Source organism: Ipomoea triloba, chromosome 7 (assembly GCF_003576645.1).
Source record: "Ipomoea triloba cultivar NCNSP0323 chromosome 7, ASM357664v1".
In the NCBI taxonomy this organism is placed as follows: Eukaryota; Viridiplantae; Streptophyta; class Magnoliopsida; order Solanales; family Convolvulaceae; genus Ipomoea; species Ipomoea triloba.
The window spans coordinates 10,373,430-10,445,518 of NC_044922.1; the positions used below are offsets into that span (position 1 = coordinate 10,373,430).

The 72,089-nt window shown below is 41.5% G+C and overlaps 3 protein-coding genes across 3 annotated transcripts; 2 read left to right on the forward strand and 1 right to left on the reverse strand.

The window, feature by feature from the left end:
• The first annotated feature begins 10,578 nt into the window (after positions 1-10,578).
• LOC116024095 (leucine-rich repeat extensin-like protein 3) lies at positions 10,579-18,928 on the forward strand. The gene is made up of 2 exons (XM_031264999.1): positions 10,579-10,782; positions 18,821-18,928. The coding sequence occupies exons 1-2, from the start codon at positions 10,579-10,581 to the stop codon at positions 18,926-18,928; spliced, it is 312 nt and encodes a 103-aa protein (XP_031120859.1).
• An 18,418-nt stretch (positions 18,929-37,346) lies between these two features.
• Positions 37,347-38,897, reverse strand: LOC116024096. Its single transcript, XM_031265001.1, has one exon. It carries the CDS (start codon positions 38,895-38,897, stop codon positions 37,347-37,349), a length of 1,551 nt encoding a protein of 516 aa, XP_031120861.1.
• Positions 38,898-63,128: 24,231 nt separating this feature from the next.
• Positions 63,129-64,096, forward strand: LOC116024097. The gene is made up of 2 exons (XM_031265002.1): positions 63,129-63,477; positions 63,537-64,096. The coding sequence occupies exons 1-2, from the start codon at positions 63,129-63,131 to the stop codon at positions 64,094-64,096; spliced, it is 909 nt and encodes a 302-aa protein (XP_031120862.1).
• Positions 64,097-72,089: the final 7,993 nt, after the last annotated feature.

The window sequence follows — 72,089 nt, forward strand, 5'->3', positions numbered from 1 at the left end:
TGGTTCCCCTTTTTGTACTCTTGGTCTATTGATTCTTGATATTCATTTACCTGGGAGTTTGTTTGTGTTCATAGATGAGATGAACACTTTGTTTGGTTGTTTTGGGATGATGTTGGAGTATGAGTATATGATGTTGGTTTGTTGGTATCTTTGGAGTTTGTTGGTGAACTAGTTGTGCGATTATTGTTTGTATTCGGGTTCATTACCCCTGTGATTGGGTTCATTACCCCCGTGATTGGGTCGATGACCCCTGTGATTGGACTTAGGTCCCTGTGATTGGACTACGGTCCCTGTGATTGGGTTCATTACCCCGTGATTGGGTTCATTACCCCCGTGATTGGGTCGATTCACCCCTGTGATTGGACTTCGGTCCCTGTGATTGGGTTTTACCCCTGTGTACCTGGCTTCTGATGTGGGGTTGGGTTCGGTATGATGGTTGGTGTGAGGATTTGGTGGTTGGAGTTGAGGGTTCCTTTCGGTTCTTTGGTTGTGAGTCTTTGTTTATTCGGTTGATATCTCGTTGTTTTCGGTTATGATTGATTGTCCCTTATGATTGTGTTCAGTTGGTATCTTGGTCATGGTCGTTGTTGTCTTATGCTTTCGTCGTTGGACTTTGGCTTCGTTTGAATGAGTTTTGGTTTATGATTTGTTCAGCTTGTTGTTGTTGAGTATCCGTTTTGAACTATTGTACAGTTCGTTGGTGTTTATATTCTATATGGGTGTGTAAACCTATTTACAAGCTTATTATATATCTATATCTCCTTGCGGGTGTGAATGGTGGTTGCTTAGCATTCTTTTGCTAATGGTTCTTTGTGTGTTTTCCAGGTTTGCCTTAAAGTCTTTGCGTGAGCGCGATAGAGATACACCCGTATGAGGAGGCTTAGATAGTGGTTATGTTTTAGATTTATGCTTTGGCCTGTGAGCCATTTGAGATTTCTTTATAAACTCTTGACTAGTGTTTGGATGTTTTGAGACTTGACTTAAGGATTATCGTTTATACAGTTCAGTTTTTATGGTTAGCCTGTGCATCTAGGCCGTGTTATCTTACCTAGATGTGGCATGACGCCCTTAGGTTTTAAATTCGCTTCCGCTATGTTCTTTTGTTGGTTGAGATAGTCAGCTGTTGTGTTGAGTTTTTATCTATCTCAGCTTGTGTAAGGTTGGGGTGTCACATTATTACCCCGGTGTATGGTAATTAGTGTACTATCAAAATGTTTTGAGAAATAAACCTTTTGGACAAAGTTAAGAGTGTTGAATGATTTCAAGTTGGAACTTGGTTTTGTGGAATATGTCCAAAAAGTAATTTTTGACTCAAGGAAGATGAGGAAGAAGTAAAATTGTTTTCAAAGCCTTAGTTTCTAGTAAAGTTGAGGAGGACCTTGATTAGCCTTCGGGTGGCTTAAAGTGCCCTTGCCCAAGGTTGTTATATTTAGTATGATCATTCATACGGAAGGAGCGAAGTCTATTCGCCGGGTACTATATAACTCGTTTGGATGAGGTATTCCTGCGGGGGTGTGCACACTTAAAGTATAGTTACTCTAGAAAGTCCGGGTAGGTGTCGTTTCTATGGACCTAGTAGGGCCAGCTAGGGATCATTTTAACGAACCTTACGTCCAGGGGATCAGTGTTAGACCGGGTGATGACCACTGAACCCGAGTTCGATGATCCAAGTGGTCAAGAGAGGGAGTCAAGAGAATACTCCAAAGGCCTCACGCTTTCTACAAAGAAACTAAGTGGAGAATTTCGTATGAAAATGTAGTTACTCTGTAGCTACGCTAAAGAGAGATGTGACGATTGTTTAAGCAAGAAAGAGTGTTGATTAATCCTCTTTGAGTACAAGTTAGTGGAATTTCCCTATGAGGAAGCTTTTCAAGTACATAGTGGTGATTTAAATGCGAAGTTCATAAAATCTTTCCACTACTTGCTTATATGCTTAAATGACTAGTGATGCGTTGAGTAATGTATTCTTGTTAAGCAATCCCTTATTCAAAGAAATTCTATTGTTGTCCATTCTTAGTTATTACTTGTGCAAGCTATACTTGATAACCTATTTGCAGGTAAAGTGTCAATGAGGAGAATGGTAGTAAAGGTTTTGTTTAAATATACCTGTTTTGCAAACCTTTATTTAATTTTGGGTGACCCATGGATCCCTTACTTAGCCGTCGCGCTAACTACACTTCAATGTGTTTTTATTTAGCAGATGTCGTCTAGTGTGGGCTCCTAGAGCCCGATGAGCTTAGGGAGCTCATCTGAGTTTACCTTCCCGACTATGGACTATGATGACTACTGACAGTTTTTGATAGGCGGAGACCCCTATGTTCATGGCTACGCTCCTGATCCTCCTGCTCCTCCTTCTCCGCAGTATAGTCCTCCCCCAGCTTATCCATCTACACCCTCTCGCATTCCGATTCGCAACTGGCAGCCGACTTTTCTGGATGATGCCCAAGCTAGGCATGGGTTTTGTCCCATAGAGGTGTTAGAGGGAAGTGATCCCCTAGAGTTCATTGTCTTTTATCCCTATCCGTGGGACCCCAGTCCTTCGGAGTATTGGGATGAGTGGTCTATGGTGATCACTCCTTGCTACTTTTTGGATCATCTCACCTGGTTTGCGGGTGAGTGGTATCTAGTATGGGGAACGTACACCGGACTGGTGTACCGCCGCTTGGAGTAGATGGTTGGCAGGGAAGGCTTTGGAAGGACCTGTTTTGTGTAAATTTTTTTTGTAGGCATAGTAAACTTAGTTGGCTAGTAAGTTTGTAAGTAACTTAAATCTTTGTGTTTTGGGACCCTAGTGGTCAACTTTGGTATATAGATATTCGTAGCTGATCTAGCTACTTTTGTTTCTTTCTGCTGAAGTGAATATATGGTCATGTCAAGTAGAAAGTGTGTGTGTGAAGTAGTTTTCTTCTTTAGCCTGTGTATCTAGAGTGGACTCTACTGAGGTCGGTCAGGGTTCAGTCTAGATGTGGCGGTAACTACTCCGGATGTACGGTATAGCCGGGCCGGGGTGTTACAAGTTGGTATCAGAGCGGTTGAATCTTTGGAGGTTAGATTGGAGTTTAAGCTGTGAAACCCTTGAACCCTAGTTTCAAGTCAGTCAGTTTCAAGTTAATTAAGTTTCGAGTCTGCTTAGGTTCGTTAAGACCAACCTAAGTCGTTATTCCAACCTAATGAGTATAAGTTTCGGAGCAGAGCTGGAACGGAGACTAGGCAGCGTAAAAGGGGGTATTCCACTTCTACCTTACAGAATCTATTGATTCTGGTTGCTAAATACTCTGACTGATACTTGTGCATTCTTATATGTGTTAATCATTTCGTATGATTGCTGTGAGTGAACTTGAGAAGCTGCTATACTAACTGTTTAGTTAACTAACTTCTTAGTAACCTTTATACTTCGGAAGCTAACTCGAAACGATCGTTTAGTGAAAATGCCGCCAAGACGAAATGTACCTGCGGGACGTGACGATGCCACCACGGCAATGGATCGTATGGCTTTGGCAATGGAACAGATGGCTGAGTTTATGATGGCTCAGCAGGCCCAGAATCAAAACCAGTGACACCCTCGGGTCGACTTTGCTAAAAGTCATAGCAAGTAGACACCCACCGAATTATGCGGGAGAAGATGACCCAGTGGTTTTGCAAGAATGGATACGAACATTCGATAATCTGCTTGACGCAGTAAATTGCCCGGCGAATCAACGAGTCTCTTCTGCGGTTTATTACTTGACGAAGGTCGCAGATAACCGGTGGGCAGCGGCTGGACCCGAACTCCTGCAAAACCCAGACTTTGGCTGGGAGGAATTCAAGGAGGAATTGAGGGGAAAATTTTACACGGAACAAATTAAGGGAATCAAGTGCAAAGAATTCGTGCGACTGAAGTAGAAAGGAGAAACTGTTCAGGTCTACTATGACCAGTAAGTGGAGCTGATGAGATTTGCTCAAGATATTGTGCCGGACGAGGCAAGCAAGGCAAGAAGATTTGTGCAAGGACTAGATTGGGACGTGAGAAGGGCAATCGCACCATTCATGTGCTCCACTCTCAAGGAGGCATATAATCAGGCATCGGATCAGTACCAAGTGTACCTAGATCAACAGGAAGTTTACGGCAGGAACAAGAGAAAAGCTGATGATAAATAGAAGGGATTCAAGGTGGATGATCGGAAGTCTAACCAAGGGAAATTTCAACCAAAGCAAGGAGAGAAGAGGGGAGGAACAAACCAAGGGAAACAATCTGCTTGCAGTAGATGTGGAAAGAGTCATCCTGGAGAAAATTGTCAAGGGGTGAGAATAAGGTGCTACAAGTGTGGCCTCTTAGGACATAAATTCTATGAGTGCCAAACCAGGGTAGAAAACCTCTAGAACTCCTCGCAGAATACCAGGCAAGGAGGAGGATTCAATGGGAACAACGGCCGGAAACCTGCGGAATCAGGAAACAGGGGAGTTAATTCTCCACAAGTGAACCGGGGAAGACCAGCGAACGCTGCTACAGGTTCAAGCGACAAAGGGAAGTCACCAATGGGAGAAAGCAGCACAGGGAACCAAGGACGAATCTACGTCGTCAACAGCGCTCAGGCTCAGGCTGGCGACGTCGTAACCGGTACATTTCTTATAAACTCAGTGCTTGGTTCAGTATTATTTGATACGGGAGCTACCAATTCCTTTATATCATCTACGTTTGCGGATAGATTGAAGTTATGGCCTACTAGTAAGTTAGACTTAAATGTGAGAACTGCCTCAGGGATGGTGGTAGCCTGTAAGGATGGATATGACAACATTTCGATAGAGGTTGCGGGATTCAATTATCCCGGAAATCCTATTCGTTTTGAGCTAGAGGGTATCGATGTGGTACTCGGAATGGATTGGTTGGATATGTATAAGGCTCAAATTGTTTGTAATGAGCGAAAGGTTGTCCTACAAGGACTGAATGGGAAGAGAATATCCTACCGAGGGATTGAGAGGCAACCCGAGCCCAAGTTGATGACAATGCAGAAGTTGAGGAAGTACGCTCACCAGGGGTGTGAAGTGTACCTCTGCTTGGTGCAGGACGCTGAGATAGAAGAACCTGAGATCAATCAAATCCAGTAGTGCGTGAATTTCCCGACGTGTTTCCAGAGGATCTCACAGAAATGCCGCCGGAAAGGGAAGTGGAATTCACTATTGATCTCGTACCAGAAACCGCGCCAATCTCAAAAGCGCCTTATCGAATGGCACCGAAAGAGATGGGGGAATTGAAGGCTCAATTGGCAGAGTTATTGGAAAAGGGATTCATCAGACCAAGTGTGTCACCTTGGGGCGCACCGGTACTGTTTGTAAAGAAGAAGGATGGGAGCCTGAGACTGTGTATCGATTATAGAGAACTGAATTGGGTCACAGTGAAGAACAGGTACCCATTGCCCAGGATCGACGATCTGTTCGATCAATTGAAGGGAGCTGGAGTATTTTCAAAGATTGATTTACGGTCAGGGTATCACAAAGTGCGAGTCGTGGAGCAAGATATTCCCAAAACAGCATTCCGAACTTGATATGGGCACTACGAATTTGCGGTCATGCCGTTCGGAGTAACAAATGCACCAGGGACTTTCATGGACTTGATGAACAGGATTTTCCTTCCATATCTAGATAAGTTCATCGTTGTCTTTATAGACGATATCTTGGTATACTCAAAGACACCAGAGGAACACGAAGAACATCTTAGGACAGTATTGCAAATGCTGAGGGAAAAGAAACTTTTTGCGAAACTATCTATGTGCGAATTTTGGAGGGAGGAGGTAGCATTCCTTGGTCACATAATCACCAAGGAAGGAATAGCAGTGGACCCAACTAAGATATAAGCTGTAATGGCATGGGAAGCACCCAAATCGGTCACGGAGGTCCGAAGCTTCTTAGGATTGGCGGGCTATTACCGAAGATTTGTCCAGGATTTCTCGAAGATAGCAAGACCATTGACAAATCTCCTCAAAAAGACTACCAGGTACCGTTGGAGTGAAGAGTGTGAGCATGCGTTCCAGGAACTCAAGAAGAAGTTAACAACTGCCTCAGTATTAACCTTACATGTTGGAACGGAAGGCTATGAACTATACACAGATGCGTCTCACAAAGGACTGGGATGTGTCTTGATGCAACATGAAAGGGTAATAGCTTATGCATCTCGTCAATTGAAACCACATGAAGCTAACTACCCAACCCATGATCTGGAACTAGCAGCTGTGGTGTTTGCTCTCAAAATCTGGCGACACTACCTCTATGGAGTTACTTGCAAGATCTTTACGGATCATAAGAGTTTAAAGTACATCTTCACTCAGAAAGATCTCAATTTGAGGCAAAGAAGATGGCTGGAGTTGATCAAGGATTATGATTTGGAAATCCAATACCAGGAAGGCAAAGCAAACAAGGTAGCAGATGCATTGAGTCAGAAGTCAAATCACGCTCTTTGGGTATTGCCCGAGCAATTATGCAAGGACTTTCAAAGGCTCAATTTGGAAATAAGAATGGGTAGTCAAGTGGAACAAGAGATGAAATTATATCACCTGTCGGTCACCCCAAACCTATTTGAAGAAATCAAACAAGCACAAGGAGAAGACAATGGGGTGAATGAACTCAAGGAGAAAATGGTTGATGGAAAGTGTGGTTCATTTGAGTTACACCCAGATGGGAGTGTTAGATTTCAAGGCAGATGGGTTATACCTACAGGTTGTAAGAAGATAATGGACCAGCTAATGAAAGAAGGTCACTATACACCATATTCAGTTCACCCTGGAGGAGACAAACTTTATAAAGATCTGAAACAAAACTTTTGGTGGTCAGGCATGAAAAAGGACGTAGCTGAATTCGTGGCCAAGTGCTTAAACTGCCAGAAGGTTAAAGCAGAGAGGAGTAAACCAAAGGGTTTATTACAACCGTTAGAGATTCCTCAGTGGAAGTGGGACTCTATTTCTATGGATTTTGTGGGGGGATTGCCACTAACAAGGTCAGGGAAAGATAAGATATGGGTAATAATGGACAGACTTACCAAGACAGCAAGGTTCATTGCCATGAAGGAAACTTGGACTATGACTCAATTGGCAAAGGCTTATGTGAACAAGGTGGTTAAGTATCATGGAATACCCAAGGATATCGTTTCTGATAGAGATTCTCGATTCTTGTCACAATTTTGGCAAGCTTTGCAAGCAGCTATGGGAACAAAGTTGAAACTTAGTACTACTTTTCATCCTATGATTGATGGGCAGACTGAGAGGACCATACAAACCTTTGAAGATATGTTAAGGGCTTGTGTGTTGGACTTTCAAGGATCGTGGGAGGAACATTTGGACCTAATCGAGTTTTCTTACAATAATAGTTATCATGCAAGTATACAAATGTCACCATATGAAGCTTTATATGGACAGAAGTGCAGAAGCCCTCTGTGTTGGGAAGATTCGATTAATTTTGTGACATTAGGACCCGAATGTCTACAAGAAATGATAGAAAAGGTCAAGTTGATTCAAGGAAGGATGAAAGCTGCTTAGGACCGACAAAAGTCTTATGCTGATCAAAGAAGGCAATTATTGGAATTTCAAGAAGGTGATAAGGTATTGCTAAAAATATCTCCTACGAAGGGAGTAATGCGGTTCGGTAAGAAAGGAAAATTGAGTCCAAGATATATAGGACCGTATGAAATCCTTGAGAGGATCGGAAAGGTAGCAGACCGATTAGCACTACCTGCGGTGATGGATCGAGTACACAATGTATTTCATGTGTCGCAATTAAGGAAGTACGTGTATGATACATCGCATGTATCTCCAACTTGAGGAGGTGACGTTGGATGAGAACTTATCATATGAAGAAAAACCGGTGAAAATATTGGATACTAAGACCCGGGATACCCGCAGAAAGTCCAAAAAGTTGGTGAAAGTATTATGGTCAAACCATTTGGGGGAAGAAGCCACATGGGAGTTGGAAGATGAAATGAGAACTTGATACCCTATGTTGTTTGAGCAAGGTAAAAGAGAACCTTTACCTCTTTCCAAATTGAAGCTTCTATTTCAATAAGTATGGTTAACTTTAGTTTCGAGGGCGAAACTCTTTTAAGGGGGGTAGAGTGTAATACCCCGAAATATTTTCTTCAAAAAAAAAAAAAAAGGGGGAGGTTTAAATTTTATTTCATTCTAAGCATTAGCATGCTCAAGTTATGATTCATAGATATTCAGAATAATTTTTGCTAGTTAAAATAGTTGTTAATAAGCTGCGATCGTACGTACCGGTCAAGAACCGTAAGAATTTTAGGAGCTGGTGTTCGGACCCGATAGTCCTAGGAAATGGATTATTAGACACCATACTATTATTCTTGAATTTCCTATTTAATTAAATCAGCCCATAGCAGCGAAAATTTATTTGGATCGTGCATCGCTAAATTTCGCGGTGTACTGAACCTAGCCCAATTTTAAGTTTCAGCCTGGGATAAATTTTTGGTTTCGAAAATTATTTGATTTAAATTAGTTTCTACCGAGAATTCATCTGTTTTAATCCCGATCAGTCTAGCTAAGATATTTTTCAAGATCCCACCATAAGTGAGTGACACTTGTCACAAATTTCTACCACATGTTGAGGAGACTAGTCAACCAAATGGGACTAAGATTATAAAGCCATTTTTTTCCCCATTTCCTCTCATTTGGCCGAAAAATACAAGGAGAAAGGAGAGAGAGAGATCATCATTTTCATCCATTAAAGCTCTACTTCCATAGCCAAAAATTCCTTCTCAAGTCTCAAGCTTTTCGGTAAAACTTTAATTTTATTCGGTAGAAAGCTTTATTTTCGTTCCTAGACCTTGAATCTAAGCTTAGTTTCTTAATATTTGTTGTTATGATGTTAATTTTTCTCCTAGGGTTTTGAGTAAAAATTGGGGAAAAGGTCCAAGATTTGCTTCTACGGTGTTAGTAAACTTTCTCGAGGTAAGGAATCCCTTAAGTAGGTTAAGGTCACTTGAAATTGGATAATTGATTGTTGGTTGAAATATGATGAGATCTAGGTGGAAATATTGTGTACATGATTGTATGTATAATATATATGAAATTGTATTTTGCATAATATATGGGTATAAATTGTTGTGTTGAGGAGATGTGGTAGTTAATATGCCTAAATATCTAAATTAGCGATGTTAGGTGTATTATATAATATATGTATATACGTATAAGTATGGTATATATTTATATATGTATATACGTGTGATGTATGTATATATGTAAAACCGTGTATAGGTGCATATATGTGTATAAATATGGGTATGTATGTACAATTAAAATAAAATTGATGTATTATGTATATATACATATATGTGATATATATGTTAACCTTGTATACCTATACGTATGAGTATTGTGGAAATTATACTATGTATATGGGTAGTATGTGAACTTTTATGTGAGTATGCCCAAATTGTGTGAGGCTTTATGTTGATTGCCTATATACATATATGAAGTATTATGTACATATGTGATGTGATAATGGAACAATGTGGGATAGTTACACTTTATTACCCCGGTGTATGGTAATTAGTGTACTATCAAAATGTTTTGAGAAATAAACCTTTTGGACAAAGTTAAGAGTGTTGAATGATTTCAAGTTGGAACTTGGTTTTGTGGAATATGTCCAAAAAGTAATTTTTGACTCAAGGAAGATGAGGAAGAAGGAAAATTGTTTTCAAAGCCTTAGTTTCTAGTAAAGTTGAGGAGGACCTTGATTAGCCTTCGGGTGGCTTAGTTTCTAGTATGATCATTCATACGGAAGGAGCGAAGTCTATTCGCCGGGTACTATATAACTCTTTTGGATGAGGTATTCCTGCGGGGGTGTGCACACTTAAAGTATAGTTACTCTAGAAAGTCCGGGTAGGTGTCGTTTCTATGGACCTAGTAGGGCCAGCTAGGGATCATTTTAACGAACCTTACGTCCAGGGGATCAGTGTTAGACCGGGTGATGACCACTGAACCCGAGTTCGATGATCCAAGTGGTCAAGAGAGGGAGTCAAGAGAATACTCCAAAGGCCTCACGCTTTCTACAAAGAAACTAAGTGGAGAATTTCGTATGAAAATGTAGTTACTCTGTAGCTACGCTAAAGAGAGATGTGACGATTGTTTAAGCAAGAAAGAGTGTTGATTAATCCTCTTTGAGTACAAGTTAGTGGAATTTCCCTATGAGGAAGCTTTTCAAGTACATAGTGGTGATTTAAATGCGAAGTTCATAAAATCTTTCCACTACTTGCTTATATGCTTAAATGACTAGTGATGCGTTGAGTAATGTATTCTTGTTAAGCAATCCCTTATTCAAAGAAATTCTATTGTTGTCCATTCTTAGTTATTACTTGTGCAAGCTATACTTGATAACCTATTTGTAGGTAAAGTGTTAATGAGGATAATGGTAGTAAAGGTTTTGTTTAAATATACCTGTTTTGCAAACGTTTATTTAATTTTGGGTGACCCATGGATCCCTTACTAAGCCGTCGCGCTAACTACACTTCAATGTGTTTTTATTTAGCAGATGTCGTCTAGTGTGGGCTCCTAGAGCCCGATGAGCTCACGGAGCTCATCTGAGTTTACCTTCCCGACTATGGACTATGATGACTACTCACAGTTTTTGATAGGCGGATACCCCTATGTTCCTGGCTACGCTCCTGATCCTCCTGCTCCTCCTTCTCCGCAGTATAGCCCTCCCCCAGCTTATCCATCTACACCCTCTCGCATTCCGATTCGCAACTGGCAGCCGACTTTTCTGGATGATGCCCAAGCTAGGCATGGGTTTTATCCCATAGAGGTGTTAGAGGGAAGTGATCCCCTAGAGTTCGTTGTCTTTTATCCCCTAGAGTTCGTTGTCTTTTATCCCTATCCGTGGGACCCTAGTCCTTCGGAGTATTGGGATGAGTGATCTATGGTGATCACTCCTTGCTACTTTTTGGATCATCTCACCTGGTTTGCGGGTGAGTGGCATCTAGTATGGGGAACGTACACCGGACCGGTGTACCGCCGCTTGGAGTAAATGGTTGGTAGGGAAGGCTTTGGAAGGACCTGTTTTGTGTAATTTTTTTTTGTAGCCATAGTAAACTTAGTTGGCTAGTAAGTTTGTAAGTAACTTAAATCTTGGTGTTTTGGGACCCTAGTGGTCAACTTTGGTATATAGATATTCGTAGCTGATCTAGCTACTTTTGTTTCTTTTTGCTGAAGTGAATATATGGTCATGTCAAGTAGAAAATGCGTGTGTGAAGCAGTTTTCTTCTTTAGCCTGTGCATCTAGAGTGGACTCTATTGAGGTCGGTCAGGGTTCTGTCTAGATGTGGCGGTAACTACTCCGGATGTACGGTATAGCCGGGCTGGGGTGTTACATTGCCTATGAAAGTTCTGTGTCGTGTCCCAATCCATTGGAATAGGGCCTTGCTCCTGTGCATCCTCCTTCTCCTCATTCTCTTCCTCGTCCTCATCATCATCATCATCTGAAGCCTCTAGATCAGGTGCATCATCACCTCCAAGCTTTAATTCTGCGGCAAAGAACTCACCCACAGAGAAAGAAATTGTGCAACCTTCAGCTCTCTCTCCCATCAACCGGTCCAAAAGGCCCAACCCGAAGCACAGTCTAGTAACGAAAGGACCGAAAAACACAGTTTGAACCTTTGGCTTTTGCTGGGTCTGGAGCCACTTTCTAGCTTGAACGCCCATGTTGATGCCAACCTCATTCTCCATGCACCACATGTAAAACAAATCCTGCTTGTATACCTTGTTGCGATTTGTGGTTCTGCCTGAGAGATTTATAGCAAAGGCTAACCTAATAGCCTTTAGAGCATTGCAGGTGATGAGGTTTGCCTTTAAGTTTGAAGAGTTGTAAGGGGCATTGTTGGTGATGCTTTTCCAATATTGCCTAGCAACTACGTCTGAATCAAAATCCTCCTTAAAGTCTCTGAAATATGGCATGGACACGCTCACTGCATCATGGAATCCCAGCGTAACACCCAAAGTGTTGACAGACATACTGTAGTGGTTGCCGAATAGAGTAAACGAAATGGATTCTCTTCCATTGTTGACCTCCTTTCGAATTTCCAAGGTCGCCAAGAATTCATAAGTAACAGGCGCATAGGTGGGTCCTCTCCACTCAAACAGATAGCGGAGCTGTGGGTGCCTGAGAAGCCCGTTTACTTCGTCCAAACAACCGAATTCTCTTAAAATGTTGTCGTCGAAGTGACGACAAACAGAAAGCTGCTTCCCTTTATAGTTATCCACTGTTGTAAGTTGGATGGGTGTCAAGTGTCTTAATGACCTTGACCCCGGCTCCTGCGTAGCCTATTGAGTTGTAGCTTGCTGCCGTGTCCTCGATCGACTCGATTCACCATGATCATGCTTTGATTTCTTTGCCATTTCCTTGAAGCGTCCCATCCTTCAAATTATAGAAATTAACATTCATTGTAGTTGGTTTTGAATAAGTAATTCTCAAATAGGTCACCATTGTAATTGTGTAAAAATTCCTTGTCAGGATAATGGATTGCAAACATTTAGGGCTAAGAATTTTCGAAAATTTCACCATAGTTTCCCCTATATTTTGGACAATTCTAGCATAAGAGTATCAACAATATCATTCCATTATCACACACATGCATATATTCATCATAAGATACATCAATTTGATAGTCAAATAAGAAGTCAACTACAAAAGTCAAGAATTTCAAAAAGTCAACTTCATCTTCTTCCCCAAATTCAAAATTAGGGTTTGAAATTGAAAATTCAATTTGGGCAATGTAGCATGTGAAAAGTCAAATTGATGGCATATAATAGTTCTACAACAAGTTTACACATCAATTCAAGCATCAATTTCATAATCTCAACAAGAAATATAACAAACCCATTTGTTCATCAATGGTGTTCACACTTGAAGCTCAAAAATACATAACAATCCATCAATGTAACCATCAATAATGAAAGAAAACATCAAAGGATAGTTCTATGAAGCATTATAAACCAATTTAAACATTCAAATCATTCAAAATCATGCAAGGGAATGTAGAACAATTTTCTCATTCAAGTTCTTCCAAACTCATGAATATTCAAGGATAAAGAGTTAAAAAGATGAGAAATTACCTTGATGTTGATGTTTTTGATCTTCTTTGAAGGTAAAAAGTAAAAGATGTGTTCAAACCTTGAGTTTGGTTCACCTTGCGTGGAGAAGAGAAGAGAAAAATAGGGATTTTGGAGCAAAGTGGCGTGGAATGGCCGAAGGGGGGGTCTTAAATCCGTAGGGGAGCTTCCACGCCGGTCATACTCGTGTGACCGTGCGTGGGAGCTCTCTGTCTCGCTCCCACGCATGGCTACACGCGTGTGAGCATGTGTGGGAGGCTACTGCCTCGTTCCCACGCTCGGCTACACACGTGTGAGCCTCGTGTAGGTCTTCGGCATTGTTTTCTTCCGATTTTTGGCTTTTCCCTTCATACCTATGTCCAATTTAAGCCTTTCCAAACCAATTTTCAGTCCCGACTCCTACAAGTTAGTCCTTAAAATATGGTTCCACTTGATTGTAGTAGTTTATTAGAAGAAAAACATAAAAAAAAAAACGAAAGCATAAAAATGATGTAAAAACATATTATTAAAACCTTGGATTGCCTCCCAAGAAGCGCCACGGTTTACGTCATTGGCTAGATGCATCATACCTTGTTTAGCATTCAACCATATTCCTTGGTAGTGGGTAAGAAACATTTTGGTACCCACGTGTTTTTCCATGTAAGCTTATCATTTTTCCACTTCGGTTTTGGTTTCATCTTGGCTTTGACCTTTGCCCTTTCATCGTCATCAGTTCTTTCTTTCTCTCTTTCCTTTTCATCGTTTATGGCTTGTCCATCGAATCTCAGGGTAATTTCCCCTGAACTCACATCTATTCTGCACGACAAGTAGCCAGAAATGGTCTTCCGAGAATTAAGGATTCATGGGGATCATCATCACCCATCTTACAAACAATAAAATCGACAGGCACAAGAAATTTTCATATTCTTACTAGAACATCTTCCGCTAAGCCTTCAGGATACCGTGTGGTTCCGTCAGCTAAACGTAGAGTTAGCCTCGTCGGTTTCAAACATGGTAAGTTCAATTTCTCAAAAAGGTTTGAAGACATGACATTAATAGAAGCACCAAGATCAGCAAGAACATTTTGAGGTTCCATGTTCTGTATGGAACAAAGAATCAATAAAGCTCCAGGGTCACCCTTCTTTCTGGGGTAACCCTCAGTCAAGCAAGCCGAAGATTCTTGGCTTAAACAGGTAAAATTATCACAAATGTCATTCTCAAACAACTCACGGCATTCTTTGTTATTGAAAAATTTTCGAATGAAAGCATTAATTGTACCTTCTCGAGCCGTTTCTTTCTCTTTTGAACTTTTGATGTTGAACTTTTGGGCATTCTTCCAAAGTGGTTTTCTCCTTGTATTCCTTCATTGATATGGTGCATGAACCGCTCGCATTTTTCAATTCGAGATTAGGACTACAAGAGGTAGTCTTGTTTCTTTGGTCATCTACCTTACATTGACATTTTCCACAGATAGCATCCATTGGATCACATTTCACATGTGTTTCTTCCTTTACATCAATGGCGTTGACTCTCTCTTTCGGATTGTTTTCAGTGTTACTCGGGAGTTGTCCGTAGTGTCGATCTGACATCATCTTAAACATTTGAGAAATTTGATCCTCAATCGTCTTAAGTGTGGCTTTAGACTCTTGTCGAAGACTAGAAATTTCTTGTCTAATCTCTTGAGTAATCTCTTGTTTCAGATTTGCCCAATCATTTTTCAGTTCCATGATTGTCCTTGTAAGTCTTTCATCTACTTCACGGATGTCATCCTTACTTTGTTGAGTAAAGTCGAGTTGAGAGTTGTATTGTGGCCTGAACTGGGTCATTTGATTTCCATTTTCTTGGTTTTGATTGTACATCAGTCTGTTCTTGTTATTCTGTCCATATGCAGGCTTGTTTCCATATTTGTATTGTCCTCGCGCTTGATATCCATCATTGTTGCTATTGTTCCAACCCTCTCCCTGTTTCGAATTGTTGTTTGATCTTTGGTTTTGTCCATAAGCATTGAAGATGGAGTTCCTTTGGTAATCTACCGCCTCAACTTGTTCAGATGCGGACGGAGAAGTGCAAATATTGGTGTCATGAGGTCCTCCATAGATATTACAATAAAGTGCCAATGCCATGCAAGGCTTGGGCTTTCCTTCCATTTTTTCTACCATAGCCTGCTGCTTTTTGATTTCGTGATTCATTGCTTCTATTTTGGCCTCACTCGCCACTTGATTATCAACTTCGAAATTCCTCCATGATCTCCTCTTCGGTCATACCAACAGGATGTGTTCTTATATATTCTATCGATCAAGTCTTCAGCTTCTTGCAGAGCTAGGGAGACAAAGGCACCGCTGGAGGATGAGTCAAGCAACATTTTTCCTTCATCTGTCAACCCTCCATAGAATGAGCTAATCATGTCCCATGGGTGCATCAGATCTTGTGGGCATTGCCTTTTAAGAACTTTGAATATTCGCCTAGCCTATCCCAAACTTTCAAGTCTTCTAATAAGACTCCGAGATACCCTTAATTCAGGTATATTTTAGGGTGTTTTATCGCGTCTATAGCATCCTTACTTGGTAAATTATGTGCGTAAATGCTTGAAAATCACTAACTGATGCACAAAAGCTACTTTTAGCTTAAAAGAAGTAAAACAGGAGCCCCGGGAGCAAATAGGACCAAAAGTTGAGCTTAAAGAGCAAACCAGGCAAGAGCGGAGCCCCGGAGAACCAAACTGGAAGGCCACACACGTGTGAGCAGGCGTGAAAACTTTTCAGAAGCTTCCCACGGACGCTCACACGCGTGTGAGAGGCGTGGAGACGATGATGCGCGAATTTCAGCTAGGGTTGTCATTTCGGAGACTATTTAAACCCCTTTGATGAATTTTCAGAGAAGGAGCCCAGAAATTTAGTTTTCCTTTTCTTAGTTTTTCTGTGACACCCCGAAATTTATTCACCATTTTTGTTACAAAATGATTTTTAGCCAAAAATGTTTCTAACTATTCATTTTTCAGAAAATTTCAACTCGGCGCAGTCCGAAAGATTTATTCGGTAAACATACTTCCCGAACTCCGTTTTACCTGAAATTTTTATTTTAGAACCCCAACCTATAGTACTTGATATCCTTAAAAATTTTTGGTCATTTGGATATTTGAGTAAACACAGAAAATTCCATTTTTACCCTTGGCAGTGTGCTGTCCAGAATTTTTCTCTCTGGACTAGTTTTAGAAAAAATTTCGAAAATCATACTTATACTACTCCGATCATTATGAAATTTTATATGTAGGTTCTAGACTTGCTTAACTACATATTTGAAGAAAATGGTATCAAAATACCTTACCAAATACTCCCAATAATATTTTTAATCCGAATCCAGTGTTCTGCCAATTTCTTTCTGCCAGCACATGTATTCTTCAATTTGATACCAATTATTTGACTGGAGTTAATACCTCCAATGGTCCTCCGAGTATTAGCGATTTACCAGCAGTGGTCCCTCGACTTTTAAATGACCTCCAATGGTCCTCCAAGTTTTAAAAAATAACCACATGTGGTCCTAATTCTTAAAATAACACGAATTTAAAATGACCACGAGATGTCCTAAAAGGACCACGGGTGGTTATTTTTTAAAACTTGGAGGACCATGGGAGGTCATTTAAAAGTCGAGGGACCATAGCTGGTAAATCACTAATACTCGGAGGACCATTGGAGGTATTAACTCTATTTGACTGATATCATCTATGTTTTAATTTTATTTTGTCTCTTCTAGAACCTAGGCAGCCACCCTATTGTCCCTAAATTATTTTCTACCGTAACTTTATCTGATTTATCCCCTAACTGGCAAGGGAAGTCTTATTCTTCAAGATTTACCATAGCATTGTGACAAGTGTCATTCCTTCTAGCCACATGCTAATATTAAAATGATTTTTGGAGATGATCTAAATGGAAACTTGATCTCCAAGTTTCTTCTTTCTTCCCTTATAAGAAACAATGTAACTTTTTCTCCAAGCTTCCTCATCCTAATCTTATAAGGGAAAATATATAAGCTTGATCATTTTATTTTTCCCCATTGTGACCAAAATATTGGAGAGGAAAGAGAGAGAGAAAACTTCATCTTCTTCCTTGAATTCAAGAGCTTCCATAGCCAATTTCTTCATCAAGATCATCATCTATTCGGTAAAATTCCATTTGTATTCGGTTAAAAGCCTTGTTTTCTTCCCTAGAACCTAACTATAGGTTAAGATTTCCTAAAATTATTATTATGATGGTATGTTTTGCCTAGGAATTTTTGGTGAAAGATTTGAGTAGAGGATCAAAATCCTTCTTGCAAAAAGTACTACAACCAAGAGGTAAGAAGTCCCTTAACTTGCAAAAAGTACTACAACCAAGAGGTAAGAAGTCCCTTAAGTTGCAAAAAGTACTACAACCAAGAGGTAAGAAGTCCCTTAAGTTGGTTTTGTCACTACAACCAAGAGGTAAGAAGTCCCTTAAGTTGGTTTTGTCACTTAAGATTTAAGGTAAGAAGTCCCTTAAGTTGGTTTTGTCACTTAAGATTTAAGAATTGATAGTTGAAATAGGGATTTATGAGCGTTGTGTTGTGTTTGTAGAATATATAAGGGTATAACTAGGTGGATGGATTTCAAGTATGAGACTCGAATATGAAGTATATCCAAAAATGATTATAAAAAAACTTACGTTGAAGAACGTATGCTATTTTGGTACACAGGTTGTCAAAACCTTATTTTTGAAGGAAAATACCACTTTTAGTGAGTGTGTACTTTACGTGAGAAAGATGAGAAAATGGTGTTTGAAAAGCCTGCGGGTACTGAGAGTATTTTGAAAATCTTCCATGGGCTAATGAGGTAGCCAATTTCAAGTATTGGACTCAAATGAGAAATATGTCCAAAAAGAAATATGTCCAAAAAGAAATGATTTAAGAAAGAAAACTGAAGGAAGGAAAATGTTTTCAAAACCTTAGTTTCTAAAGTAAAGTTAAGGAGGACCTTGATTGACCCACGAGTGGCTTTAAGTGCCCTTACCCAGTGGTCGTTATGATATATTGTATGATCATTCATACTGCAGGGCGAAGTCTATTCGTCGTTATGATATATTGTATGATTAGTTCATACTGCAGGGCGAAGTCTATTCGCCGAGTACTGTATAACTCATACGATGAGGTATTCTTATGGGGGTGTGCACACTTAAAGTATAGTTACTCTAGAAGTCCGGGGAGGTGTCGTTTTAACGGACCTGGCTAGGCCAGCTAGGAATCATTTTAACGAACCTTATGTCCAGGGGATCAACGTTAGACCGGGTGATGACCACTGACCCCGAGTTCGATGATCCAAGTGGTCAGAGAGGGAGTTATGAGAATACTCCAAAGGCCTCACGCTTGCTAATATGAAACTAAGGAAGTTATAAAGATGAAAAAGGGGTTACTCTGTAACGACCTTGAGAAAGAAATGATTTTGTCTTAAGAGACATGTTGATTTTGGTTCACTAATCACTTTTTGTGCAAGTCCTCGTTGTTAATTTATTTAGAAGAGAAATCTCATCAAATGAGTAAAAGTTACAAAACTCTCTTATACGTGTTTTGAAAACCTTTGTTGAATTTTGGGTGACCATGGATTCTCTTACTTAGCCGTCGTGCTAACTACACTTCAATGTGTTTTTCTTTTAACAGACGTTGTCTAGTGTGGGCTCTTGTAGCCCGATGAGCGCTGAGAGCTCATCTGAGTTGTGTTTCCAGTGTTGGACTATGATGACTATGTGCAGTTCCTACTTGATGATGACCCCTACGCTCCCGGTTACGCTCCTGCTCCTCCTGCTCCGCCTGCTCCTCCTGCTCCTCCTGCTCCGCCCTCTTCGAAGTATACTGTCTAGAACAACTCCTTTTTTTGTGAAAATATCTTTTGTAGCCTTAGTATGGCTAACAAGTTGTGAACAACTTAAACTTTCATGTTTTTGGACCCAATGGGTCGATCCTTGTATATATAGTAGTAGCTAACCTAGCTACCTTCCTTTCTTCCCGCTGCAATATATACGTAAAGCTTTTGTCAAGAAGAAAGTGTGTGAAACAGTTTTCCTTCTTTAGCCTGTGCATCTAGAGTGGACTCTTTCTAGATTTGATTGGGTTCAGTCTAGGTGTGGCGGTAACCACTCCGGATGTACGGTATAGCCGAGCTGGGGTGTTACATTTTCTTTTTGAGAACTTTCTCCATTTTTCTTAGTTTTCTATATTAGATCAATCTCCATTGTAGAAGACAACAAGCTTGGATTGAAGATCTTCTTCTTTCTAGGTGATCTCTATTTCATTTCTATAATTTTAGCTATCTTGTTCTTGGATTAAATTAGCTTTTGCTTGCATTTCATATTATGAGTAGCTAATTTAGTCTAGGGATTTGGATTGTGAGATTGAATATTGCTTTTGTGATGATCTTATTTCTATATTTTGGATCTATGAGTTTGTGTTGATGGATTATCTATTCTTGTCTCTTGATTGTTGTTTTGATGAGATCTTGTTTGGATTTGACCAATCTAGATGAGAGATTGAGCTCATGACTCTTTCATGTCTTTGATTAGAGTTAGGATTTGAAGCTTGGCACAATCAAAGTTCCTATGGACTTCTTAAGAATAGTAGGATAGTGTGTAGCTTAAGTGTTTGATAAAATTCCTCTTAGAACTTTGGATGCTTGAAGGCACTCCTAAGTCAAAGAAGCCTTAGTACACAAAGGTGGAAAAGGACTAAGACAACACACTATTGAATAGACAATATCCTAGCAATCCTAATCCATGACCTTAGACACTCCACTATGCAATATTCATGAACACTATCCAATCCTTACCCCTTTTACATATTCACAAAATCAGTTTTACTTTACTACTGTCTTGCACTCAAACCAACCAATGAACTACTCTCACTCACAAATCCACCCTTCACCACACTCGAATCCTATGCATGATCCAATCAAGTAAACTCCCGAACGTTTGACACACCTCCACGTCCCTCCTTCGAGACCAACGCTCGGGGAGTCACAGACTTTCCGTTTTAACATAAATATCTTTTGACACCTCAACCCTACGCAGAAAAAAGCAACTGTCATCTTCCTTGTTTGAATTCTTGTATCAGCCTTCAAATCCTCATAGTTTTTGTAATGGGAAAGAAATCGTTCATGAATTCACGATGCAACTGTTGCCACGTTCTGAAATGATTGTCGTCTTGGCTTTCCAACCATCGTGCTGCCTCTCCTATAACTGAAAATGGGAATAATTTTAGTCGGACTATCTCCTCGCTAACGCCTTCTTGTCTGTACATCCCACATGCTCGTATAAATCTTGTGATGTGTGCGTTGGGATCTTCAGATGGTAATCCCGAATATTGATTGTTCTGAACCAGTGTGAGAATAGTTGGATGCACGTGAAAGTTGACGTTCTCCATTGGAGGTACATAGATCGAGTTGTGCATGTTAAATTCCGGAGTCATGTAATCTGCAATTGATCTTTGTGGTTCTTGAGGATTTCCATAATATTCTTCTTCACGAATGTTCTCTTGATTGTTAGCTCTGTTAGCTTGTGGTTCTTCAACGATTGGTTCTTCATGGTTAATCGGTACTTGTGGATTAATTGGAACTGGGGGTGGATTTGGTACAGTTGTGCCTCTTTCTTGTCGCGCTTGATGAAGCCATCAGTGATCCTTGAGTATTTTTCCTTCTAGTTGCTCTATTAATTTCAGGAACGTAGGGTAGTAAACCTTGATTTCCTTTTGCTCGCGTGTGCATTCACCTAGTAAAATTATCAATGAAACAAAAATTTCCACAATTGACTAGAAGTAGTCAATTGGGTTAGTAGAAAAAAACAAGTAAAAATAAAACAAAATTAAGTGGAATGGATTAACATTACTCAAATCTAGCATTATTGCAATCAAAGTAAATAAAAACATATGACAACCTATTGCCCTCCCCGGCAACGGCGCCATTTTGACAACACTTGCGTGCATAGGGTGAAATGTCAAAAGATATTTATATGTTAAAACGGAAAGTTTGTGACTCCCCGAGTGTCGGTCTCGAAGGATGGACGTGGAGGTGTGTCAAATGTTCGGGAGTTTACTTGAGTGGATCATGCATAGGATTCGAGTGTGGTGAAGGGTGGATTTGTGAGTGAGAGTAGTTCATTCGGTTGGTTTGAGTGCAAGAGAGTAGTAAAGTAAAAGTGATTTTGTGAATATGTAAAAGGGGTAGGGATTGGATAGAGTTCATGGATATTGCATAGTGGAGTGTCTAAGGTCATGGATTAGGATTGCTAGGATATTGTCTATTCAAGAGTGTGTTGTCTTAGTCCTTTTCCACCTTTGTGTACTAAGGCTTCTTTGACTTAGGAGTGCCTTCAAGCATCCAAAGTTCTAAGAGGAATTTTATCAAACACTTAAGCTACACACTATCCTACTATTCTTAAGAAGTCCATAGGAACTATGATTGTGTCCAGCTTTAAATCCTAACTCTAATCAAAGACATGAAAGAGCCAAGAGCTCAATCTCTCATCTAGATTGGCCAAATCCAAACAATATCTCATCAAAACAACAATCAATAGACAAGAATAGATAATCCATCAACACAAACTCATAGATCCAAGATATAAAGATAAGATCATCACACTACCAATATTCAATCACACAATCCAAATCCCTAGACTAAACTAGCTATTCATAATATGAAATTCAAGCAAAAGCTAATTTAATCCAAGAACAAGATAGTTAAAATTATAGAAATGAAATAGAGATCACTTAGAAAGAAGAAGATCTTCAATCCAAGCTTGTTGTCTTGCTACAATGGAGATTCATCTAATCTAAAAAACTAAGAAAAATGGAGAAAGTTCTCCAAAGGAAAAACTAAGAAAAGGAAAACTAATTTTCTTGGAATCTCCCCTGAAAATTCATCAAAGGGGTTTAAATAGTCTCCGAAATGACAACCCTAGCTGAAATTCGCGCATCACCGTCTCCACGCATCTCACACGCGTGTGAGCATGCGTGGGAAGCTACTGGAAAGTTTTCACGCATGCTCACACGCGTGTGGCCCTCCAGTTTGGTCCTCTTGAGAAACGAGATTAGACGTGCAATGAACAAGAATCTTGTTACTCTTCGCGAGGAAGGACTTCCACTAGATGAGATCGAAACTAAGAGGCCATCGATGTCGGAAGAGTTCATGAAAAGAATGCTACCACGGGCTAACAACTCATTCATAGATGACCACCTGACAATGGAAACCGACCAGCGAAAGAATGACAAGATGGAAAGGATAATTAATGATGAAGAGGTGAGTGTAAAAGAATCCACAAAACTTGACACCCCGGTGCTCCAAGAAGTTTCGACTCCTGAGTTGAACGCGCAACAATGGGGAGAGATTGAGAGTGAAGACGAGGAACACATTGAAATTGTGTGGGAAGAAGAAAAACCCACACAAGGTAAGACTTTCATTCCAACTCTTATTGAAAATTCTTATGATGTTTGTGAGGATGACTCCTTTACAATTTTTAATGATGAGTTTGATAAAGTTTCTTTTTGTCCATGGGAGTGTGATTCCTTGCAATTTTGTGATAATGATTTGGGGAGTGAGGACGAGATCAAATCTTTTTATTCTTATGAAAGTGAATTTTATGAGTATGATGATCCTACATGGGAGGATGAAGAATTATTAGAGATCATAGAAGAAAAGAAGGGACAAGGAGAAAGAATTGTAATCATTGACAATTCAATAGAACATGAGTGGGGAGAAAACACTTTGGATGAGTTAGATGGTGGTAAGTGTGTTCATTTGGGAAGCTTTAAGGACAAATTCTTGAGGGATAGAATCTATAATAAGAAGGGAGAAGAGGGGCACGCTATCATTAAACACCTTAGGATGGTACCCCGTGCTTATTTATTAATAGATTATGTTTCCCCCTTCTTCGCTTTCGAATTCAAGGATATTCCCCACCTTCGGGCATACCTTGAAGCTCGAGTTCATGGGACGCTTGGACGGGTCCCTAAATCGGTGTGCCTCGAAGGATAGGACACACCACGTCTGGCCGGAGACGTTAAACCATGGCGCACTTGGGAGGCATTCCCAACGTTATCCTTAGATATTAGAACTTTATTTCTTGTTTTGTTTTGTCATTTTCTTCATGTATTAGCAATTTTCTTTTTTAGAATAGCCTTGTTTGAGCTAACCATTACGGATCATTCATCCGAGAGTCACAAATTGCCCACACTCAATCACCGAGCATCATCATTAACAAAAGAAGGGAGGAAAAATCAAGGTTAAAATTTGCACATCACGCGTCCACGCCTACACCACGCGTGTGGAAAGGCGTGGGGGTTGTTCAGTAGCCAGCCACGCCTACCACCACGCGTGTGGGTAGGCGTGGCACCAATCCAGTAAACGAACATGCACGCCACCATGCGTGTGAGCGTGCGTGGACAGGCATCAGATACTTCGCAAAAATTTCGCGCGAAGTGGTTTAAAACCCTCCCCCACTTTATTTCTTCACATTCACGAGCCACAACAACCTTCAAGGTAAAAACACACTTCTCCCAAGCATTTCCTTGCAAGTTTTTCAACCTCTTTTGATCTTCCAAAGCCATTTCCAAGGTAAGAACACATCTTCTCTTGTTATTATTTGCTTGAATGTTAGAGCATATTCTCCATGAAACATATATCCATGGGTTTTTCTTGTTTGACGTTTTCTTGAGATATATTGCTATGAAATGATTTCTTAGGCTTGTAATAGGCTTACATTACTTTTATATGATGGACATTCCATGTTTTGCAAACTCTTTGTAACTAGATCTTAAACCCTTTATGATTTGGGTATTTTCTCATTGTGTTAAGATTCATGATGAAATAGAGAGCAGTTTTAGCAAAGTTTGAAACTTTCTTGCTCCTTAGGTGCTACATTGCTATTCCCAACATTTTATTTGGTGTAATTTGAGCTTTCATGTTTACTCCATTGTTTACCTCAAACTAGTCTTGAGGAAGAAGATGAAGTTGACTATTATGTTGACTTTTTGAAGTAGGAATTGCCTCTAGAATGTGAAAAGTTGTTATATGAGCATTGTTTTGAGAAAATAGAATTGTTGGGAAATTGTTGCAATGATTATGCATACAATGATGAGATTTTTCTTGATAATATGTGCCATATTTATGAAATTTGTATTAAGTTTGGGAAATGTTTTCTTCTTGTGCTACTTTGTTGCTTATCTTATAGGAAAATGTCATCTCAACTCCCATTTGCACAAAAAGTAGCCCAACGAATTCAAAGAGGCAAAGCTCCAATGGGTGAAAGTAGTAAAGATCAAGAAGAGACGAGTTATGTAGAAGTGCCCACTGGGACCCAAATACTCTTGATGACACCTTCCATGCTGAACCGGTATAGGCAACTTCTTCAACTTCCTATAGTGCAATGGAAATATGTTGATCTGACTGTTCTTGAGTCATATGAGTGCAAATACGGGCTCGAAAGGCTCATTCATGAACCTTACTGGAACAACCTCTTGACCTGGAGGCAAGACACTTACGCCCCGTTAGTACACGAGTTTGTTGCTAGCCTACAAGTCAAAGGAGTGACAGGAGATCTTTATAGCTCGACAATCAAATTCCAGCTCTTCAACGAGGACTATAACATTTTGGCCAATACCTTGGGAGTCCTATTAGTCTTTTATGAAGAAGAAGATCAAACAAAGCACTGCTACCGAAGGCTGAAACATGACTTTGGTGACAAGGATATCCCAAGAAAATATTAGGCCATGATCGCTAGGCCAGGAATTGATTGGGTTGGGTCTAGGGTTAGAGTTTCTCAAATTGTGAGAGAAGATCTGAGGGTGTTATGAAAGATAATCGCACATTCTTGGGGAGGAAGACTTGAGACATATGACTGAATTTCAAAGGCAGATTTATTCATCATGTGGAGCATAGACACTGGAAGCTCAGTGAATATGAACATGATTTGCAAGCATTGGCTCCTAGCTCAGCAGCAAAATTCAGTAAGATCCATCTTCATAGGACCAATGGTAACAAGACTTTGCATCGCTCTGGGCCATCAAATGAAAATTGGCTGGTTCAAACACCGGATAAAAGGGGCACAGATTGTTCCTCTATCTTTAGAGGATGTTGCAGATTTAATCTGAGACACTTAGCAAGAACAGGGGAAGATGAGGACATGGCAGGAGACCATTCAGATATGCTAATGACATCCCCTCAAAGGCTTTCATCTTCACCGATGTCGTTCCTTTCTCCATCTCCGCCAGAGGTGTATTCACCGTTAGATTCACTAATGTACTCCCCTCCGCCTCGCGAGGAAGCACCACCTGCACCGTCGTCACATGCCCAAGAGAAAAACTTTCAATCTGCAAGCTTTGAAATCCCCAGCAGATTCACCACTGTCACGGATTGGAAATCTGTCCAGATTTTCCAATATCAGCTGCATATAGAGCAAATGCAGAGGCTTTATGAAATTGCAAAGGAAGTCGCCACCACCAACAAAAAGATGTGAAGAAAAAAAATTTTGGCGCATGAAATCATTTCGTGAATGATGTTTGAAAAACTATGATTGTGGACAATCAATTTATTTTTACTTTTGTTTATTTCTCTTTGAATTGTGAATTCCACGTTTCGTCTAGCCAAAGGCGTTAAACATGGCACTCTTGGGAGGCAACCCAAGTATAAGAAGAAGAAGAGATCAACCCACCTACAACAGGAGGACCAATTTTTGAAAGGTATAATCTAAATTCTTCATTCATTTCTTTACCTTTAATCTGACAAATTTTCGAAGGGCAAGTAATGATTGTACATGCTTTTAAAGGGGATGCACCTTGTGAGTATTTCTTTTATCTCCTTGCAAAATAGATGCCCTGTTTGATCTTTGATAGTTATACACTGCTTTGATTTACATATGACGAGTTGCATGACCTTGTTTATAACGGGTGTAATTTCCTTAGAATAGTTCTAGCCTAGGCAACACTTTTAAGTGTGGAAATGGGGCTTGCATAGATACCCTTTGGACCCTATTCCTTTTCCACCGATCCTCATGGCAACATCGAGGACGATGTTATCTTTTAAGTGTGGAAAGGATGGGTACTACATTGCTTGAATTAGTTGGATGACCGAGTGTTAGGGCATAGGAATTAGAGGGCGTGTTATTGTCAACACTATCCAGAAGGGCTCCTAATCTTGTGTCAAATTAATACTTGAAATATGCCTTGGAATTACAAATTATACCAAAAATTGAAAATTTTTAAACATATATTGTTGATATCTTTGTGTGATTGCATGCCTTTTGCCTTTGATTTTGTTGGGACCTGAGTCAAGGATCTCTTGAAGTGGGAGTGTGTACCCCCTTGGTTTGAGAAAGATAAGCTCAGCGAAGCCCGGAAACTGAATTAATCTTAGTAGGACATGGGCAAAAGGAGAGCCTTAAAGTTAGCTTTGAGTAAAAAAAATCCCTACTCCCTAGAAAAAGGCATGAGGGGTTGACATGGTGAAGAGTAAAAAGGAAAAGGCCACTCCTAGAGATAAAACCAGAGGTGAGCCGTCTTGCCAGGATACGAGGTAACCATTGCACCGTCTTCGAAAAAGCATGGGGCTCCATGTGAAGTCGGTTATCCCGAAGAGATCCTAGAAGATGAGAAGAATAGAGAGGAGGTGAGCCGCCTCGCTAGGATTCGGACACCCATTGCACTGTCTTCGAAAAAGCATGGGGCTCCATGTGAAGTCGGGTCGCCCGATGACGTTATCCTAGGAGGTGAGAAAATAGAGTGATCGCCCAAGCCATGGCGATGAGCGGTCCATGTCCCTGCCCTCAATTATATTTGCGAAAAGGGGCTTTGGCATATGGTTGGAAAGTTGACTAGGGTGTTCGCATCGTTCACACTAGTGGTATCGGCTCCCTAGTGTTGGTCCCAAGGGGATGGGGTACAAGTCTAGAGGGGGGGGGGTGAATAGACTTGTATAAGATTTTGCAAATCTTTTTCGACCTCTCGTGTGTATTGAACTTAGGATGTTTAGGTTCGATACCTCACGAGGTGAAGACAAAGTTTTATGCGCAGCGGAAATATTATCCCCTTTTTGGTTAGCACGAGTTTGGGTTAGTTCGAGAGGCGTGATTATATGCAGTGCAATCGAGAAGTTAGCGAGAGGTAAAAACAGAAAGTAAATGCAAGAGAGATTTTTAAGTGGTTCGGCCAACCCGCCTACTTCCACTCTTCTTCCAGAAACTCCCTGGAAGGATTGCACTAAAAACTTCCCTTTCTAGTACAATAACGAGCGCTTGAGCTTTGATCCCCAAGCCCGCCTCAAGCCTCAGGTTTCTTTCGCTCGGCCAGCAGCCAGGTTACTCCGCCTCTCCTCAGGTTTTTCTGCCCGCTTCCAGTTACTCCACCTCTCGAGCACTTGACCTTTGATCACCAAGCCCGCGTCAAGCCTCAGGTTTCTTTCGCTCGGACAGCAGCCAGGTTACTCCGCCTCTCCTCAGGTTTTTCTGCCCGCTTCCAGTTACTCCACCTCTCGAGCACTTGACCTTTGATCACCAAGCCCGCGTCAAGCCTCAGGTTTCTTTCGCTCGGACAGCAGCCAGGATACTCCACCTCCCTTGCTTAATCCAAAGCAAGACGTTGTTGATAGTCACAGTTGAATGTAACAATCTCCAATCTGACCACAAGCTATCGTTGAATCAACTTTGATGTAGAGCAGCTTTGGTCACCTTCTGGATGTATGACAGTTTAGCTTTGTAACTCTCTTCGAACACTAAGATGTGTTCTCTCGCTGTATTGAATATCAGGATGATATTCCAAGTTAAGCACTTTGCACTGGAACGTTTTTATCAGACACCTCTTGTTAACCTCTTGACCTTTTACAAAACCCTTTTTTCTTCTGTGTCTTTACGTCCTTATATATGAGAGTAGAAGAATAGTTCCGTTGGAGGGAAAACTATTCCGTTTGAAATTGGTCTCCCACGCCGAACATGGGTCTTTGCACAATTTCAGCATTTTTCATGGAGTAGTGGTCTTGTAACTTGAGCCTTTTGTTTTGTAGTGAATATTCCATATTCCACTTTCTTGAGTTCATGCTTCACTTGCTTCTTTTGGATAAAGTTACTCTTTTTATGTTCCCATCATTCCTTGTTTGGGGAATCTGACCACTTCAGGATTGGTGCACTTCTTGACCGTTTGTGGTGGAGGTCTGACGTGTCATCCACTTCCGTCCATTTTGAAACCTCCCGCTCAGCACCTCTTCAATATTTTATCTCCATGATATTCTTCTTCTCCAAACTTAGAGTATTTTATCTGCACATGTTGACTAACATTCAGCCTCTTGGAGAAGTGCCGGTTTATCGAGACCATAAAAGATGTCTCGACCACTTGATGTTTCAATCCCATGTATCGAGAGGTCTATCTCTCGAATATTCTTTACGTCTCGAACTCGATAGGTATATCGAGAGGTCCTTACCTCTCGAACTTGGCTTGTGTCTCGAGACTTAGTTGATGTCTCGTAGACCCTTATTCCTCCAGAGTTGTCTCGTGCCTGCTTCTGATCTATCTGTTTGCTTACAACACGAAAACTTCTAAGTTGTTCAAACAAGTTTACCTTAAGCTTAAATATTTCCCGAGTTGAGCTCAAATTACCCGGTTGTATTTTCGCTCTTAGTTTACTTATCGAACTTACATTGTTTTGCCTATGTATCGAGACTTGGGGATTCTTACTTAACAGTTGGTATCATCAAAACCTATTACATGATGTTCCTAACAATTTCCCCCTTTTTGATGATGCCAACACTTATACTTACTTATATGGCTGATTTGAAAAAGAAAAAGCATTGATTTTATTTTCAGCGCATATGGTAAGTTTGACAACTGATCTACTAAAGCAAGAATAACCAAACTCACGCAACACCCCAACAAAAGATATATATATTATCATAACAGGAGTGTTTTACAGGGCTTTAGCAGAAAAGAGAGAAGATAAAGAACAACATCAAATTCGAATGCATGTAGACATCGAGAGCTTACTGCTTATTCGCTTTCCTCTTCTCGTTTATGGCTGCTCGTGTCTTGTGGAGGTCTTCAAAGTTCACCTGCTCTAGATATTCGTTTGATATATCCAGGTGAAGGTAATTGACAAAGGCTTCACCTATGAAGTTGCCTTCAATCACCCCATCTCTCCACCATTCGATGCATTCCGGAAGAGTGAGACCGCTATGAAGAGCTAAGTCAGTTTTGGTAAGAAGACTTACTATGATTCCATGAAGATATTCGTTTGAGTCTTCTTTGGTCCCTGCCTTGTAGCTCTGTAGGAGTAGCTTGTCTCTCTTCTCTTTGGCTGTTTGTTGTTCTTGTTTCTTTCTTCTGATTTCCTTGTCTTCTTCTCTTCTTTCTCCTATTTCCAGTGAACGCTGGATCCTTAACATATCTGCTCTTTCAGCTTCCTCCATTTGTTTTCTTGTTGACTTTGGAACTTTTGGAGGAGGAGGAGGTCCAGCTGGTTCACTTGCCGCCCTCTTCTTGCTGGTTGAAGTCCCTCCCTGAGTCTTCTTTTCCCCCTTGTTGGCATCATAGCGGAGGGAAAGTAAGGAGGACAAACCGTCGAAGAGTGCATGGATTTGGGCAGGCATTTGGTGCGACAGGTCAGTGAGTATGGTTTGCATCACATCCTGTCGAAGTTCACTTGAGCGTTGGTGGGCTTGAAGTTCTGCTCGTAACTCGGCGAATTCAGTTCTCATCCTTTCAGTCTCTGCTCGAGCTACCGCAGCCTCATCCGCAGCCCTTTGTGCTGCATTCCCAGCCCACACTGCTTGTTCGAGAAGTTCTTCGTGATTGGCTTGGGAGTCACCGGAGCCAGTCACAGGTATTGCAGCGTTTCGAACAACAGCAAGTACACGCTCAAGTTGAGCCATCCTCTGAGATTGATCAGCCATGAATTGACGCACCTCGCCAATGAAAGCTCGTTCGGCCTGTTGATCAAAGTCAGAAGAAAAAGGAGAAGAAGATTGAGTGGTACCTCTAGTCGGAGGGGACTTGGGTGCTTCCAGATTTCCACCCATGACTTGCATTCGTGATTCCACCTCTCGACTGACTTCCTGAGGTTCAGCAGGGACACTGGGATCAGAGCTCGAAGGTAGCTCCATATCAGGTGCTTCCCGGTTTCCACCTGAGGGATGGATCACTTCTTGCTCTTCACCTCTCGAACCTGGAGCCTCAGCTTCAGCTGCTGGTAAGGTAGGATTGGCCAAGGTGGGAGTCTCTGCATCAGATGCTTCCCGGTTTCCATCTGATTGAGGTTCCCCCTCAACACTACCTCTCGAACCAGTGCTGGGAACGTGATCATCTACTGGAGGAGTTGGTTCATCGGCAGGTGCTTCCCGGTTTCCACCTTCTTGAACCTCAACTCTCGAACCAGCAGGGTTCTCCTCATTCTGCTCTTGTTGCTCACTTGTTTGCACTTCAGTATGCTCTGGTGAATCTGGAATATCTATTATCTCAGGAGCAACTGGTGCACTCCACCTTTTCCTATTAACCATATCGATGGGAAAGCCTGGGAGTTGGAGCAACAAAATTTCACCCTCTCGAACTGTCTGAGCTTCATCTGTTGCATTCGAGGGTGTGGACTCAGGTGGTGGCAGTAGTAAGACAGAGTTAGGTGCCACCTCATGTGCTTCAGAGGTCTCGGATTCACCTCTCGAAGCTACCTGGTCTTCTAGAGCAGATTCACTCACTTGGGACAAGGGGATTGCCGCAGTTGGAGTAGGAATGTCAGCATCATCTCGAGCAACCCCAGAGGTCTCTCCTGGACCTCTCGTGTGTTCTACACTTTGTCCCAAGGATATTGCTGTGGCAAGCCTGATATCCTCTCGAAATTGAGCATCTAGTTCAGGATCTTCTTCAGGCTCGGCTTCATCTTCTTGTGCATCAACAGCTATGCCCTTTCCTTTGTCAGATCGACCAAGATTACTCCTGATTACTTGCATCTCATGGGCACGGTTTTGAAGCTCGTCGGCTGGGATTTCAGTGAGATCTAACCAGTTTAGTGCAAATCGTTCCTCAGCCTCCATCTCTGCTGCTCTTGAGATTAATTGATCAAAGGGACCTATTCTCCAGTTGATCCAGCGAAGTACTCTGGAGAAGTCGTCCAAACTCGATACATTCTCAACACTTTGATTCAATCGAGATGTGATTTCAGCATTCAGCTCATCAGAGTCAGCAGGTAGGATTTCTGTTGCTGATGCACACTCCACAGCTTGTTCAGTTATTTCTCGAACAACCAAGAGATCATGTGTCCACCCATCATTCAGAAAGGCTTGCACTGGGTTCCTGACCACAGTGCCCTGACCATCAGCAGCCACCACACAGTCTAGATCTTCAGCTGCTGGAATATCTACCTCTCGAACCACCTGTCGTGGTTCCTCAACAATACCCTGTACTGGATCACTGATCCCAGTACCTTCAACTTCTCGAGCCTCCTCTTGAGGCAAACCAACAGATTCATCAACATCCTCAGCACCATCAACAGCAAGTATATCAACACTTAAAGTTCCTGACAGGGACTTGGTAGGGGGCACTCTCTCAACCTCAGTGGCCAGTGTAGCCTGAGGTTCCCCCTGGGCTTGTGCCCTGTCCTCAAATGGTACTTGTATAACGGACGGTGTCACCTCTCGAACCTGGGTGACAGCAGCAGTCTTGGTCCTCTTGGCCTTCCTTTTCGATTCAACCCTCTTGACTAGGGTGTCCAAAAGCTCGTCATCAGAGCGCTTCTCCTTAGCTGGGGCTTTCCTTTTGCCCCTTCCCTTAGGCTTTGAGGGTGAAGATGCATCTTTAGCACCTTTTGCCTTAGCTTGAGGTTTCGTTCTACCCATATAGGTATTCCGATGAACCTCTCGTCCTTCCCTCAGTTCGAAGCCCTTCAGTCTCAATAGAAATTGAACAACAGAGCCAAAACCAACCTTTTTGTAGATTGTCAGGTCGGAGTTGGAAACTGAGCTCTGCACTTGGTGTTTGAGGCAGTCGAAGATGATGTGAGCCCAGTCCAACTTGTTGTTGTTCCAGATGGCGTGGAGGATTTTCAAAGTGTCCAGATTGACTTCGTCTGTTCCGGACACCTTGCCGAGGATGAATTTTATGATGAGCTCGGCGGCTAGGGCAAACCTCTCCTTCAAATGAAATCTGCGGAGGGCAGAGGATGCTCTGGGTGGTGCAGTCTCCAATCGGATTTTGTCCCAAAACTCCTGCTTATCCATGTTGTAGTCCGATAAGTGCTTGACTGCCTCCTCCGACGTAGCAAAGTCGAATGCTGCTCGTAAATCACCCATAGAGATTGTTATGTCTATTTCGTTGAAGCGGCTTTCAATCTTGCCCTTCGTGACCTTGGCATGAGCGAACCATTCTGTGTAGTCGAGGTCATGAATGGTTCGGTAGTCATGCGTCATGTACCGCATTAGTCCTGCCTTCTCAAATTTCTTCAAGACTCTCTCCGCCATTGTTGGATTTGGCGAGTGGGTGATGAAGCCATCTTTGTCAAGGATGCTTCCNACCTTTGATCACCAAGCCCGCGTCAAGCCTCAGGTTTCTTTCGCTCGGACAGCAGCCAGGATACTCCACCTCCCTTGCTTAATCCAAAGCAAGACGTTGTTGATAGTCACAGTTGAATGTAACAATCTCCAATCTGACCACAAGCTATCGTTGAATCAACTTTGATGTAGAGCAGCTTTGGTCACCTTCTGGATGTATGACAGTTTAGCTTTGTAACTCTCTTCGAACACTAAGATGTGTTCTCTCGCTGTATTGAATATCAGGATGATATTCCAAGTTAACCACTTTGCACTGGAACGTTTTTATCAGACACCTCTTGTTAACCTCTTGACCTCTTTCACCAAAAAACCTTATTTCTTCTGTGTCTTTACGTCCTTATATATGAGAGTAGAAGAATAGTTCCGTTGGAGGGAAAACTATTCCGTTTGAAATTGGTCTCCCACGCCGAACATGGGTCTTTGCACAATTTCAGCATTTTTCATGGAGTAGTGGTCTTGTAACTTGAGCCTTTTGTTTTGTAGTGAATATTCCATATTCCACTTTCTTGAGTTCATGCTTCACTTGCTTCTTTTGGATAAAGTTACTCTTTTTATGTTCCCATCATTCCTTGTTTGGGGAATCTGACCACTTCAGGATTGGTGCACTTCTTGACCGTTTGTGGTGGACGTCTGACGTGTCATCCACTTCCGTCCATTTTGAAACCTCCCGCTCAGCACCTCTTCAATATTTTATCTCCATGATATTCTTCTTCTCCAAACTTAGAGTATTTTATCTGCACATGTTGACTAACATTCAGCCTCTTGGAGAAGTGCCGGTTTATCGAGACCATAAAAGATGTCTCGACCACTTGATGTTTCAATCCCATGTATCGAGAGGTCTATCTCTCGAATATTCTTTACGTCTCGAACTCGATAGGTATATCGAGAGGTCCTTACCTCTCGAACTTGGCTTGTGTCTCGAGACTTAGTTGATGTCTCGTAGACCCTTATTCCTCCAGAGTTGTCTCGTGCCTGCTTCTGATCTATCTGTTTGCTTACAACACGAAAACTTCTAAGTTGTTCAAACAAGTTTACCTTAAGCTTAAATATTTCCCGGGTTGAGCTCAAATTACCCGGTTGTATTTTCGCTCTTAGTTTACTTATCGAACTTACATTGTTTTGCCTATGTATCGAGACTTGGGGATTCTTACTTAACAGTTGGTATCATCAAAACCTATTACATGATGTTCCTAACACCTAGGCCCCTACAAAATAAAAGGTGAACCCCAATTGAATGCATGCTTGAAAGGTGTGAATATAGTTTTTCTTGCTACCAACTCATGAGACTTTAAAACTTCTTCGGCATATTCCTTATATTTAGATGACATGAGCTTAGTGGTCTTGGTGGATAGTGTAGGGGATTTCACTCACTCCATTCTAAATGCCCGCACACCACTAGATTGATCAACCGATGAGAGTGCATACTATTCCTGGTGCTTATATGATTAGAGCTTAGAAAGTATGATTGTGATGTGTATAAATGGGAGTGTAAAAGTGGGTGTGTTATGTCGTTTCGCTGAGGATTGGGGCTATGGCACGTAATTGTGTGAATTAAGAATACTAGGCACTAGAGTAAGTGAATCAACTAGAATCCAAGCAACTAATAACTGAATGATGGAAAATAAAAGAAATAAATTGATTAAGGAATTAACTGTATGATAAGGGAATGGGTCAGATTAGGGAAATTGTAATCTTGATGTTCTAACAATCTCAGAATTAGGGAAGGAACAATTAACCTAGGGATGTATGGGCAATGCACATAAGAATTCAATTTAGCTACTTTCTTAATCAATAAATCGAATTAGGCTACAATTGCCCCACTGTCGTGATGCATCAATCATAACCTTAAACACCTAAGCATTGTAAGCCCCCAAAATTACCCCTATTCTCATAGTAGGAAAATTAGGTTGAAATTGGTAAGGCTCGAAGTCTCCATCCAACTTTCGTTGTAATGAATCTCTCTCCTAGACTAGCAATTAATTGTGGTCATCAATCAATAACAAGTAGAAAGCAAATCCCCAAATTAACATAAACCCTAGGTAAAAGATTCAATCCCTTTATGCAATAATCACAAATTGAACATCAAGATTATCAATGGACCCCTAATCCAAACCCATAGGCGAATTACTCACGCATGATTAAAATAAACAAAGCAAAGCAATAATAAATAACCATAAACATTGCAAGAAATCTGAGAAGAAAGTAAATAAAGGAATAAGAGAACTGAACTGATAAAGAACAAATCTAATTTCCATCTAAGATTCCAAGCTTGAAATTAAATAATCTAATGTGAAACTAATCTGAACTATGCTAGGGAAATATAAAGAGAAGGGAAAAATAATCTAACTAACTAGAGTTCAGAACTCTGTAAGGGAACCTCTTTAATTGTAGAGAATAGGTAGAATATATAGGAGATAGATGGGACTCGGCCCATTACGCAACTTCCAATTCTTTTCCAATTTGTATTCTTGTTACCTTTCTTCCTTGTAATTCCCTTTTCTTTCAGAACTTGTCCAAAATGCTCCAAAATTCTTCCTTTGTTGTTTTTTGTAGATAATTCAACACTTGAACAATATAACACACAAACAATTCCCAATTTCACTAGGATAAGGGAAATACAACTAAAATAAGGGGTGAATTATTGTACAAAATAGTAGATATCAATTCCCCCACACTAGAACTTTTGCTTGTCCTCAAGCAATTACCCAGGATAATCCACCCTCCAAACACTGCAACTGATCACACTTCCTGCCTGCTCAACCAATCATTCCACTAACTGACTTATGAAACCTAACCTGCTTCAAGAATCATCTCAGAATCACAAGTGAATTCCCTTCTCAGGCCAATAATCGGGCACTAAAATTAAGGTAGATTAGAACCCTGTATGCTCATGTACTTAGTTGAGATTATGTAAGACTTGGCTTAAGATGAACTCCCATAGACATGCCCTTCACACTCACATAGATCACTCTAAAACTGCATGCTAAGATCAAATAAGACTTTATTTGGCTTGTAATGTGGCTAAGGGTGAGTGGCTAAACAAAGAAAGGGTATGGAAAAATGCACAAAAGAGAGAGAATTTCACATCTATTCACAACTAAACCTAGAGGAGACATGGAGAATATGAATCAAGAGAGCAAAACATAATTGGAAACACAAGAGTATTCTACACTAGTGGGGGTGAAGACAATTATTCCAGCAACCTGACTTGTACTTTTATTCATCCTTCTTTTTCTTTCTTTTCTCAACCACAATTCTTTTCTCTTTTTTTTTTCTTTTCAATATACCAACATTTTCTTTCCTTCAATTCAAACTAACCAAACAATTCCTTCACCACACCCCCACACTAGAACAAAGATAACAGGAATAACTCTATCAAAAGTAAGCTCAAAAAGGTAAGTCTCCTCTAAATTAAAGAACAAATGTTACATTCTCTCTAAGGGTGAATGGAAAATATATGGCTAAGGGCTAAGGGTTAAATGATAGGACTAAACAAGAAAAACAATACAAAGAACGGGGTTAAGTGCTTTGCACTTATTAAACAAAACAAGGCTCAAAGTGGACAACTAGGGAAAATAATTGTAACACAGGGTAGGTTTAAAGGCTTGGGCTAACAACAATGGCCTATATCACTTCAAAGCATGCAAATTCTAGACTTCACTATGAGAGCACTGAGACAAGCTATGACAGAACAGGTATCACCGGAATTCTACATAAGCCTTCACTAGCAATGCATAACACACAGGGGAAACATTTAGGTTAGAGGTTAACCTAATTATTGACAAGAGACTGAATTAAACACAAGCTCAACTTTGAATCATCCCTAACAAGCTAGGCTGCACAAGTACCACCAAACAAACCACAAACCAGCAGGAAGTAAAATGGTCACAGCCACAACACAAGGAAAGCATACTACCTTCAGCTGCAAATTGAGTCTTTCAAGCAAACTTCATCCAAATTTCATCAGAAATAGTACCCCCCACAGTTAATCTGGACATCGTCCCTGATGGACAACCAAGGCCCCACATACGAAAACAATAAAGAGATTCAAACTAGAAAGTAGGAAAACAAACGGGAAACTGATTTTATTTCGGTCCGCTATCACAGCTTGGGTCACGGCCGGGATGTGGCCCGTGACCCAGAGCCCTCAAAACTGCTCTCACCACTGGAATTTCTAGTGGAACCTCCCGGGCAGGGTCACGGCCGAGAGGGTGGCCTTGACCCAGACCCTCATTTAACCTCTCGGTACTGGAATTTCTGGATCACCCTCACGGCCTGGGTCACGGCCGGGATGTGGCCCGTGACCCAAAGCTCTCTTTTAGCCTGTACGTACTGGAATTCCTGAGCGGATGTCACGGCCGGGGTCACGGCCGTGATCCAGGCTTCTCTTTGCGCACTTCTGTTCTTTTCGCACCCAAGTTCAGTTTCACCTGCAAGTTAGTCTAAAATATGACCTAAAACACTTCTAAACTGTTCCAAGGCCTAACCTCTTCAATTCTAACTATTCCCCATTCTTTCAAAAGTAAAACAGTGCACACTTCTCACCAAAATAACCCAAGAAACACCACATAAGCAAGAAAAACTCCTAACTCTACTCCGAATTAAAAATAAAAAGAAAAATGCAGAAAAATAAAGTGCAAAAAGTAAAGGATAACATGGGGTGCCTCCCATGAAGCGCTGAGTTTACTTTCGTCAGCTCGACTCAACCTTATGGATGTCAGGTGAGATTGGGAGCCACGCGATCCGGTGGCTTTCTGAACTTAGCCAGCTCCCTCATCCATCTTTTGTAGAAACCATCGGAACCAAAGAATTTTTCCTTTCGTTTCAGCAAACTTGACTTTTCAGGGGGTTCAGGATCAATTGGGAGAACATGCAAGTCCCCTAACTCACTCTTTGTACTTTCATCAATGCGCTCATCCAGCCCTTCTATCAAGTAACACTCATCAACATACGAAGGCTGGTGCTTCGCCATTTTGAATATGTCAAACTCGATCTTGTTCTCAGCCACCTCCATCACGAGTTTTCCTCTCCTCACATCAATAAGTGCACCTGCAGTAGCTAGAAAAGGTCTACCAAGTATAATAGGAACCTTGGCATCTTCCTCTATATCCAAAACAACGAAATCCCCCAGTATAAAATACTGATCAATCATGACCGGGACATCCTCAAGAACTCCCACTGGACGCTTAATGGAGCAATCCGCCATCTGTAGGATCATGGAGGTGGGTTTTGGTGTGCCTAAGTTGAGCCTCTTGCATAAAGAATATGGCATAAGACTAACACTGGCACCCAGATCAAATAGAGCACCCCTAACTACAAATCCACCAATGATGCAAGGGATGGCAAAACTACCTGGATCTTTCAGCTTAGGAGGTAGTTTATGTTGATGAACTGCACAGGTCAAGGCTCCTTCGCTCAGATCCACCACCGCACTCTTCCCTGCCTTTTTCTTATTGCCTAAAATATTCTTCAGAAACTTCTTGTACGATGGAATCTGAGTGATTGCTTCAACAAAAGGCATGGAGATCTCCAACTTATCTAACATCTTATGGAACTCGCTCTCTCTATCAGACTCCTTTGATTTCCACAACCTCTGTGGATATGGTAACAGGTTGCAAGGTATAACCGAGTTATCTACTTTCTTGTTCTTCCTTTCATGCTTCTTACTCGGAGTACTCTCATCTGGCACAGGGGCTTTTCCTTTAGCACTATCTCTCTGAATTACAGGCTCCTCCCCACTCTCATCAAAGCCATCCTCAACCTGAATGCCCTCATCCTTCTTATCAGTTCTCTCAGGCACTGGATCATTTGAAGGAAGTGGATGATCCTTCAATGCTAATCCGCTCATAGTGGTGACTGCATTCACTTGGTGCCTTGGATTTTCTGTGCTCGCTGGCAATCTACCATTCGAAGATGAGGCTTGATTAGAAAACTGATTACAACCACCTTGATTTTGCCATGTGAGGCTCTCTATCAGTGCTTGTTGAGAGCTGAGAGCAGCTTGCTGAGAGATAAGAGCATTTTGCTGAGTGCTAAGGGCAGCTTGCTGAGACTCTACGGTTGCCAGTAACTTGCTCATCTGAGCTATCATGGTGTTCATGAGAGTCTGTATATCAAGATGCTGAGATGGTCTAGAGAAACCTTGACCTTGAGTGTTCCCAAAATTCTGATTCCCTTCCTGGAACTGCCCTTGATTGGGATTATGATTATTCTGATTATTTCTTGATTGCCTTGATTGTTCCAAGAGGGAACAAACTGATCTCTTCATTGCTGCTGATAGTTCCCATAACCTTGCCCCTGGCCTTGTGGTCTAGAATAACCAATGAGATCAACTTGTTCCACATTAGGTTGAGGGACTTGGTTACCGGAATTTAACAGATAACACGTCTGAGCTGCATGATTTCCACCACAAATTGCACAACATGCTACAAGAGGTACCTGTGGCACAGAGTAAGGGTTAAGAACATAAGGATTCTGTGGAATCAGTGGAGGCTGAGCCACTGCCTGGACACTCTAAGTAGGGCCTTGTACTATCTACTTTAGCATGTGTTGTATGGTATCCAGCTGAGCCTGCATTTCCATCTTTTCTTCAACTTCGAACATCCCAGCTGTGTTCTCTCTCTTGGGTATATCATCCCCTCAGTGTACCAGTAAGTATTATTAGAGGTGATCCTCTCAATCAACTGCTCTCACGCTGATAATTCTGGACCATCTGAATGAGAGTAGTCTTCAACTCAAAATTGTTTGCCTCAATTCGTGGATACACAATGCAATCTTCTTTAGTGAACTCAGGAGCTAAATGGGCTACCATGGGATTTGCTTGTGGGACCTGCTGGGCAAACTGTTGGACCAAATTGGGATTCATCTGATGGAGAAGATTTTGCATCCCAAGCCCATAGCCTGGCTGCTGATACGCAGGCTACTGCTGCATGAAGGGAGCTCCCAATCCTCCCCCAACATAGACATTCGGGTTTGGATCAGCCCCGAAGTTCTGTGCCTGATTCTGAACAATTGGCACTGGAGGATCAGCACGAACTCTAGGATTGTCCCCAGCTACCTCTCTCTGCCTCTGGTGCTGCTGTGTGTTGACACCAGTATGGGCTGGTTGCCCAGTATTGCTACTGTCTTCGGTTTCCATGTCTACTTTGAAGTCCTGGAACTCTCGAAGCCAATCACGTAACACCTTCTTTTCCCTCCTTAACTTCCTCTCAAGATTTGGATCGTAGGGACGAAGATCCGTGCTCCCTTTCGATCTAGTGTGCATAAAAGGAGGGAAACCTACTGTCAAACACAACCACAAACACTCTTTGAAGAAATTGGTTACGGGTTAGTGTAAATAAAGAATTTTTTTTTGTGTTTTTGAATAATAAAATAAAAACTTGATCTCCTAAAATTCACTAACTCTAATGCTAGTAAGAAAATAACCACACAATTAAAACCAAATTAACCCCTCCCCGGCAACGACCCCAAAATGTGATGCTGTATAATTGTGAGTGTAAAAAAGGGTGTAAATGTTGTTCCGCTGAGGATTGGGGCTATGGCACGTAATTGTGTGAATTAAGAATACTAGGCACTAGAGTATGTGAATCAACTAGAATCCAAGCAACTAATAACTGAATGATGGAAAATAAAAGAAATAAATTGATTAAGGAATTAACTGTATGATAAGGGAATGAGTCAGATTAGGGAAATTGTAATCTTGATGTTCTAACAATCTCAGAATTAGGGAAGGAATAATTAACCTAGGGATGTATGGGCAATGCACATAAGAATTCAATTTAGCTACTTTCGTAATCAATAAATCGAATTAGGCTATAATTGCCCCACTGCCGTGATGCATCAATCATAACCTTAAAGACCTAAGCATTGTAAGCCCCCAAAATTACCCCTATTCTCATAGTAGGAAAATTAGGTTGAAATTGGTAAGGCTCGAAGTCTCCATCCAACTTTCGTTGTAATGAATCTCTCTCCTAGACTAGCAATTAATTGTGGCCATCAATCAATAACAAGTAGAAAGCAAATCCCCAAATCAACATAAACCCTAGGTAAAAGATTCAATCCCTTATGCAATAATCACAAATTGAACATCAAGATTATCAATGGACCCCTAATCCAAACCCATAGGCGAATTACTCACGCATGATTAAAGTAAACAAAGCAAAGCAATAATAAATAACCATAAACATTGCAAGAAATCTGTGAAGAAAGTAAATAAAGGAATAAGAGAACTTAATTGATAAAGAACAAATCCAATTTCAATCCGAGATTCCAAGCTTGAAATTAAATAATCTAATGTGAAACTAATCTGAACTATGCTAGGGAAATATAAACAGAAGGGAAAAATAATCTAACTAACTAGAGTTCAGAACTCTGTAAGAGAACCTCCTTTAATCGTAGAGAATAGGTAGAATATATAGGAGATAGATGGGACCTGGTCCATTAGGCAACTTCCAATTCTTTTCCAATTTGTATTCTTGTTTCCTTTCTTCCTTGTAATTCCCTTTTCTTCCAGAACTTGTCCAAAATGCTCCAAAATTCTTCCTTTGTTGTTTCTTGTAGATAATTCAACACTTGGACAATATAACACACAAACAATTCCCAATTTCACTAGGATAAGGGAAATACAACTAAAATAAGGCGTGAATTATTGTACAAAATATTAGATATCAGCTTGCTTGAGGACAAGCAAGGTTTAAGTGTGGAAACTTTGATAAGCACCAAAAATAGTACATATTAAGGGTCTAAAATAGGATAAAGTGTAAATTTTTGTCACCCGTTTATAACAATCTCATGCATTTTAAGCTCGGATGTGATCAAAATCTTCTAACATTAATTTTAGGAAAAGTTTTGAAGTATTTTCACAGATCGAAAAGGGATTCGAAGCCAAAACAGAGCAAAAGGCAATCGAAGACGCGAAGCAAGAACCTCCCACGCAGCCCAACACGCGTGTGGATGGGCGTGGATCCTTTCCAGTAGCTCTCCACGCCCTCCACCACGTGTGGTGCTAGGCGTGGTTCGGCCACAGCGGCCATTTCAGAATTTTGGTTTTAGGTTGCCTATTTAAACCCTTTTTCGGATAGATGAAGAAAGAGCAATCATAGAATAGTTTTAGATCTGAAGTTTCCTAGGGTTTTCTCCCCTCTTGGGGGAAAACTTTCTTTCTATTAGAGTAGATTCAAGATCAAGATAGGAGGATTGAAGTTTCAAGAACAAGATGTAAATGAGCCATTCATCATGGATGGTACTCTTCTCTTCAATGTTTTGATTTAATGTTTGCTTTCTTTGAAACTTTCATTTCTTCTTCTTGTTTCTTTATTTTAATGATAGCTTAGAGTAGAAAGGGGATTGGTGGCCCCGAAGCTAAACTATGTGGTTGATTTGATATAACTTGCTTGAAATATGTGAGCTTTGTGATTGATGGATGATAAAGCTTGTGTGGTTGATGTTCATTATGATTTGTGCCTATGTGTGACCACATTAGGTAGCAAACCCAGTGAAAGTGAGTGTGTGCACGATAGCGGCCACTCACGAGTCCAACTCACCCACATCTCCGCCCTTAGTCCGAAAGGAAGAGGTCCGATGGGAGTGGTAGACAAGGTGTTTGATAAAATGCCCCAACCGAATGAGGATGTGGGAGTCCAAGTGTGACGTCACTTGGCGAAGAGCCATGACTCCCTAGTCAAATCCAAGTCATTTGCTTACAAAACCACTAGATAGTAGACCACATAGTTAGCCACGAGCCCCGATCTCCACCTTTCCTTTTCCTTAACAACACCCTTTTAAACCTTCCAACTTTCTTACAAAATGACCCTAGACTTAGCTATTCCCATAACTCTTTATTTTCAACCTCCTAAATGCCAACACGTATTCATTCCAATTTGTCATCCTTGAGAGACACGACACTCGGGGAGTCTTGACTCTTCGTTTTACCACATCCCATCATTCCACCTCACCGCAAAATACTTCGTTCAAGGGCCATGCTTGGAGTGGGCTCACTCGACGCCAACCCTTTTACATATAGTATATATGTATAAGTAAATAATATACATTTATATTTTACATAAAGGTAAAGTTGTTTGGTTGGTAGATACCTAGACTACAACCTAAAGGATAAGGGGTTGAATCTTTTTTTTTTTCTTTTCATTTTTGTCAACTAGATATCAAAATGTTGAAAACTGAAAAGTCAATGACTTTTTTTTTTCTAGTTAATGGATAAATTATTCTTAAAAACATATAAATAAATAACATTTGTGATTTATAATATGCTTTCTATTTAAATTATTTTATCCAAACAATCATAACTATTTTAAAGTCATATGCTTTTTACTTAAATTCTTTTAGACAACAAAGTCCATGTGATTTGTGAGCCTAGATAACAGAATGTTTTTTGAAAACAATATCAGAATGTTGAAAAGTAAAAGACTTTTTTGTTTTAATGAATATCTAGTTAATGGAAAAAGTGTTTATAAAAAAATATAATAAGATTTGTGATTTATAATTGTTTTCTATTTATATTATTTTATCCAAACAATCTTAAAAATTTTAAAAGCATATGTTTTTTATTCAGATTTTTAGCTTCGAATTTGTTTGTAAGAGTTTTGTTGGTCCCAAGGGGATGGGATACAAGTCTAGNGGGGGGGGGGGGGTGAATAGACTTGTATAAGATTTTGCAAATCTTTTTCGACCTCTCGTGGATATTGGACTTAGGATGTTTAGGTCCGATACCTCACAAGATGAAGACAAAGTTTTATGCGCAGCGGAAAAGTTATCCCCTTTTAATTTGCACGAGTTTGAGTTAGTTCGAGAGGTGTGATTATATGCAGTGCAGTTCGAGAGATAGTTAGCGAGAGATAAAGCAGAAAGTAAATGCGAGAGAGATTTTTTAAGTGGTTCGGTCAACACGCCTACATCCACTCTTCTTCTAGAAACTCCCTAGAAGGATTGCACTAAAACTTCCCTTTTTAGTACAATGTCGAGCGCTTGAGCTTTGATCACTAAGCCCGCCTCAAACCTCAGGTTTTTCGCCCCGCTTCTTGTTACTCCACCTTTCGAGCACTTGAGCTTTGATCACCAAGCCCGCCTCAAGCCTCAGGATCTTCACAAGACAGCTCCCAGGTTACACCGCCTCTTCTTGCCTTCTCCAAAGCAAGGTTGTTCCGGTTGTCACAGGTTGAGTGTAACAATCTCCAATCTGACCAAAAGCTTTCGTAGGATAATCTGCCTTGTAGAGCAGCTTCGGTCACCTTCTAGATGTGTAGCAGTTTAAGCTTTGTAACTCTCTCAAACACCAGGATGTGTTTTTCTCGCTGTTGTGAATATCAGGATGATATTCCAAATTAAGCACTTGCACTTTGAGCGTTTGAATCAGACACCTCTTTCTTATCAATCAATTCACTCTTCTGTTTACTTCCTTGTGTCTTCACGTCCTTATATATGAGAGTTGAGGAATAATTCCGTTGGAGGGAAAATTATTCCGTTTGAAATCTGTCTCCCATGCTGATCATGGGACTTGCATATGTTTAGCATGTTCCATGGAGTGGTGGTCTTGTAACTTGAGCCTTTTTGTCTTGTAGTGAATATCCCGTAATCCACTTTCTTGAGTCCATGCTCCACTTACTGCTTTTGGCAAAAGTTACTCTTTTTATATTCCCATTGATCCTCGTTTTAGGGAATAAGACCGACTTTGGATTGGTGCACCTTCTATCCGTTTGTTGTGGAGTTCTGACGTGGTATCCACTTCCGGTTATTACATCATATAGCTTTTGGCACCTCCTTAATATCTTATCTCCATGATATTCTTCTTCTCCAAACTTAGATTACTTTATCCATGCATGTTGACTGTCATTCAGCCCTTTGGAGAAGTACCAGTTCATCGAGACCAATGTTGATGTCTCGACCTCTTGATGTCTCGATCCCATGTCTCGAACTGAATTGATGTCTCGAGAGATCCCATCTCTCGAACTCTGCTTATGTCTCGAGACTTAGTTGATGTCTCGTAGACCCTTATTCCTCCAGTGCAGTCTCGTGCCTTCTTCTGATCTTACAACACAAAACTTCTAAGATGTTCAAACAAGTTTACCTTAAGCTTATATATTTTCCGAGTTGAGCTCAAGTTACCCGGTTGTATTTTCGCTTTTAGTTTACTTGTCGAACTTACAAAACATTCCTATCTTTAGAGACTTAGGGGATTATGAATTATATCATCAAAACCTATTACAGTATGTTCCTAACAATTTCCCCCTTTTTGATGATGCCAACACTATACTTACTTATATGGCTGATTTGTAAGAGAATAAACTTTTGATTTTATTTTCAGCGCATATGATAAGTTTGACATGGAAACTAATCTGCTTAAAACATGAATAACAAACTCACGCAACACCCCCAGCAAAAGATATATATATTAAGATAAAGGGAATGTTTTACAATTACATAAACTAGCAGAAAAGTTAAAAGAAGGTAAAGAACAACATGAATTTAGAATGCATGTAGACATCGAGAGCTTACTGCTTGTCTGCTTTCCTCTTCTCGTTTATAGCTACTCGTGTCTTGATGGGATCTTTGGAATTTACCAGATCGAGGTATTCATCTGATACGTCAAGGTGAAGATAGTTGATGAAGGCTTCACCTATGAATCTCCCTTCGATTACCCCATCTCTCCACCATTCGATGCATTCTAGAGGAGTGAGGCCGCTGTGAGAAGATAGATCAGTTTTGGCAAGAAGACTTACTATGATTCCATTGAGATATTCTGTTATGTCTTCTTTGAACCCTAACTTGCAATTTTTCATGAATTGCTCATCTTTCTTCTCCTTGGTCGTTTGTTGTTCTTGCCTCTTTCTTCTTCTTTCTCGGTCTTCTTCTCTTCTTTTCTCCATTTCCAGTGTGCGCTGAACCCTTAGATCCTCCTTTCTTTTGGCTTCCTCCATTGCCTTGCTCATTGTCCTTGGAACTGTCGGAGGAGGTCCAGTGGTTAAGGGTTCACTAGCTGCCCTTTTCTTGCTTGTGGATGTCCCTCGTGTTCCTAGATTTTTCCCCAGATTTTCTTCCCCCTTGTTGGCATCATCCTGACGGGAAAGAAGGATGGACATACCTTCGAAAAGTGATTGTAGCTGGGCAGGCACTTGGTTCGACAGATCATCGAGTAGTGCTTTTATCACGTCCTGTCGAAGTTCACTGGAATTTTGGAAGGCTCGAAGCTCGGCACGTAATTCGGCTACTTCAGTCTTTGCTCCTTCAGCTTCTGCTCGAGCTACTGCAGCCTCATCGGCAGCTCGTCGTGCTGCATCCTCAGCCCATACTGCCTGTTCGAGAAGTTCTTCATGGCTGGCTCGGGATTCACTTGTCCCAACAACAGGCATTGATGCATTGCGAACAATGAGTAGTATGCGCTCAAGTTGAGCCATCTTCTGAGATTGATCGGCCATGAATTGGCGCACCTCGCCAATGAAAGCTTCTTCGGCCTGTCGATCATAGTCAGAAGTAGGAGAAGAGGAGTGAGAAGTACCTTTTATCGGAGGGGACTTGGGTGCTTCCAGATTTCCACCCATGACTTGCAGTTGCGAGTCCACCTCTCGATTGAGTTCCTGAGGATCAGCAGGGACACTGGGTGCAAAGCTCGAAGGTAGCTCCATATCAAGCGCTTCCCGATTTCCACTTGAGGGATAGATTACTTCTCGCTCATCACCTTTCGAACTTGGAACCTCAGCTTCAGCAACTGGTGGGATTGGATCAGCTAAGGGAGAGACTCCTGTAATGGATGCTTCCCGGTTTCCATCCAATTGAAGATCTTCCGTAATGGATGCTTCCCGGTTTCCATCCAATTGAAGATCTTCCTCAGCGTCACCTCTCGAACCAGAGCTGGGAACTTGATCATCCTCAGCGTCACCTCTCGAACCAGAGCTGGGAACTTGATCATTTGCTGGTGGGATTGGAGTTGAGGAGAGAGTTTGTGCATCGACAGGTGCTTCCCGGTTTCCACCATTGATGGGCACAACTTCTTCCTCGTTACCTCTCGAACCAGTAGGACTTGGAACAGTCTGCTCTTGTTGCTCATTGGGCTGCACGTCAGTCTGCTCCGGCGAGTCTGGAATGACTATCGGTTCAAGAGCAGCTGGTGCACTCCATCTTTGTCTATCAACCATTCTGGCAGCAAAGGTTGATGCTGTGTCATCTGGTAGCAGAAATGGTGATGGCAGTTCCATGTCGATAGGAAAGCCCGGCAGTGTGAGCAATGGAATTTCACCCTCTTGAATTGTCTGTGCTTCATCGGTGTCATTCGAGGGTGTGGACTCAGGTGGTGGCAGAAGTAGAACTGAGTTGGGTGCCACCTCAAGTGCTTCAGAGGTCTCGGACTCACCTCTCGAAGCTGCTACCTGTTCATCCAGAGCAGAATTACTCACTTGGGACAAAGGAATTGCGGCTGTTGGTATAGGATTTTCAGCAACGTTTCTCGCAACTCCTGAGGTCTCCCATGGACCTCTCGTATCCTTTACATTCTGTCCCAAGGATAGAGCAGTGGCGAGCCTGACATCTTCTTGAAACTTTGCTTCGACTTCAGGATCTATTTCAGGCTCGGCTTCTGCTTCTTGCGCATCAGCAGCTATGCCCTTTCCTTTGTCAGATCGACCAAGATTCCTCCTAGTCACGTGCATCTCATGGGCAAGGTTTAAAAGTTCATTGGCTGGGAGTTCTGTAAGGTTCAACCAGTTTAGAGTGAAGATTTCCTCAGCCTCCATATCTGCTGCTCGTGCAATCAGTTGATCAAAAGGGCCTGTTCTCCAGTTGATCCATCGAAGAACCCTGGAGAAGTCATCCAGGCTAGACGCATCTTCAACACGGTGATCTAACTGAGCAGTGGCATCATCATTCAAATCATGAGATTCAGCAGATAGGATTTCTGTCGCTGATGCAGCTTCCACTGCTTGCGTATTGATCTCTCGATTGTGCTCCGAGAGATCGTCACCTGGCTCCATAGTCGCTGTCACTCTGGCTATTGTTCATTCAACTTGAACAGATTCAGTGGGTGTCAACTCCACATTTTGAGCACTTTGCACTGGGTCCCTGACCATAGTGCCCTGATCGTCAGCAGATTCCACATAGTCCTGAGCTTCAGCTGCTGGAGCAGTTGTCTCTCGAACCACCTGTCGTGGTTCCTCAGCATCACCCTGCACTGGATCACTGATCCCAGTGCCTTCAACCTCTCGAGCCTCCTCTCGAAGCATATCCAAAGAATCATCAGCAATACCAGCACCATCGACATTCAGATCAACAATAATTTCACCCGAGATGGATCTGGTAGGGGGCACTCTCTCAACCTCAGCGACCAGTGTAGCCTGAGGTTCCCCCTGGGCTTGTGCCCTGTCCTCAAACGGTACTCGAATAACAGAGGGTGTCACCTCTCGAGTCTGGGTGACAACCACAGTCTTGGCTCTTTTAGCCCTCTTTGGCAGAATAACCCTCTTGATCAGTGTACCCAGAGGCTCATCATCAGAATTCTCCTCCTCAGTTTGAGCCTTCCTTTTGCCCTTTCCCTTAGGCTTTGAGGGAGAGGGTGCAATCTTTACACCCTTGGACTTTGGAGCTTGAGATTTCGTCCTACCCATATAGGTATTTCGATGAATCTCTCTCCCTTCCCTCAACTGCAAACCCTTCAAACTGAGTAAATATTGAACAACAAAACCGAAACCAACCTTTTTACTGATCGACAGATTGGTGTTTGAGACTGAGCCCTGCACTTGTTGTTTGAGGAAGTTGAAGATGATGTGTGCCCAGTCCAATTGATTGTTGTTCCAGATGGCATGGAGGATTTTGAGAATGTCCAGATTAATCTCATATGTTTCGGACACCTTGCCGAGAATGAACTTCATGATGAGGTCGGTGGCAATGGCAAACCTCTCCTTCAAATGGAACTTGCGGAGGGCAGAGGTTACTCTGGGCGGTGCAGTCTCCAATCGGATTTTGTCCCAAAACGCTTGCTTGTTCAAATTGTAATCCGAGAGGTGCTTGACTGCCTCCTCTGATGTGGCAAAATCAAATGCTGCCCTTAGGTCCCCAATAGAGGTCATGATGTCGATTTCGTTGAAGCGGCTTTCAATCTTGCCCTTCGTGACCTTAGCATTAGCGAACCATTCGGTGAAGTCGAGGTCGTGGATGGTTCGGTAGTCATGCATCATATACTTCATCAGTCCTGCCTTCTCGAACTTCTTCAGGACTTTCTCTGCCATTGTTGGGTTCGTCGAGTGAGCAACGAAACCTTCTCTGTCAAGGATACTCCCCGCCTTGACTTGCTTGATTTGAGAGCGTATGTGTTCCAGCTCCCTCTGGTATGCATCGGAAGATGAGGTTGACGTTGAAGATTCGGATGCCATTGTTGAAAGCTTTGATGTTTTGGAGGGAATGTGTACAGTGTATGTAATTTGGGGATTTTGGGTATTCGGATTGAGCTTGAATCCGGGTAAGGATAATGGATTTGGCTTTTATATCTTGTGGATTTGGGTCGGATATGTGGGTAGGGTTGAGAGTTTGACCCTACTTGAGATCTCGGTTAATTTGAAAGAATTGAAAGGTCGGAAATACCCCTTATAACGGTCAGCATGTAACTTAAGGTAAGGGTATTTTTGGGAAAGAGTATGGGACGGTTTAAAGTTGGGTTTTATAAGATAAGATATCTTTATGAGCATGCTCCCACTAATTAAGATATTGCCTTTAAGCATGGAAAAGCGTAGGTAACCGAAGACCACGTGGCTGATCATTAATTTCTAAAATAGTCGTTCCACATATATCCGTTGAATTCATCAGTTTCACCTTTCGAAGGTGAACACTTTGTCGATACTAGTTTAAGGATCTTCCCCCTGAGTGATTGATCCCTAAACCTCCTTATTCCTCCGTCTTGATCTGGAAAATCTAATAGCAACGCATTCAAATGGTTAAGGATCTTCCCCCTGAGTGATTGATCCCTAACCCTCCTTATTCCTCCATTTAGAGATACGTAGAGAGTCAGTTTGTTATCTTTTGAAGTGATCTCTCGAACTACCCTTCTTCGAGACATAACGTATATAGGCAAACTGAACATGTATCTCTCGAACTATCTGTCGAACACAGATTGCGATGAAAGAAACAAGATTGATTCATCCAAAGGATATCACTTGGAACGTTTCCTTAAGTTCATTTAGTGACTTCCAAATACATTACATATGAATCAATATCCTATTAGATTCCCTAGAAACTTTTGTTTGGCCTTGGACAGCCTTATAGAAATCTAATGTTAGAACAAGAACTAGCCATCTAAAGTCCTATTTATCCTAATAACAAAACTAGAGGTGGCTACTCCTTCTTGTTCTTCTCTCTGCTGCTGCCCTCCTCACAGGCTCCATCTCCCTTTCCCTTGGTTCTCCATTTGGTTGAGGGAGAGCCTTTTCCAGAGTGTGCAGCTGTAGGAGTCCCACTTATACGAGACTCTTCTCCTGACTCCAGTATCCCACCATTGTGGATCTTCTCGCATTTGGGGATCCATTCACCTTGGATGGGAATAGGATGCTTGCTTGGATTATCAGGAAGCTCCGCAATCTGTTCACCCTTAGTCGATTCTGGATAGTTTTCTCCTTGAAAGTCTTTGGACTTGGCTGCTGATTTCCTTCCTCTATACCAGAATGGTACATCGTCTTTTCCTTTCTTCTTCTCCATGAAGAAGTCAATGACATAAACTGCTGAGAAAATCCCTCTACTTATAGCCCAAAGAGTTAACACTGTAGAGTCACGGGATGCTACATGAATGACCATTCAATGCTGTGTAACTCCAAAGCTGCTATAAAGTTGATGAAACTGCTCTTCTCATGCGAAACAGTGCATGGCACTAAATACAAGAAGATAATATTTGACCATTCAACCCAATTCTATCATTCCCAATTCTAACCTTAGTTGAGAGAATCTATTTTCACATAACGCTTTTGTGAAAATATCTGCTAGTTGCTCCTCCGTTGCAACATATTCCAAAGTTATATCCTTTTTCTCAACATGGTCTCGGATGAAGTGATACTTGATATCAATGTGTTTTGTCCTTGAGTGCAACACTGGATTTTGAGTAATGGCTATAGCACTAGTGTTGTCACACATAATCTTAACCTCTTTACATTCAACACCATAATCCAGTAACTGTTGCTTCATCCATAAAATCTGAGCACAACAACTTCCAGCTGCTACATATTCTACCTCAGCGGTGCTTGTAGCTATCGAATGCTGTTTCTTGCTAAACCATGAGACAAGTCTTCCACCTAGAAACTGACATGTCCCAGATGTGCTCTTTCGATCAATTTTACAACCGGCAAAGTCCGTATCTGAATATCCCATTAGTTCAAAAGATCCACCTCTCGAATGCCAAAGTCCAACACTTTGCATACCCTTGAGATATCTAAGAATCTTTTTAGATGCATTTAAGTGACTCTCCTTAGGACTTGCCTGAAATCTAGCACATACACCTACTGCAAAGGATATATCTGGTCTACTAGCAGTTAAATAAAGAAGAGATCCGATGATACCTCGATATGTAGTTTGATCGACCTCTCGACCTTCACTATCAACATCGATACGTAGAGAGGTTCCCATGGGTACTTTGACTGAGGATTTCCCTTCTATGTTGTATTTCCTGAGCAGATCCTTGGTGTATTTCTCCTGGTTGATGAAAATACCTTCCTTAAGTTGTCTCACTTGTAATCCAAGGAAGTAGTTGAGTTCTCCCATCATGCTCATCTCGAACTTCCCTTTCATCAACCTAGAGAACTTCTCGCACAAGTCTGGATTGGTGCTTCCAAAGATGATATCGTCCACATAGATTTGCACCAATAAGATATGATCCCCATCCTTAATTTTAAACAGTGTTTTGTCCACTAGGCCTTTGGTGAACCCACACTGAAGTAGAAAAGAGGATAAGGTATCATACCAAGCTCTCGGAGCTTGTTTCAAGCCGTAAAGTGCCTTCTTCAATTTGTATACTTTGTCAACTCCCACGTCCTTCAAGAAACCCGGAGGTTGTTCAACCTACACCTCTTCTTCAAGAAGTCTGTTCAGAAAAGCGCTCTTGACATCCATTTGATATACCTTGAAGTCTTTAAAGGCGGCATATGCGAGAAATATACGTATGGCTTCGAGACGTGCCACCGCATATGCGAGAAATATACGTATGGCTTCGAGACGTGCCACCGGAGCGAAGGTTTCATCAAAATCTATTCCGAGACGTGCCACCGGAGCGAAGGTTTCATCAAAATCTATTCTTTCCTCCTGGCAGTATCCTTTAGCAACAAGTCTGGCCTTGTTCCTAACAATAACTCCATCCTCATTCATTTTGTTTCTGAAAACCCACTTTGTGCCTATGACATTCTGATGATGAGGTCTCGGAGCTAGTTCCCAAACATCGTTCCTCTCAAACTGATGAAGTTTTTCTTGCATGGCCTGCACCCAATTTGGATCATTTAGAGCCTCATCAATCACCTTAGGCTCTATTTGAGATAGAAAACAAGCAAGCATGCTTTCTCTATATGCTGATCTGGTTCGAACTTTGTCACGTACATTTCCAATCACTTGATCAGCGGGGTGACTTCTAAGCCATCATAAATCGGGTTGTGGCTCCTCAGTTGACTCTTCAGTTGTTGGTTGAGATGTGGGTTGATCATCTGTGATCTGGATTGGATCAATTGAGTCAGGAGCTTTCTTCTTGGCAGTCTCTTCATCATCTGATTCTGACTGGAGTTCTGCTATGTCTCGAACTACAGGCTGCTTTCCATCGAGAGGTAAGTCTGATCTCTCGATCGATTCCGGCTGAACTTCCTCAGAACTTTCAGCTGCTTCCATTGACTTTGATGGTTGATCTCTCGATGCTCTATTATCAAAAGAGACATGTTTGGATTCTTCAACCACCAACCTCCGCTTGTTGAAGACTCTGAATGCTTTACTTGTCGATGAGTATCCCAGAAATACTCCATCATCTGCCTTTTCATCAAAAGTTCTTAGCTGAGTCTTCCCATTGTTATAGACATAACATTTGCACCCGAATGTGTGGAAGTAGCTTACATTCGGTTTCCTTCCATTCCACAACTCATATGGAGTCTTTCCAACTCCTTTCACGATCAAGGACCGATTTTGGGTATAGCATGCTGTGTTGATTGCTTCTGCCCAAAATCCTTGTGATATGTTGGCTTGTGAGAGCATGGTCCTTGCAGCTTCCTTGAGAGTTCTGTTCCTCCTTTCAGCAACCCCGTTCTGTTGAGGCGTTCGAGCAGCTGACAACTGATGATGAATCCCGTTCTCGTTGCAATAGCTCTCGATCACTTGGTTAACGAACTCTCCACCTTGATCTGACCGAATTTTTAGTATCGAGACATCCTTTTCAACTTGAACCTGCTTCAAAAGGTTTGGTAAGGCAACTTTTGTCTCGCTTTTCTTGGTTAAGAACACGGTCCAGGTGAATCTTGTGTAGTCATCTACTACCACAAGAGTATACTTCCTTCCTCTCATGCTGGGTGGATCCACCGGGCCAAATAAGTCCATATGAAGAAGACTTAGTGGTCTAGTGGATGATGTCTTGGCTTTGTTTTTAAAAGAGGATTTGATCTGTTTGCAACGTTGACATGCCTCACAGATTTTGTCCTTTCGAAACGTAACTTTGGGCAGTCCTTCCACAAGGTTCCTCTTAGTAAGCTTGTTGATGGTTTTGAAGTTCAGGTGACTCAGCTTACTATGCCAATCCCAGCATAAGTCATCTTTGCTCCTTGCTAGCATACATAGGGATGGTTTGGCAGATCTCCAGTCCACTATGTACATGTTTCCTTTCCTTGCTGCTTCCAAGACGACTTCGAGAGATTCCTCTTGTATGATCCGGCACTTACTTTTGGTGAAGATAACTTTGTAGCCCTTGTCACAGAATTGGCTCGTGCTTAGGAGGTTGAATTTGAGTCCTTCAACGTAAAATACCTCCTTGATCACCAATTCATTCTTATGAATTTCCCCAACTGCCTTCGTGCGTCCTTTCTTCTCGTTGTCTCCAAATGTCACCAAGGGACCTTCAATAGGATGGATGTTTTCTAGCAGTGCAAGATTTCCCGTCATATGTCTTGAACATCCACTGTCAATGAACCATACGTCCCTGGTGTCCTGCATGCAGATCAAGCAGATTTAGGTACCCAAACTTTGGGTCCTGGTTGGTTAGTAAGTTTAGGCATCCATTTATACCTTGGACCCATTACTCCAGGCCTAGGTGCAATGTAGCCGTTATACGATTGATAATCATAAGGAATGCTAGCAAAGACTCTGGGCTTCTTAGGTGCACAAATCAGTTTAGGTTGAGGCCTGACCTCGAACTTACACACCATGCCTTTCATAGCTTGTTTGGTCACGTGGTACCATTGAAACTGGGGTTTGTTCCACGGTTCATATTCTTGTGACCAGTCCTCATCGGATGGGTAGTGTCTGCCTTCCTCCACCCGTGAGTTCCTAACTCTATGGATCTTAGACCTTCCATATTTGCCTTGAGGCGCATTATATGGAGTGTAGCTTCTTTTGTACTCGGAATGGCCTTGCGAGAGATGGCTAGGTGATCTCTCGATATTGTTAACCCGGCCATTCTTCGTAGCTTTCCTATACTTCCCATTGCTGGTGTATAGGGACGGTTTGAGAATAGCTACTCTGGTCTTTTCTGTTGGTCCTTTATGATCCTTATTTGGTTTGGGTTGAGATCCTCTATTATTTGAAGTTCCCAAACCGTTGGTTTGCTTATCTCTCGAGAGACAGTTCTGATGGAACCCTAGTCCGGTTCTATCATTTGTGGGCCTATGATCATTTACCATTTTCTCCACTGCCTTGGAGGAATTAGTATATGATGCAATGACCTCTCTAAGATTGAGCTCACTAGCCTCTCGAGCTTTGCACTCTTCCTTGAGTTGGATGATCTCAGCTTCTAAGTTGCTTACTTTGAGAGCTAGCTCCGAATTCTCTTTCGAGACATTCTTAAGCGTTTCTCTTTCAGCAATTAGTTTGATGTTCTCCTCCAGAACTTTAGCATGAGTGCTATTAGCGATGTTGAGGTCCCTCCTGAGTAATTCCATGGTCTCGAAGGGATCCTCATCGCTTCTAAAAGAAGAGCAATGAGAAGTAGAGATTGAGCAGCGAGATGTAGAAGTGGAGGTTACCTCATTGTTAATAGCCATCAAGCATTGATCCTCCTCTTCTGTAGTGTATAAACAGATGAGCCCCCTCTCATCCTCTGAGCTGCTGCTGCTATCGCCGGAGCTCGATGTCTCGGACTCCTCGATTGCCTTCTCAAGTTCCTCGGCCACAAGCGCCTTCCTGCGCGAATGTGTCTTTGATGAACTTTTGAAGCCACCTTGTGCTGGCTTCTCCCTGGATTCCTCTTTCCTTCTGGAATCCTTTCCTTCCTGGCCTTGATGCTTGCTTACCGGTGGGTAAGGACATTCAGCCTTGAAGTGCCCTGGTCTCCTGCAGTTGTAGCATAGACCTTGATCTTCTTCCACCGTTCTTCTGGATGTGTATCTCTCATTTTTCCTTCTTGAGGAGGAAGGTGAACTTGTGTTCCTCTCCGGTGTCTTCTTCATGAACTTCCTGAATTTTCTCATGAAGAGAGCAAACTGTTTGTCAGATAAAAGATTAGTGGGATTAGGGTCTGACCTTGAGGAAATGGATGGTTGATCAGCAACCAGAGCCACATTCCATCTGTCCACCACGTCCTCATCTCTCGGAAACATCTCAAATTCGAAAGCTTTGAGATCTCTGAATAGTTGGTCGGTTGTGGTGTTCTTCAAATCCCTGCGATCGCGCATTGTGATCACCTTCATCTCCCACTCCTTGGTAAGGCCTCGTAAGACCTTCAGGTTTAGTTCCTTTTGTGGGGTTTCCTTCTCGAGATCACTGATCTCGGTTGACAGCTTCATGAACCGAGATTCCATGCTGTCGATGCTCTCCCCTGGTTTCATCTTGAAGTCCTCGAACTTCTTCATGGCCACGGTGAGCTTGTTCTCCTTTTCCTGTTCGTCACCTTCACCAATTAACATCAAAGTATCCCATACCTCTTTTGCCGTTTTGCACTTTCTTACTTTCGGGAAGATGGTTTCATCTATAGCTCTGAAGAGAATATCCTTGGCAATATTGTCCAGGTTGTTTCTCTTCCTATCATCACTTGTCCATTCTTCCCTAGGTTTTGGAATGTACTTTGGTGTGTCTTTGGTTTGTTCTGCAGCAGTATTGACCATTAAGATCTTGACTGGTCCAGAAGTTATAACCTCGGCCATCTCATCATGGAGGGCTGATAAGTACGCAAGCATGCGTGTTTTCCAGTCGTCAAACCTGCTAAGATCAAAAAGGAGATGTCTCGACAACATGCTGTCCATTTTGAAAATTATCTCGTGCTTTGAAAACTCTTGAAGGATTTTTCAAAGAAGGATCTCTAGGCAATATAAACAAAGGTTTATATCGATCAGAGAACTGGCTCTGATACCAATTGTTGGTCCCAAGGGGATGGGGTACAAGTCTAGAGGGGGGGGTGAATAGACTTGTATAATATTTTGCAAATCTTTTTCGACCTCTCGTGGATATTGGACTTAGGATGTTTAGGTCCGATACCTCACAAGATGAAGACAAAGTTTTATACACAGCGGAAAAGTTATCCCCTTTTAATTTGCACGAGTTTGAGTTAGTTCGAGAGGTGTGATTATATGCAGTGCAGTTCGAGAGATAGTTAGGGAGAGATAAAGCAGAAAGTAAATGCGAGAGAGATTTTTAAGTGGTTCGGCCAACACGCCTACGTCCACTCTTCTTCTAGAAACTCCCTAGAAGGATTCGCCTACGTCCACTCTTCTTCTAGAAACTCCCTAGAAGGATTGCACTAAAACTTCCCTTTTTAGTACAATGTCCTAGAAGGATTGCACTAAAACTTCCCTTTTTAGTACAATGTCGAGCGCTTGAGCTTTGATCACTTCCCTTTTTAGTACAATGTCGAGCGCTTGAGCTTTGATCACTTCCCTTTTTAGTACAATGTCGAGCGCTTGAGCTTTGATCACTAAGCCCGCCTCAAGCCTCAGGATCTTCACAAGACAGCTCCCAGGTTACTCCGCCTCTTCTTGCCTTCTCCAAAGCAAGGTTGTTCCGGTTGTCACAGGTTGAGTGTAACAATCTCCAATCTGACCAAAAGCTTTCGTAGGATAATCTGCCTTGTAGAGCAGCTTCGGTCACCTTCTAGATGTGTAGCAGTTTAAGCTTTGTAACTCTCTCAAACACCAGGATGTGTTTTTCTCGCTGTTGTGAATATCAGGATGATATTCCAAATTAAGCACTTGCACTTTGAGCGTTTGAATCAGACACCTCTTTCTTATCAATCAATTCACTCTTCTGTTTACTTCCTTGTGTCTTCCCGTCCTTATATATGAGAGTTGAGGAATAATTCCGTTGGAGGGAAAATTTTTCCGTTTGAAATCTGTCTCCCATGCTGATCATGGGACTTGCATATGTTTAGCATGTTCCATGGAGTGGTGGTTATGTAACTTGAGCCTTTTTGTCTTGTAGTGAATATCCCGTAATCCACTTTCTTGAGTCCATGCTCCACTTACTGCTTTTGGCAAAAGTTACTCTTTTTATATTCCCATTGATCCTCGTTTTAGGGAATAAGACCGACTTTGGATTGGTGCACCTTCTATCCGTTTGTTGTGGAGTTCTGACGTGGTATCCACTTCCAGTTATTCCATCATATAGCTTTTGGCACCTCCTTAATATCTTATCTCCATGATATTCTTCTTCTCCAAACTTAGATTACTTTATCCATGCATGTTGACTGCCATTCAGCCCTTTGGAGAAGTACCAGTTCATCGAGACCAATGTTGATGTCTTGACCTCTTGATGTCTCGATCCCATTTCTCGAACTGAATTGATGTCTCGAGAGACCCCATCTCTCGAACCCTGCTTATGTCTCGAGACTTAGTTGATATCTCGTAAACCCTTATTCCTCCAGTGCAGTCTCGTGCCTTCTTCTGATCTTACAACACGAAACTTCTAAGATGTTCAAACAAGTTTACCTTAAGCTTAAATATTTTCCGAGTTGAGCTCAAGTTACCCGGTTGTATTTTCGCTTTTAGTTTACTTGTCGAACTTACAAAACATTCCTATCTTTAGAGACTTAGGGGATTATGAATTACATATGGTATCATCAAAACCTATTACAGTATGTTCCTAACAAGTTTTTTTTAAATAAATTTTTATTAATAATTAATTTATTATTTATTATGATAACAATGTTATTGTTTATACGCTTCTTTTTTTAGTACTATTATTTATTGTTTATAAACAATATGTTGATATGATCGAGAACTTGGATGTAGTCGAAGCAAGAAGGACCATAAACAACATGATTGACCAAGGTGATGCCGATGAAAGAGAAAGGCAAGAGCGTTCGGTGTGAGTTGGGTGAGTTGCCTATTTACCAGTAATTTTACTCCTCGAAAGAGTCCAATTTTGGGTTTTTGTGTGAGTTGCCTATTTACCAGTAATTTTACTCCTCGAAAGAGTCAAATTTGTTCAACTCTACTATTCGGCTATGATAATAAAAAAAATCTATTTTGGATTGAAATAGCCCTATGGTTTGAGTACAGGTGTTGGCATCACCAAAAAGGGGGAAATTGTTAGGAACCCCAAGCCTTTGGTTTTTATGATACCAGAGCACCCAGGAGACCCCAAAATTTTTCGTTGTCTTTACTATTTATTTTCATAAAGCCGAGTAAAAAGTAGGACCCGTGCTGTTTGGATCTTAACCAAACACGAGTCATACTCTTGACCGAATGTGATACCCCGGATTTAAATCATGCCTTGAACCCCGGTAATTCTTCCTTTTGTGAGGTTAATTTAATTAATTGGGCTTGGTTCTTTTAAATAAATATATATTTCCTATTCTAGCTTATCTAATTGTTAAGAAAGCCCAATTCGCTAATTTAATTTTTTAAGGGATACCAATTGGGTCTTTTTCATCCCTTATAATAAATTGAATATTTAATTGGCCCAATCCTTGAAGAATCAAGCCTTATACTAATTGAATTAATTCTTTATTTGGACATAGCCCATCCTTAATGTGAGAGCCCATGTTTCATTTAATCACCCTAATATTACATACTTTGTGTATGTATAGATTTTTGGGGATCCATATAAAAGCTCTCTAATAATAATTCTCCTAGTCTTCTTCTTTCTCCTACATGAGATTTACACTACTTTCTTCATCCTTAAAAACCCTACACACACCATCTTTCATCCTAGCAAGGTTTCAAGTAAGATTACTCTTTTAGGTTCTCTCATGCTTGGGTAAGTGCTAGTCCTTATTTAGATTGCATTTTATCCTACCATTTCTTAGTCTTTATAAGTTTCTTATAATTTTCTTTGGGGTGTTCTTAGGTCAAGATGACCATGGTGGTGATGGTGATTGATGGATTGAGCTTAGGATTGGTGATTGTTTGTGGATTAATAAGCTTCAAGAGGTAATCCTCTATGTCTCACTAAACCTATCTTCACTCTTGTATATATGTGTATAATTTGGTGTTTGTGGAATCCTGTGGATTATTCTTGGTTTTAGCCTATGTTTTGTTGGATTGTTGAGCCCATATTGTGGATCTTTGGATTTGTGTTCATTATCCTTGAATCTTGATGTGTCTGAGTATTTGTTGTTATGGATTCCATGTGTTATTTGGCCTCTAAAATGTGCAATATGATCATATTCTGGGTACTAAAATGACCTATCGTGTATTTTGTTCTAAGTCTGGGTTCTGTGCCTTAGTATTGCACTTGCGATGCATTCCAGTGGTATAATGTGTCCCGCTGGGGTATTTTGTATGTGTAATGGCGATGTGGTATGGCGGAGAGTGGCGCACCATTGGGGTGCCCCGCCCTCTCTCGCGGAATGGAGTGGCGGACCGGTGTGTTCCGCGAGGTCGTTCCGTCAGTGTGAGTGGAGTGAGTTGGCAGTCTGGTGTGTTCCGCCAAGTCGTTCCTCCAGTTCATTTTCCTTCTCTGTTCCAGTGGTTGTTTTGTGGTCTATTGACTCTGTTGTTTCACCTTTGATTCTGAAGTATATTCTAAATATGTTGTTGAGTATACTACCCTGATTGTTGAGTATTGATTCATGGTTGTTTGTCATTCATCTCGGATTATTGATTAAGTATTGTTGGTTAATTCTTTGGCTAATGTTCTGAGCATGTCCTGCATTCATATTCTGAATCTGAGTACTGTTGTGAGTAATTCTTTGGCTTCTCGAGTCTTGAGTACCCTTTGGGAGTGGTTATTCAAGCTATGGCTCTATATGTGTCTGTTATTATCGGAAAAGTTAGTTGGGCTTTATGCCTCTATGGTAATGGGCTTCTATGCCTCTGTGGTTGGGCTTTATGCCTCTGCGGTAATGGGCTTCTGTGCCTTTGTGGTTGGGCTTTGTGCCTCTATGGTAATGGGCACCATGTGCCTCTGTGGTTGGGCTTTATGCCTCTATGGTATGTCATTGGTGTTATGGTTTGGTGGTTTTGGTGAGGATCTTATTTTATGTTTCTTGGTTTGGGTCACTCTAAGTGAGTGATGTGAGGTTGTTGCTTGGTTGGTGTCACTTGAGTTGTTCAGTTGAGCTTGTGCTTTGGTTAAGTATCTTATTGTGGAAATGTGGTATTGTGGATTCATTCTTTGTTATTGGTTTCGTTTGAGGTGTCCTTGGTTTTTGATTCATTCAGCCTATTGTTGTTGAGTTATCTGGTTTTTAAATAAAGGATAATTTCATTGGCGTATATATTCTATATGCGTGTGTAAAATCTATTTACAAGCTATGCTATACTATTGTATTTCTCACGAGTATGAGTGGTGGATTGCTTAGCATTTCTTTGCTAATATTTCTAACTGTTTTCTAGGTATGGAGTAGATTGTGCATGAGAGAGCGCTAACAGTAGATTGCTTACCCCGAATTTAAATCATGCCTTGAACCCCGGTAATTCTTCCTAGCGTAGGGTTATTTTTATTAATTGGGCCCGGTTCCTTTAAATAGAAATATATTTCCTATTCTAGTTTATTCAATTGTTAAGAAAGCCCAATTCCCTAATTTAATTGTACAAGGGATGCCACTTCGGTCTTTCTCACCCTTTATAATAAATTGAATATTCATTATGGCCCAATCTTTGAAAGATCAAACCTTGTACTAATTGAATTAATTCTTGAATTGGATCTAGTCCATCCCTTATGTAAGCCCATCATACTTTTAGTCACCCTAATATTACATACATAGTATATGTATAGATTTTGAGGATCCATATAAAAGCTCTCTAATAATAATTGCCCTAGCCTTTTATTTCTCCTACAAGAGATTCACACTATCTTCTTCATTCCTCAAAACCCTAAACACACCATTCTTCATCCCAGCAAGGTTGCAAGCAAGATTACTCTTTTAGGATATATTGTGCTTGGGTAAGTACTAGTCCCTATTTAGATTGCATTTCATCTTATAATTTCCCAGTCTTTCTATAAGCTTCTTATGGTTTTCTTTGGGTTTCTTGGGTCAAGATGACCAAGGTGGTGAAGGAGGTTTCATGGATTGAGCTTAGGATTGGTGGTTGCTTGTGGAACATTAAGCTTCAAGAGGTAATCCTCCATGTTACACTAAAACCTATTTTCACTCTTGAATATATGTATATGATTTGGTGTTGGGGAATCCTGTGAAATATCTTTGGTTTTAGCCTTGATTTGTTATATTGTTGAGCCTATATTCTGGATCTATGGACTTGTGTTCATTATCCTTCAATCTTGATGTGTATGAATATTTGTTGTTATGGATTCCATGTATTATTTGGCCTCTGAAATGTGTAATCTAATGATATTCTGGGTACTGGAATGAGCTATCGAGTATTCTGTTCGAAGTCTGGGTTCGGTGTACTAGGGTTGCACTTGCGGTGCATTCCAAGCGGTATAATATGTCCCGCTGGGGTTGTCCGCAGGTGTACTAGTGGTGGAGTGTGGTGGAGAGGGACGCACCGTGGAGGTGTCCCGCCCTTTCTCGCGAAAAGGGGTGGTGGACCACGGCGCTCCGCCGGGTCTTTCCGTCAGTGGGAGTGGAGTGGAGTAGCGGTCTGGTGTGTTCCGCCAGTTAATTTTCCTTCTCTGTTCCAGTGGTTGTTTTGTGGTCTATTTACTCTGTTGTTTCACCTTTGATTCTGGAGTATGTTCTGAATGTATTGTTGAGCATGCTACCCTAATTGTTGAGTATTGGTTCATAATCGTTGGTCATATATCTTGGATTAATGATTGAGTATTATTGGTTTATCCTTTGCTTATTGTTCTGAGCATGTCCTGTGTTCATGTTCTGAATGTGAGTACTGTTGGTATGAGTATTTCCTTTGGGGATGAACCTGAGTTTGATGTGTTGAGACCTTGAGTCCTTGTGGGTAATTCTTTGGCTTCTTGAGTCTTGTGTACCCTTTGGAAGGTGGTTATCCGGGATATGCCTTTGCATGTGTTGGTTATTATGAGAAAAGTCGAATGGGCTTTGTGCCTCTATGGTAATGTGCTTTTATGCCTCTGTGGTCGGGCTTTGTGCCTCTATGGTAATGGGCTTTGTGCCTATGTGGTTGGGCTTTATGCCTCTATGGTGTGACATTGGTGTGATGGTTTGGTATTATGGTTTGGTGGTTGTGGTTTGGATCTTATCCTATATATCTTGGTTTGGGGTCACTCTAAGGGAGTGATGTGAGGTTGGTGACTGGTTGGTTTCACTTATGTGATTCAGTCTAGTCTTTGCTTTGGTTGAGTATCTTATTGTGGAACTCTTGTATTGTGGATTCATTCATTGTTAGTTGATTCAGTTCAGGTATCCTTGGTTTGTGATTCGTTCAGCCTGTTGTTGTTGAGTCATCTGGTTTTTAAACAAAGGACAAGTTTCGTTGGCGTATATATTCTATATGCATGTGTAAAATCTATTTGCAACCTATGCTATATTACTGTATTTCTCACAAGTGTGAGTGGTGGATTGCTTAGCATTTCTAGCTTATGCTTTAAGTTATTGCCTATCTCAGCTTGAAAATTTAGAGGTGTTACAGTTGGTATCAGAGCCTGTGTTGAGGTCTAAGTAGGAATCCTAGGGCTTGACAATTTGAGACTCTAGGACTTGATCAGTAGAAATTAAGGTAAGACGTGACTTCTAGGATGTGTGAGAACTAGGACTCGCGGTGAGGATGCGCTCTAATTACTTGTATCTTATTTGTGCTTGCCTTACTTTGACTATTTGTACTGTCCGTGGCCGTGTGCTTACTTTTGAGTTATGCGAATTGGAAAGGCCGACCCATAGCACAAGTATCTTCTCCGTAAGCTCGAGTACTCCTTTGTAGCAACCATGGTGCGGCCTAGAAGACGCAAGGAAGTCCCCGACATTCCGTTTAGTGAGCAGCTGATGTAGAATCTCCAGCAGTTGACGCAGATCACACAGTTCCTGGGTAACGCGATGGTTAACAACAATCAGCGCGGGCAACTGGACATGGTTTGGAGGGTGGCAGGGAAGCACCCACCCTTCTTTGCGGGTCAGGAAGACCCCATGGTGCTTGAAAACTGGATTCACGCCTTCAACAAAATCCTGGAGGTGGTGGAGTGCCCGGAGGGGCGACGCGTCGAGATAGCCAGTTTCTATTTGCAGCAAGAGGCAGACCTCTGGTGGGTCCATGAAGACTCAGTGATGAGGCAAGAGCCCAAGTTCATATGGGAGTCCTTTAAGGGCAAGATGCGTGCTCACTTCTACCTAGTGCATGTGAAGGCGGTTATGCAGGAAGAGTTCTTGCACCTCAAACAGGGGTCCGGTTGGTGCAGGAATACCACAAGCGCTTCATGGAGTTAGCCTGTTTGGCCCCTGTGCTAGTTCCGACGGAGGAAAGTAAGACCGAGAAGTTCGTAGTCGGACTGAACTTGGACACTCGTATGGCACTGGTAGTGTTTAAGTTTCGTACCTTGAGTGAGGCATATAGTAGCGCAACGGACCACTATCGGGTGTTGTCCATTCGGCGGGGAGTGCAAGATCGGACAAAGAGCCTTGGTGAGGGCGGTGGTGTATCAAATTCCAAAAGGCATACGCCAGTTGGTCCCGGATTTGCGGGGAACTTCCATAAGGGCAGTGCTAGCGGTGGAGGCACGTCTCAACCCACGATGGGGCAGGGGACTAGAAGTGATGGGGTTAGAGAGCATCATTTTCGATGCAGGAGGTTCGGGAGAGATCATCTCGGGAGAGATTGCGGTGGGCACTTGGTCGAGTGCTACAGTTGTGGCCAGAGGGGTCATAGGGCATCTGAGTGCACATCTGGAAAAGGAGGATCGTCCAATCCTATACTGAATGCAACACAAGGAGCGCAGACTTCGACTCAGCCTCCGAAAGAGATTGAAGGTAAGAGCGGGAGCACACCTGGAGGTAGTCAGAGTGCCTAGGCTGGACCGCAGCGAAGGAGGATCTTTGTGATGGGCCGAACTCAAGCTGAAGCTAATGAGATGGACGGAGGTAACTCTCGAACTCATTCTCTAGTTGCATTGGCATGTAGATACTTTACTTGGGGTAGTTTTAAATTGTAAATAGTCGGTTGGACCTTTAGCGAACCATAAGATTAGTTTGGGAATTCGAGTGACATTTAGGTTTTGGGTCTGGAAATTTATCCCTAATCGTGGGACAAAGAACGTTCATACAGCCAAGCTCAAAAGGTAACAATAGATGGAAGAACCAACAAGGTGCCAGCGTGGGAGCTCGAACCTAGGACATTGCGAAAAAAGCGAAAAATCAGACCATTTGACCACGTTAGCTTGTTGGTTTAGGAGCTCAAGATTTGATTTTTGTTCCAACCCGGAGGGTGCGTAGCGGTGCAGAGTGAGCACACGGAACAGGTCCTTCCGCAAGGAGGTTCCACGTGGCCTTGCAAAGCGGTGGGGCAGTTCAGGCCCTTCCGCGGAGTGGTTCCGCAAGTGTCTGCGGAGCAAGGTGGCGGTGAGCTGTAGTCCGTGAGGGTGTTCCGCAAATTTGAGGGCAGTTTCATATTTTCCTTTTTCCACTCAAATTAAAACCCTACCCTTCTTTTCCTGTTGATCTATCGACTTCCATTTTTCCGCCTCTACTCTCCGTAGCGGCGTGCAGACTTGTCCTCTCCATGGTAATGGGCTTTGTGCCTCTAGGGTAGGGCTTTGTGCCTCTGTGGTAATGGCCTTTGTGCCTCTGTGGTTTTGCTTTATGCCTCTGTGGTGTGACATTGGTGTGATGGTTTGGTATTATGGTTTGGTGGTTGTGGTTTGGATCTTATCCTATGTATCTTGGTTTGGGGTCACTCTAAGGGAGTGATGTGAGGTTGGTGACTGGTTGGTTTCACTTATGTTATTCAGTCTAGTCTATGCTTTGGTTGAGTATCTTATTATGGAACTCTTGTATTGTGGATTCATTTGAGGTGTCCTTGCTTTGTGATTCGTTTAGCCTGTTGTTGTTGAGTCATTTTGTTTTTAAACAAAGGACAAGTTTCGTTGGCGTATATATTCTATAGCATGTGTAAAAGCTATTTACAACATATGCTATATTACTGTATTTCTCACGAGTGTGAGTGGTAAATTGCTTAGCATTTCTTTGCTAATATTTCTAAATGTTTTCCAGGTATGGAGTAGATTGAGCCGTGAGAGCGCTAGCAGTAGATCTACTTCGCCTTATGACTTGCTTAGTGTTTTGTTGGGTTTACTTAGACTTTTCAGGCCTGCATGCCTTAGACTCTAGATATGTATTGACTTATTTAGTTTATGTTTACCCTTGAGGATTGATGAGTTTTTTTTTTTTAACAAGAAACCTCAAACTTTCATTGAAACATAAAACTGTCTGTACAGCAAGGTCCAAAAGTGACCATGCAAGTAGAACTATTTACAAGGATATCTAAAGAGATAAAGGCCTAAAAGGCTATAGCATGTGTACATTCCTCCATCTCAAATCCGAACTCTTCCTCATTCCACCAAACCTCCTCATACATGACATCAAAAATACAAGTTCCTTGCCCCACACAAGAGGGTGGGACCGGTGCTCCCATACACTATCACATTCCCAACCATCATTAGCGGCACAATCAACCTAGAGGTACAGAGCTCTGTATTTTTACCCTCCGGGCGTTAACAATTATACCCCTAAGCGATGGCACACACCACCTACACCCTTATGCTCTCAAACCACTCTCAAATGCATGGATCTCCGTGTTTTATCACCGAAAGCTTAATGATTCAAGAGCACAAGCAATGCCTCCCTCACCCATCACCCTTAGCACCCAAACCAGTCAAATACTGTACAGAGCTCTGTATTTTATCAGCAAGAACTATAATGGTTCAAATACTAAGCAATGATACCTCCAGTCACACCCCTCTCCCCTCATATTTCAATCATCATTTTTCTTTTCATTTTCAACAAACACCATCTCCAATATCATTCAAACATAAAACTTGCACAGAAGCACTCCCACCTCACTGTGTATGCAATGCAAGGAACCTATACCATATCAACATCCATCAACCATTTTCAATCCACATATCAAGAGTGAGACTGTAACACCCCGGACCTACCTTCCCGTACATCCGAGGCATTACCGCCACACCTAGAGAGAGAGTTCTATCATTCCGCGATAAACCTCACTCTAGGTGCACAGGCTAAAGGAACTATTCTCATCACAATAATCACTCAACAGGTACTTAACACTTTCATACATAGCAACTGGTGAAGCTTCATTAAGCAAAGTATATAATGTTGCAAAAATACATACATAAGATTGACCCACGGGCCAAAATACCAACAAGGTTCCACCTAGACGCAACTGGTCATACCTAGCCATCACCGAGGCTACAAAAAAATATATGTACACCAAAAATTTCCCAAAGACTCCCAAAGATCCAACGTCTAGTCAAGCCTGCGGTACACGGGGCCAGTGAACTCTCCCCAGACCAGGTGCCACTCCCCCTCATACTAGGTAATATGGTCCAAAAACCGAGAAGTGGTTATGACCATCGACCACTCCTCCCAAACATCCCGAGGGCTAGGGTCCCAAGGGTAGGGGTAGTGCACAATGAACTCCAGGGGATCGCTACCATCTAACGGCTCTATGGGGTAAAAGCCATAAGCAGCCTGGACCTCGTCCATAACCGGGCAAGAGACAAAAGGAGCCGACGGAGCCATAGGAGTATCTGGGTTGGTGGGAGCCTCGGGAGCATAACCAGGTGCGTATGGGTCTTCTCCCTCCATCATCTGTATGTAATCATCATAATCCATGCCCTGACACACATACTCCGGTGAACTTTCGGAGTTCACCGGGCTGCAAGAACTGACACTAGACGGCATCTGATAAGAACACAGTGAAGTGTAGTTAGCACAACGGCTAAGTAAGGATATCCATGGGTTATTCAAACTAAATAAAGGTTTTGTAAAAATTGTTACATAGAAACCCTATACCTTACTCATCTGCAAGATTCTACCTGCAACAGTCATAAATAGCAACTTGCATAGATTATGAGCACAATTCCATAACGTCTCATAACATTTTCCCTCTTGACAGGGTCATTTGATATTCATTTACATACTCAACAATATATTGCTAAACAATTAAACATACTAGTAAGTAGTATAAAACATAAGTCACATATCTTGCTTGTGATCACTTTAGTAGAAACCTTTCCCTCATAATGAGATGCTCATCACTTTTCACCTCTCAAAGAGAGAGATCACCCACAACCTTTGGGTACTTAAAAATTGTTACATCTCTCTTTCCCGTAGCTACGGAGTAACTACATTCGTATTTCGAAATTCCACTTAGTCCTAGATAGAAAGTGTGAGGCCTTTGGAGTTCTTTCTCCACTTTTGACCACTTGGATCGTTGAACTCGGGTTCAGTGGTCATCGCCCGGTCTAATACTGATCCCCTGGACTTATAGGAGCGTTGGAATGATTCCTAGCTAGCCTCACTAGGTTCATAAGAACGACACCTACCCGAACATAGAGTGACTATACTTAAGTGTGCACACCCCCGTAGGAGTACCTTTTCCTTCCGGGTGATATAGTACTCGGCGAATAGACTTCGCCCAAAGTATGATTGATCATACACATAATTACCATGCGGAATAGGCACTTTAAGCTCATCTTTATTCCGTGGTTAACAAGATCCTTCACCACTTTTACTAGAACTAAGGTTTGAAAACATTTTTCTACTCTTTCTCTTTTCTTGCATTGAAAATATTTTGGACATAATTGGGTCAATCCCAATACTCGGAAATTAATTCTCCTTTTCACCCAATTCAAAAATTATCCTTTTCTTTCTCAAGACATTTGGACGATCCACTAACATCCTTTCACAAAGTAATTCAAGTGTAACTACTCTACACTTTCAACTCCACATTTATCACATAAGTCTCAATGCATATAACATATACATTTCCCAATTTCAACATATGCATAACACATAACATATATTTATTCTTTACAAACACATACTACCACTTCCTCATACTATTTATAAGTTCACCCATGTGTAACACAATCTTCATAGAACATATACCTAACTACATAGTATTACTCTTCTTACTAACAACATATATAATTATGGTTTATACATACCATATACTATACCCAAAAGGTGACATTTTATTAATACATACATACCCATATAGGTACATATATATTTGATTTTCATGTACATATAGATAATACACCTATATAAATTATACATATATATATACTATACCACACGTATATAATATATATATATATATATATATATGTGCCTAATTCAAGTACATGCCTAATTCACATATAATATCTATATATTTATATATACTATACCACACATACATACACATAATAGGTACATACTACATAATAGTATCTATATATATACTATACTACATTTACCCATAAATGTGTACATAATATTTATAATTATATATATACTTTGCACTACACGTACTTACATACTACATGTATTTACATAATACTTATAATTATATATATATACTACACGTATGTACATATTATATAAATCTAGGTACATAATAGTTATAATATATATATATACATCACACGTACATGCATTCTATACATATATATATGAACACAATGCATATTAATATGTATATATATCTTGTACCATACGTACATATACTCAAATGTGTACACAATTTATATATATATACATTCATCATGTACCCCAAAATTCCACCTAGAGCCCATTATATTTCAACCAACTATCAATTATCTAGTTTCAAACAACCTCAACCAATTAAAGGGATTCCTTACCTCAACCGGGTTTCAAATTTTGTAGGAGATCTTTGTGGATGATTTTCCCCCAATTCACCTTAAAACCCTAGAATTCCATCAACCACATAACACATGATTTTAAGAAATCTTAACTTAGATTCATGTTCTAGGATGAAAAATAAAGCTATCTACCGAATAAAATTGGAGTTTTACCGAATAACTTGAGAGTTGTGAAGAAGTTGCTAGCTATGGAGTCTTGAAGCTTGATGAAGATGATGAAGATCCCACTCTCTCTCCCTCTCTCTTTTTTTTCGGCCAACACAAGCAAAATGGGAAAAAAATTGGCTTAAATATCTACCCACTTGGTTGACTAGTCCACTCTTGGGGATAAGATCCAAAATAAAATGGAATAAAATAATCTAAAATATCTTAGCTTAGACTGATTGGGATTAAATCAGATAAATTCTTGGTAGAAACTAATTCAATTCAAATAATTCTCGAACCCAAAAATTTATTCCAGTCTAGAACTCAAAATTGGGCTAGGTTCGGTACACCGCGAAATTTCGCGATGTACGATCACAAATAAATTTTGGTTGCTATGGGCTAATCTAATTAAATAGGAAATTCAAGAATAATAGTATGATGCCTAAAAATCCATTTCCTAGGACAAACGGGTCCGAATACTAGTTCCTAAAATTTTTACGGTTCGTGACCGGGACGTACGATCGCAGCTTATTACTAACTGTCCTTACTTATAATAATTCTTTTGAGGCATCGGGAGATCATCTCATGAATGTTATAGCCTAAAGAAATGTTTTTCGAACCTTAATTTTACTCGAATAGGTGAGGGGTTACAGTCTACCCTCCTTAAGAAAAGTTTCGTCCCCGAAACTTACTTTCTCAGTAGACCGCTACCTACTTTCATGCACACATATGACAATTAGCACATTGAACATTGCACATCAAGTATCTTAGACACATAATAAGTAGATTGACTCTTACTTACTTGAGTTAAACAACTCTGGATATTGTTCCATCATCGCGTCTTCCAATTCCCAGGTAGCTTCTTCTGGGCTATGGTTTGACCATTGAACTTTGACCATCCTAATCGACTTTCTCCTCGTGTCTCGGGTTTTAGAATCCAAGATTTGAATTGGCCTTTCTTCATACGTCAATGAGTCATCCATTATCAGTCCCTCCGGCTCCAGTACATGAGACACATCAGGTACATATCGTTTCAATTGAGAAATATGAAACACATTATGTACTCTGTCCAGTTCGATTGGTAAAGCCAACCGGTATGCCAGATTTCCCACTCTTTCTAAAATTTCGTAGGGTCCTATAAATCGAGGGCTCAGTTTCCCTTTCTTTCCAAATCTTTTGACCCCTTTTGTGGTGAGACTTTCAATAACACCTTCTCTCCCACCTGGTACTCTATGAATTGTCGCTTTAGATCAGCATAGGACTTTTGGCGATCTTGTGCGACTTTCATTCTCTCCTGAATCACTTTGATTGCTTCAATGGTTTCTTGTAAGTACTGAGGTCCAAGAGTAACAGCATCACTCTTATCGCTCCAGCATAGTGGACTTCGACACTTCTGTCCATATAATGCTTCGTAAGGAGCCATTCTTATAGTGGCATGATAGCTGTTATTGTATGAGAATTCAATTAGATCCAACTGCTCATCCCACGAGCCCTGGAAATCGAGTTCACAACCTCTGAGCATATCTTCCAAGGTTTGGATTGTTCGCTCCGTTTGACCATCAGTGGCAGGATGAAAGGCAGTGCTCATCTTGAGTTGCGTACCCATGGCTACCTGTAATGTTTCCCAAAATCTCGATAGGAACCGTGAATCTCGGTCTGAAATAATATCGTGTGCTATCCCATGATATTTAACCACATACTTGATGTAGGCTCTTGCCATTTTCTCCATTGACCAAGTTTTGTTCATCGGAATAAATCTTGCTGTCTTGGTCAATCGATCGACAACAACCCATACTTGGTCGTTTCCGGCTCTTGTTCTTGGCAATCCTCCCACAAAGTCCATGGAGATTGAATCCCACTTCCATTGAGGAACCTCCAATGGTTGTAGCAACCCTTTCGGCTTACTTCTCTCTACCTTAACCTTTTGGCAATTCAAGCATTTAGCCACAAATTCCGCAATGTCCTTCTTCATGCCCATCCACCAGAAATTTTGCCTCAGATCCTTGTACAGTTTGTCCACTCTTGGATGAACAGAATAAGGTGTGTTGTGACCTTCCCTCATTAATTGGTTCATTAATTCCTTACAACTTGCAGGTATGATCCATCTGCCCTTGAATCTCATGCTCCCATCCGGATGCAGTTCAAATGGACCCTGTTTTCCATCCACCATTTTCTCCTTGATATTCTTTACCCAGTTATCCTCTCCTTGGGCTTGTTTGATCTCTTCAAATAGGGCTGGAGTGGCCGATAGGTAATATAGCTTCATCTCTTGGTCTGCCTGACCGCACATTGTTATTTCCAGATTGAGTTTCTGAAAATCCTTGCATAATTGTTCGGGTAATACCCAGAGAGCATGATTTGGCTTTCGGCTCAAAGCATCTGCTACCTTGTTTGCCTTACCCTCTTGGTATTGGATTTCCAGATCGTAGTCCTTGATTAACTCCAACCATCTCCTTTGCCTTAAGTTAAGATCCCTCTGAGTGAAGATGTACTTCAAACTCTGATGATCCGTAAAGATCTTGCAAGTGATTCCATAAAGATAATGTCGCCAGATTTTCAGGGCAAACACCACAACTGCTAGTTCCAGATCGTGGGTTGGGTAGTTAGCCTCGTGTGGTTTTAGTTGACGAGACGCGTAAGCTATTACCTTTCCATGTTGCATCAAGACACATCCTAGTCCTTTGTGGGACGCATCTGTGTATAGCTCATAGCCTTCCGTTCCCACAGGTAAGGTTAACACTGGGGCAGTCGTTAACCTCCTCTTGAGTTCCTGAAACGCATGCTCGCATTCTCCACTCCAACTGTATTTGGTAGTCTTCTTGAGCAGATTGGTCAAAGGTCTTGCTATCTTCGAGAAATCCTGGACAAATCTCCTGTAATAACCTGCCAATCCAAAGAAACTTCGGACTTCTGTAACCGATTTGGGTGGTTCCCATTCCATTACAGCTCTTATCTTAGTTGGATCCACTGC

Bases quoted from the DNA above. Each gene is read 5' to 3' on its own strand.
- LOC116024095 (XM_031264999.1), top strand. From the start codon at position 10,579: ATGGACTATGATGACTACTCACAGTTTTTGATAGGCGGATACCCCTAT. The intron at 10,783-18,820 runs GTGTTAGAGGGA...GACTATGTGCAG, and splicing joins ATGGGTTTTATCCCATAGAG to TTCCTACTTGATGATGACCC.
- LOC116024096 (XM_031265001.1), bottom strand. From the start codon at position 38,897: ATGAAGAGATCAGTTTGTTCCCTCTTGGAACAATCAAGGCAATCAAGA.
- LOC116024097 (XM_031265002.1), top strand. From the start codon at position 63,129: ATGGTTAACAACAATCAGCGCGGGCAACTGGACATGGTTTGGAGGGTG. The intron at 63,478-63,536 runs GTTGGTGCAGGA...CCCCTGTGCTAG, and splicing joins GCACCTCAAACAGGGGTCCG to TTCCGACGGAGGAAAGTAAG.